The sequence below is a fragment of the Pelobates fuscus genome, chromosome 6 (genome assembly GCF_036172605.1).
Source record: "Pelobates fuscus isolate aPelFus1 chromosome 6, aPelFus1.pri, whole genome shotgun sequence".
Taxonomy (NCBI): Eukaryota; Metazoa; Chordata; class Amphibia; order Anura; family Pelobatidae; genus Pelobates; species Pelobates fuscus.
This window is the reverse complement of record NC_086322.1, coordinates 12,181,760-12,253,848: the sequence shown is the minus strand read 5'-3', so window position 1 is coordinate 12,253,848 and position 72,089 is coordinate 12,181,760. Positions and strand designations below refer to the sequence as shown.

The window sequence follows — 72,089 nt, the reverse complement described above, 5'->3', positions numbered from 1 at the left end:
GGCTCAGTGGTTAGTGTTACAGAAGGGATAGAAATAATGTGAATCTTTGTTAGCCTGTAGAAAGCAAAAGGGAGTCTGCTCTGTTCTGAGTGACTCTGACAATATACACTTTTAATTTCTATTTTAGCACAAAATGTCTGCCGATATAAATATCCTGACACACAGAGTATATTGACAGACACAGAGAGTGCTATCAGACATGTAGTGTATTGACAGACACAGACATGCTATCAAACAGAGCGTTTTGACAGACATAGTGCTATCAGAAAGAGTGTATTGACAGACAAAGACAATCATATCACACACAGAGTGTATTGACAGACAAAGATAGTCCTATAAAACACAGAGTGTATTGACATACACAGACAGTACTATCAGACACATAATGTATTGATCGACATAGACACCACAATCAGACACAGAATTTATCAACAAACACAGATAGTGCTATCAGACATATATTGTATTGACAAACACAGACATTGCTGTCAGACACTGAGTGTATTGACAGACATAGTTCTATCAGACACAGAGAGTATTTACAGACATATACAGTATTATCAGACACATAGTGTATTGAACGACACTGCAATCAGACACAGAGTGTATCAACAAACACAGATGGTGCTATCGGACATATATTGTATTGAAAAACACAGACATTGCTATCAGTCACACTGAAAATCCATCCGGCATGGATTTTAAAATTCTGAACTATTTGACTAATGGGAGTGCTAGCAAATACTTAAACCGGAAAATACTTAAAAAAAACTCATTGCTGCAAGGGTTTACCACGTGGTCGTTGGCCAGCCCTAGTTAAACATCTACCACATTCCAATGTAAAAAAAAAAAAAAATGCCAATAGGGTTCAATATGACTCCGATATTACTATAAGAGAGTTTATAAATCCACCGGTGAGGGTATAACTACCAAACAAAGAGCAGCCACTGTAATAAAAACCTAGCGACTAACAGGGGGGATCTAGTCCTTGCAGTGCTCTCTCTGTGGGCACCGGGTGGTTGACTTTAATAAAATAATTGGAGGTGGACAGATCTCTGTTGGGTAACTGTGCACTCCCCTTTCCCACCCATGGTCAGAGGATGGGGGCTACGTATTAAACAGCAGGGATCCTAGTGCAATGGCTGCCTAATCGCTAATTTTTTATTTCAGTGAGCAGCCACTGGCTGAGAGATGCCTCCACTAGCAGCAGGGTCGGATTAACATAGGGGCTGATGGAGCTGCAGCTCCAGGCCAATCAAATAGGCCCATTGATTTTTTTTATTTTATTTTTTACACACTTCCTTGCCGGTATTTATTTGAGGGCACACTGGATGACATGGAGACACTGGGCTACATGGGGACACAGAGACATGGGGAAACTAAAATACATGGGGCACTGAGACACTGTGATACATAGGGACACTGTGATACATAGTCTCAGTGCCCCCAGTCTCCCCAAGTCACCCAGTGTCCCCAAGTGTCTCAGTGTCCCCATGTCTCACAGTGTCCCCTAGTGACATGTGGACACTGGGAGACATGGGGACACAGACACTAAGGGACACTGGGAGACAGAGAGACACTGGGAGACTGGGAGACAGAGAGACACTCGGAGCAATCCATCTATACAGCAGAATCAAACTATAAGTAGTTTTTTTGTGATCTTACAGAATGTTCTCTTATGTCACTCTTTGTGATTTACATAATGTGATGTCATGCATACATAATTAGTTATGCAAATTAGTAAGGCCTGTATTTTTTTCCAAGTAAGTTGGCAACCCTAACTACTCTTCACATACTCTTGCCTAAGTATAGAAACTTAAGAGGGACATATGGAAACAAAACTTGGTAATGCTGACTTTGGTCTCTCTAACACTGTGGCATGTTTTTTTCAACACTCACTACATCCACCTTTTCTCTGTCTCAGACTGTATACCAGGAGCTTCTGCCTGCTAGTAAGAAGGTATGGAGACAAGTGGACCAGCGAGTGCTAGAGGACAGTCCTTGGAAAGCATGGAGCAAGCGCATCATTAGATGCATTTGTGCCAGGCATATTTGTCCCTTTCTGGAGTTCTGATTATATGATCCGCGTCAGTGGCCCACCCTTTTACACCGCCAATTGACTTCCTGCTTCACTGGACACTGCTGTTACAGGCTATGGATTTACTTGAAAAATTAAAGCATGAATTCAAGAGAGATTAGCATAGTTTCCCTCTGGCAACATCTCCACCAGATACATAATGCTTGAGAGGTATGACTGTTTTAGTGTTTTAGGTCGATAAGATTCTGTACTTAAGCCCCTCATAATTGTCAGCACCCAGGCCCACTGGGCTCTTAATTTGACTCTGGATACAAGGGAACAAAGGAGAAGGGGATCTCTCCTCTCTGGACTTGGTAATATGCCTTAAAATGTATTTTTATTGGACGGCTTCCTGGTGTTCCTCTAAAAGACTTTTTGTTGGCCTAAACGGCAGTAGAACGGGTGTTCAAGTCTGAAGGTGTGGGTGTAAGAGGGTGTAAAATACAAATGTAAAATGTATCTGAAATATAGACCCAATAATTATAATACAAGCCTGGTGTGTAAACCATTTAAATTACTGAATGTCCCTCTGTATACTACTATTTGTATTTTAATTACAAAACACAAGTAAAGAGTAGCATTAGGCTAGTTAAACATGCAGTTCCTAGGAAAATCAGATCTGCCGATGTTGGAGACATGTTGGAGCAAAGCTTCCTCTTTATTAAAAGATCATTCCAAGACCTTCACTTCATAAAAGCAGATTGTGTACATAGTGCCCTGCACCTACTGTCTGCTCCGTGAGCGGTTAGAATTGCACAGCGATAACCCAGCCCCTCAGACCTGTCAATCAGACAGCCAGAACTGAGATTCAACTGAATTGGCAGCAGGTATGAAATCTTCATAGAACATTTCATTTATCAGTGTTTGTAATAATAAACTCTGTTTTTGATTAAAAATAATTTTGAAAAGGGTAGCTGGTAATGTTAGGGCACGTCCACCAAATATGAATTTGGTTACTACTTTTTGTAGATTAGTCAAGTACTGTTTAGCAAGGGGGATTTGTAGGATACAGAGAAGGTACTGGAATTTGGGTAGGAGCAGCATTTTAAAGGTGGCTATCCCACCATGCCAAGAAATTAACCAATGTTCCCATGATTGCAGGGTTTGAGTTATATCTTTCAATAATTTACCATAGTTTTGGTCTAATAGGTCTCGTGGTAATTTAGTGATGCGTATACCCAAGAAAGTAATGTAGTCTTCTCGCCAATCAAAGGCAAATTACTGTTTAAGGGAGTTTAAGGTGGCTAGGTCTATGTTTAGGCAGAGTACTTGTGTCTCAGAGACTTTTAATTTATAGAAGGAGTGTGAGCTATATTCACTGATTACATGCAGTAGGTTGGGTAGCGAGATTCGGGGTTGTGTTAACGTCAGGAGTATGTTGTGCAAATAGGTTCGTTTTATATTCCTTAGTCCCTATGCGAACCCCAGGAATAGCTGTATTCCTGAAAATTGCCTTCGCCAGTGGCTCCAGGGCCATGACGTATAGGAGTGGGGAAAGGGGACATCCCTGCCTGGTTCCGTTGGTGATATCAAAACGCTCTGACAGGAATCCTGGGTTCAGTACGTTTGCAGCAGGTGTGGAGTATGGTGCCTCTACTGCGGATAGGAACATTTCGGGAAGGCCGAATTTCCAAAGCACTGTGGTGAGAAAGCCCCAATGCAGCCTGTCAAAGACCTGTCTCCATGTCTAAGGATAAAAGGAGCCCGGTTTGGCGGAGATGGGATATGCTTTGCATGAGGTTAAGAACCTTTCTCGTATTATCGGACCCCTGTCTCCCCTTCAAGAACCCCAACTGATAACTGTGGATGATAGTTGGCAGGATGGGTTGAAGTCGCAATGAGTTTAGTGGAGGTTTTTGCATCAGAGTTTAATAGGGAGATTGGCCTGAAATTTTGAGGGCAATTCGGGGGCTTTCCGGGTCTTGGGAGGGTCACTACATGGTCTTATAGAATATTGGATGTGAGTGAACCTTTCACGATCACATCGTTGAATAGGTTGGCTAACTTTGGTGCCAGCAAGGTCCTGAACTGGTTGTAGTAAGTGTTCGAGAACCCGTCCAGTTGAGGGGCTTTACCTTTAGGGAGAGATTTTATGACTAAGAGGACTTCTTGCCCGTAATGGGTGCTGAAATTAGCTGTTGAGTGTGGGCAACGCTATTCCATCCAGATATGCGTTGATGATTGTGTCTTCGGGTTGCGGGGTATGTCTTTCCAGTCGCAGATTATAAAGGCAAGAATAGTATTCAGAACATTTTTTCTCAGATTGCATCCCACTTTGTTGAGGGCATGCGTGTGAATTTGTCTAGTGATGGCCGTGATCTAAACCTGCTTCTCATGGGTTGGATTTTGTTGGTTCTGGGTTGTCAGGTTGTACAGTTTAGTCTGCCACTTGGTAGCTGGGTTTTGGAGCGTTTGTATATGTAGGAAGCATGTCGTATCAGCCACCCCCGCATGACCGCTTTATGAGCTTGCCAGATCATGTGCTGCGGTGTAGCAGGTGTATTGTTCAATGTGAAGTAGTGATTAAGTTCTTCAGTAAGGTGGTCTATAAACTTGGAGTCATGTAGTAATAATTAATTAAGTCTCCATGGACTTCGATTCTTGAAGTCATATACATCTTTTAATTCCATGGAAATCGGCGCATGGTCAGACCCAAATCATTGGTTCCATGCTACACCCCACCACCTAGTCAAAAGTGGACCCCTTTACCAGAAACCTGTCTATCCCGGAGTATGTATTGTGGACTGCCGAGTAGTGGGTGTATTCCCTATCTCCGGTGTGTGTCACTCACCATACATCATAAAGGTCGTTTGTCGCCAGCATTTTGGATCATTTCAGTGTGCTGAATCTGAGTCTGTTTGGTGTCCAGGTGTAGATCCAGTATGTGATTGAAATATCTGCCTATCATTACAATGCCTTGTTGGACTTTGTGTAGTAACTTGTGAAGGAAATAATTGTGTTGTTCCACATTAGGCACTGTGACAGACCCATCTGTATGGACTAAGATTGCTGGATTCTTCTGTTTGCTTATTTCACAAACTCGCCTATTTCTTATGCCTGGATCTAAGGGAATTGACTTTGTTAACGAACAAAACTGCCAAACGGAGGGCCACCCAGAAGAGAAGTGTGCTGCTGGTTAACCTATTGATCCCAATTAGAACGTTGCGATTAACCACAGACACTTCTCAATTAAAACCGAATACAGGGTGGTCGTCATTCTTATGTCGACCACGAGGCGGCGGGCATTTTAAACCATGCGAAAGACCAGCAGTGTTCGGTACTAAATTCATGGAACTGAAAACGGACACTTTTTCAACCGAACACCGCTGAAGCCATCGACCTCCCTCCCTAGTCGACAGAAGTGCGCGAAGACCGGCCGTTCGGGAGATTTAAAGACCCGAATGGACTTACCCCAGATAACCGTCCCATGGAGTCAATCGCATACCGAAGAACTGTAACAGACTTTGACTCCATGGCGATTGAACTATGCGTATGGGATCTGAGCGCTGTTCGCCAATAATATGCACTCAGATCCAGGCTATCTGAGGATGTGTTACACGAATGAGAAATAATAGGCAGTTATAATGTTATGCATTTTTATGTATTTTATGGTTTACATTTAAAATGGCGATTTGCATCTGCTTTGGGAGATAATTGAATTACTTCCCAATTATCTCCCAAGCAGAGGGGAGGAAACTGTGATGTATGCTGGGAATGTTGTGTGACTGTATGTCCTGAATGCCATATGTCCTTCTGCTATTTCAGTCTCCTATTTGGTCCCCTAGGGGAGTGTCCACCAAGTGGGAGACCAATACGGGCGGGTAGCCCACAGTAAACTCAGTTCGTGTTTTACCCTCAATGCGGAGCTTGGTCTCGTTATTGGGGGGATTGTATTACCAGCGACTAGAGACTGCCTATTGGAATTATTTGCCGCTTGGGAGCTATTGGCGTTCGGCTGATACTGCCGGTTCGTGGGCTTAGCGCTCGAGGAGGGAAGTGACCGTATGGAGACCGTTCGGGAGTTTGGAATGTTCCCTTACTTGCGGTTCGCATGATTATTGTGAGTACGCATACAGTCTACATCATTGCGAATGGGGAACATTCACTAAATGGCGGTTTGTACATTATATGCTGAGGGTACCGTAACAGGCACATAGAAGTTAACAATCATGTATTGAGTATTATTTAATATGCCTACTAGTATGATGTAACGTCCTTCTTTATTTATGTCTTGTGTTTGCAGGTCTAGAGCTATATGTCTGCTGATCAGTATGGACACCCCTTTGGATTTTGTGGTTGAGGTGGAGTGAAATTGTTGAGGGTATTCTTGTTTAGCCAGTTTTCAAAGTATTATATGACGAGTGGGCCACTTTCACTTGACATATTTATATTTTGGGATAAGTTGAACATCATCAGGTTCAATACCACCTTAACCCAAAATAAATACCAGCCTTGGTTGTGATGTGATGAGGATGACCTAATTCAGTGCTTATATTTGTTCCAAGCATTCTGTTTTCTTGCTGGCAATGTTTTATAATAAAAACAGCAAAACGTCTCTAATAAAGCCAAGTTGTTTATTGATGTGATAGCAGAGCTCGAGGACTGGGCTCACTCTGTGCAGAATGGATAATCTGGAAGGAGATTGATAAACAGTTTCATAACAGTTTAAATGCAATCCGTATGTTTTATCTTCTGGGAAATTATACAACTTGCAAATCAGTACTAAGAGAGAGGAATTGGGGTAGGAGGGCACGGGAAGCTCTGCCATTCGCTTGTATATACTGTTAGTGCTGGTTTCCTGCAGCCGGGGACCAGCATGCATGGCTATGTCTTTATTATCGTTGGCAAGCCATTTGCACATTGTTTGTACAGAAGGTCTCATAGAAGAGATCTGAAAGTGCACATCAGAGGTGAAGAAACTCCCTTGTCAGGGCCAAAAGTTTAAAAAAAGTTCTCCTGCCAGACAATAAATATGTATTTCCTCCTAAATGCAATAAACAAATGTATAAAATGCATATATAACTATCTCAAACCATTCCACTGTTTCATGCTCACAATACGATTTCAGCTACGTCCCATAGCTAGATACGGAGAGTAGAAAGAATTATGAATTTGAAGGTCAGACTCTGTCCTGCAGACTGCTTCGCTCTGCTTAAAGGAACACTGATGTGATTATGGTGCATCGAGTCCACTGGCACCATAGTAATAATAATGGCCCTTGGGTGCCCACCGCTTGCCCTTCCCTGTTGGTTGATGATTCTGTATTAACCAGACCAGCAATGTGTGCAGTGACTGTGTGAGGGCACAACTATTGACAGCCGCCCATCAGTGGTATGTGCTGATAGGGCTAATACAGCGTATTACGCGGTCTGAGCTATACGTCTAGTGGGGGCCAGGCTGGAGACTTTCATTCAGCTTTAATTCCAAACCAGGAGGAACACCACAAAGAAAGCGTATACAAATGAAAATGCATTAATAATTACAATAAATCACAGTAACAAGCATATAAAAAAGACAAACAAAGGTGATAAGGCTAGCAATATATACATACAGCAACACAGCTACCATCAAATAGCCCACTAGAGCTTGACACAAGTCACCAAAAAAAAAGTTTCGGCACACACAGTATTCAGGTGGGTGCTGGTTCAACTGATCATAACAGAATTCCTCATTCTACTGGGCCATACCAACCTCTAGAATGTATGCTCGTTTAAGCAGGGCCCTCAGCATCCTCTGTTCCTGTGCGTCCAACTCGTCTTTTAGCAAATACATGTCTGTTAGTCCACCTATTGTGCAGCGCTGCGGAATTTGTTGGTGCTTTATTAATAATAATAATAACAGGTGGGTGCTACTTAAACTGATCAAGGGAGATACCCTCATTCCAATGGTCCATACCAACCTGACCAGGTGGGGGTTGATTTAACTGATTAGGACAGACTTCCTCAATCTACTGGACCACACCAACCTAACCTGGCGGGTGCTGCTTTAACTGATCAAGAGCATATTCCACTGGGCCATACTAACCTAACCAAGTGGGTGTTGATTTAACCGATCAGGATGGACCTTATTCTACTGGTCCTTTCTAACCTATCCAGGTGGGTGCTGCATCTATACATCTAGAAGCAAATCGTTCCTACCACAACTGTTCCTTATATAAAGAAGACAAAGCATAAGGGCCTTGTTTTAGAGTAAAACATCACGATGAGTAAAACACAAGTTGATCTATATTCATCACCTATTGTGAATACCATCTAACCATCTTTCTGACCTGTTTCACTGAACACTGTCACACCTCCTAGTTAGATAAACAGCCTGCGCGTTTCACCAGATGTTCCGTGTGTCCAGTACAGTCCTTTCTCCAGTTAAATTTATAGCGAGCAAGTGTTAGATCTGGTGTGCAAATAACATTTAGTATTCTTTAGCAGGTCCCACAATAGGAGATGAGAGGTACAATTTTACCGAACAAGAAGTAGATATCAGAAATATCTTTACAGTGAAAGGGAGTTGGAATGACCGCAGTTCATATAAGATGTCATATGTATTGATGTTATGCTCTGTGTACAGTGACGAGTACACACTCATTCAGAATGACAGATGTGGACACTATGTATGAGAACTATGAAGTGGAAAACAAGCCATCTCTGTTTCCTCTCTATGTGATGCTTCATTTGTGAGTAGACTTGTGTTATCAGAACCACATATGGGGAAATATTTATCTTATTAGCTTCATTTCCTGCTTCTCTTCACATCCTCCCTCATCATCTGGTAATAGTTATTGTCAAGATTCCTTCTGTTTTTAGCCCCAAAGCAGGTCATTTTACACCTTCTAGTGTGTTTCTTGTACTTAAAGGGACTTAAGGCACATGCATCACTTTGAGACAACGGTCTCATTTGAAAGCTTTAGCTTTGAATGAGACCGTTGCTTCACTCTGCATGCTAAAACAGCACGTAAATATGATTTTTTTTTTTTATGTTGACCTGCTTCTTCTTTTTTTTGTTGGTTTCCACACCCACTCCTGGTAGAACACTGATCTAACCAATCAGTGCCCTATCCCTGGGAATGCTTAAAAAAGTGCATTGGGCATGCCAGATAGATTTACATGTGTACAGTTGGAAGATCTCCTCACCTTGCAACATCCGGACCGGGGAAAGCAGAGAGTCTGATCAGTGTGTAAACATTTATTACATACTTTTTGTTCCATACTTTTACAGCATTTAATGTAGTGAATAACACAGTCCATCTATGGAACCATTCGGCCCATCTAGTCTGCCCAATTTTCTAAATACTTTCATTAGTCTGTGGCCTTATCTTATAGTTAGGATAGCCTTATGCTTATCCCACGCATGCTTAAACTCCTTTACTGTGTTAACCTCTGCCACTTTAGCTAAAAGGCTATTCCATGCATCCACTACCCTCTCAGTAAAGTAATACTTCCTGATACAGCATGTGAATGCTTAGGCTCATCCAGGATTTGAACCCAGGACCTCTCACACCCAAAGCAAGAATCATACCCCTAGACCAACGAGCCAGTATTAAATCAATGCCTGAGGTTGCCCAAACCTATATTCCATTTTCCTGAACAATACCGTATTCCCCTGTTTGGGAACCGAACTGAACTTATGTGGTCCCCCTTGTTACTGACTTAGAACACAGACCACCCCTGGCTGTTAACAACAATGAAAGTATTAACTCAAGTACTTTCCCTGGCTGGCCGCTGTTCGTATAACCAAACGCACGTGGTTCAGTGCATGGCGTCCATTTTGTCTCCCGAACACATGCAGCGGTACTTGGTCATCGAGTGTGTGATGACCAGCTACATGTTCTCGCAAACCTCTGGTCAGGATGGTACTGCTGCCTGTATACTTTCCTGACCAACTAGGCGAACCACGTTCAGGAGATAGGATCCCTGTAAAATTGCTTTAGAGACCCCATATTATGGGGGTGTGCATATAAAAGCTGTGTGTGGGCTAATAAAAATCAGTTGACTCCCAGAACTGTGTGTCGTCCAGTTACTGGGGGAATGGGCTATATCTACTAACCAGCACTTCCCTTCCAGCTCCAGAGGCTTGCAGATAGTAATAGTAATAGTAATTGGAGATGGTCAGTCTCAACATTGCAGCTCCTCTACAGTTACTCCACTCCTTTTTAGAACTTAAACATTGCTTTCCTTTTATCTTCTTTTAATTCCTGATTTCCCGTCCTCTAGGCTGCTAGCTCATTCGAGCTGTCCCCTTTTCAGCTCTTGTATCTCTCAACATTATTTTGTTTGTCATTTACTGACTGTTATAAACGTCCACTGTAAAATGATAAAACATATGAAAAATACAAAATATGCAAAATAACAGCACATGGAATCATAATAAATAGGTCAAGGCTTGTGTGATAGAGGCAGAACATATTCTAACAATAGCAAATGGAAGGATTTCAGCTTCACAATACTGCGTGCAACATGTCAAGTGAGCAACACATGATTCACACGCCATATGTTCATGAAAATAGTAAATCTAAAAAAAAAAAAAAAAAAAATACATTCTCTAATTTCCTGGAAAAATACACTCTAAGCAATTAAGATCTGAAGTAGAGAAGAACTCTGGCTAATAATTAGAGAAAGGAGAAGCTAGGCATTAAAGAAACACTCCAAGCACCATAACAACTATAGCACACAGTAGTAGTGATAGCATTAAGGGTGCTCTGGGTCTCCCCCAAAGTATACAAGCCCTTTGTCAGAACTTAACTATCGGCTTCTCCGATATCCGTCACTTCTGGGTTCACAGACCAATAACACACACCCTTCTCTGATGCGGCTTCATCACGCTACTTAGAGGAACCGCGCCAGATTCTAAGTGCTTGGTTATATTGAAGCTTCCTATCTCCAGACCGGCTACAAGCAATCTCATGTTATACTAATTACACGTGTACCGAACCAGAACTGTTTATACCGCTGACCTCCTTTCTCCAATGCTTTGACTTCGGATTACCTTTGGAACCTTCCGGCTTCGTAAAGCCTCCAAGTAACGGCAAGTTATAAATTAGATTAATTCCTTACTACTTACACCTCTATTTCTCTTCGTGCCTACTGAGTTCTATTCATCGGAAAGCTATCATTATATTCCATACATGAACTCATCTCACCTACTACCTTCATATTGTATTCCTTAAAAGCTGCAGGAACTCATATCATCAAACTATATTCATTCCTTAAAGCTACAGGAACTCATCTCACCTACTACCTTCATATTGTATTCCTTAAAGCTTCAGGAACTCATATCATCAAACTAATATCATTCCTTAAGCTGCAAGAATTTATTTTGTCAAACTGTCTTCATTCCTTAAAGCTACAGGAACTCATCTCACCTACTACCTTCATATTGTATTCCTTAAAGCTACAGGAACTCATCTCATCTACTATCTTCATATTGTATTCCTTAAAGCAATAGGAACTCTCCTCATCGAACTATCTTCATTCCTTAAGCTGCAGGAACTCATCTCATCTACTATCTTCGTATTGTATTCCTTAAAGCAATGGGAACTCTCCTCATCGAACTATCTTCATTCCTTAAAGGACCACTATAGAGCCAGGAAAACAAACTCGTTGTGCCCCCACCCTCAGAGTCCCACTCCCATTGGGCTGAATGGAGAGGAAGACGCTTAAACACTCACCTTTCTCCAGCGCCGGGCTCCCTTGGCGCTGGGGACTCTCTTCCTCCTTTGGCCGTCATCGGCTGAATGCGCATGCACAGCATTCAGCCAGTCCATAGGAAAGCATTCTCAATGCTTTCCAATGGACGCTGGCGTCTTCTCACGGTGAAAATCCCAGTGAGAAGAGCGGAAGCGCCTCTAGCAGCTGTCAACGAGACAGCCACTAGAGGCTGGATTAACCCTGAAGTAAACATAGCAGTTTCTCTGAAACTGCTATGTTTACAGCAGGCAGGGTTAACCCTAGATGGACCTGGCACCCAGACCACTTCATTGAGCTGAAGTGGTCTGTGTGCCTATAGTGGTCCTTTAAGCTGCAGGAACTTATTTCGTCAAACTGTCTTCATTCCTTAATGCTACAGGAACGCATCTCATCTACTATCTTCATATTGTATTCCTTAAAGCAATAGTAACTCTCCTCATCGAACTATCTTCATATTGTATTCCTTAAAGCTACAGGAACTCATCATATCACTTTATCTGCATGTCTCATTCCTATAAGCTACAGGAACTCTTCTCATCTAACTATATCTACATTGTATTCCTTAAAGCTGCAGGAGCTCTTCTTCTCAACCTATAATCATATTGTTCCCTTAAAGCTACAGGAACTCTACTGTTCAAACTTTCTACATATCGTGTTCCTTAAGACTACAGGAACCCTTCTCATTGAATTAATCTCATCAAATTATATTCATATTGTATTCTTCAAATAATAGGAATTGTTCCAACAATCACTTCTAAATAAAACCTTGTTGAAGAACTAATCTTTCTTTCCTAATTATTAATCTAAAAAAACGAAAAGGTTTTTCGTAACTTTATTTCTGCAGTTTAGTTCCACTCCAAATCCATAGAAAGCATAACACCCTTTTAGAACAGTTTAACTTACTGCAAGCACAGGACGGTATGAAGTTCTTTCTTGAGAGCTTACTTTAGCTCTCCAAAAGTTACTCCCACAGTGCATGGCTAGTTCATTGGCTGATAGTATGAAATGATTGATCTCAGCTAATACATTAAGCCCTGGACCACACAAACTGCCATGCGTAACTCAGTCAGAGTGCTTCTGGCTCTCCTGTGGCTGTAGTAAGTAGTAGGGTGGCCTCTGGCAGACACCAAGTTCTAAACCAGTTTGATAACTTACAATAGAGGTGGGTGCCTGGGTACCCCTGGCACCATAACCAATACATCACGTATGAGAGATGTGGATGCTAAGAGTTTAGGTTTAAAAATAATAAATAGATTAATAATTAACCAGTAAACGCCTCTAGGGCTTCATAGCATGCCATAACGATCGGGCCCTGCAGGGAGTCCGGATATTTACCTTCCACGGCAATCCTCCAGCAAAGCTGTCCCATTTGGGCCATGAGATTGCGATGACATCATGATCACATGGCCGAATCAGCAGTTTAAATCACTGCCTGGATTGTCAGGCAGATCTCCCAACATGAAAATAATAATATATAAAAGGCCTATGAACCAGAAAATAAAATTTTCTGTAAGTAGGCATACATTTTCCTTTTTCCTGGCCATATGCATGGCAGCATAACAATGTTAATACCCAAGCAATAACCAGGAGGGAAAGAAATACACAAAACTTCCAAATTATGAATGTAAAGTGACGACACACACCTCATAAGGACATTGAATATGAAAAACTGATTGCCCCTTATTGCCACATTATCAAATTGACCAACTCAATATACCAGCAAAAAATGTTTGATAAAAGTATTGGCTGAGGCCCAAGCAGCTAGTTTACCTATAAGTTCCAGGTAAATTTGGCCACTGACACTCAAGAGGGAGAAAGAGCTCTAGTGGAGAGCTAACAGACCTTCAGGTACTACAATCACTAGGGATTTGCAGCCTGGAAAAGGCCAATACTATCTGTCTGCTGATGGCTTATATGGAGGCTTGGAAACCTCTATTTGTCCATTAGGAAAGATAAACATACTATCAGAAGAAAGACAGATAGTTAAATAGTTACATAGCTGAAAAGAGACTTGCGTCCATCAAGTTCAGCCTTCCTCACATATGTTTTTGCTGTGATCCAAAAGAAGGCAAAAAACCCAGTTTAAATCACTTCCAATTTTGCACAAGCTAGGAAACAAAATTCCTTCTTGACCCCAGAATGGCAGTCAGATTTATCCTTGGATCAAGCAGTTATTACCCTACATTGAAAGATTATATCCTTGAATATTCTGTTTTTGCAAGTATGCATCTAGTAGCTGTTTGAACATCTGTATGGACTCTGATAACACCACTTCTTCAGGCAGAGAATTCCACATCCTGATTGTAGAAATAGATCCTAAGACATCTATCTAGGAAAAGAGGAGAATGTTTCCTTTCTGAGTCTTCATTCTAATCAATATCCTTTTAGAGCTGGAAGAATCATTTCTTCATTAATACGGAGAGAAGAAGTCACTTTATGACTAAATTCAGGAACAGATTTGAGGATTAGTCTATATTGTGAAAGACAGTAAAGAGTTCTATGCAATATAGTGCTTGAAGATCTGATATCCTTCTGCCCAATGCTAAGGTCACCGATAGAGCTATCTTAATATTAAGCAGTTGTTGAGTGACAGTCTCCTGCTTAAAAGGTGTAAAGATTTCAGAACCCTTAAAAACCAGGGAAGGATCCCATGGGGAGCTATGGTAAACTGAAGGATCATATAAATACAGCCAAAATATATTTAGATACCTCCATAGCTTGGACTCCAGCAGAGCTATTCTGTAGGGTGTGGGAAGTCACACTGTTGTGTCCTGGAAGTCTTTTGATATGGTAATGATCCAGCCTTCTAGGAAACCCTTGATTCAATACCATATCCAAAAGAGACATTTGCTTTACCCAATTATCCCCCAGGCACTAGAGTTGCAGATCATAAAACATAAACTATTAAATGTACATCCCAAACATATTAGGAACCCTAATAATAAACCAGGGAACTCACACGAAATGCATAACCAATACATGGGGAAACACAGAATGCAAGGGGAAAACACACAAATAAGCAGTGGGCATGGTACGTGGTGACGGTGGTTCATCACAATAATAAATATAAATATTAAAAAAATGTGCACTCACACTTTTTTGGAGCTTCAATACAGCTCCAACATTTGTGCCTGCGCAGAATGATCCCAGCCTAAGGATAAAATGCAGTGCTGATTCTTCGTATATTCGTTGTTGTAGAAGGTATCCTCATAAAAATAGATTTAAAAAAATAGCAGAGGTAGATATGAATATAAAGTGTGCACTCACATGTAATGGAGCCGTAAATATGGCTCCAAATTAGCGTATGAAGTGGTATGATCCCCACTAAAGAATATAGGTTTAGTCAATTTTTCTCTGTAGATATATATGTGGAAAAGAACAAATAAAACCACAATAGTGTACAACATAATATGGAGTGAAAAACACAATAAAAAAGATAAAAAAACTACTCACATGCTAAAGAGTTAAGTACAGTTTGCTCAATCCAATACACTTAGCCCAAGAATGTAGCCCAAAGATCCAGCAGCAGCAGAAAAAGGTCCAATAAAAAAGTACCTTAATGTTAAAACCCAATAAAAGCAAATAACAAGGTAACAAATAGATAAAACAATATATTTGGAACACGGATGCACACATGGATGCACACTAAACTAGCTCCGGGCAATTCAGGCAGCAAATTCATTATTTTCAAGGGTAAGGCCAAAAGAACCCAGAGCGGTCACCTCGGGGAAGACACCAGCGGGGGAAATACGACTCCCTAACAAAACTTTTCAAGCAGTATGCTGAATGCTTACCAGAAAACACGGATTCCAATATGGCACCGACTGCCCTCCTACCCGAGTCAGCGCCTCCAAGCCCTGCATCCTCTGAAACATCCTCGGGCTACACGGACCCAGACATCAAAGAGATTCTGAAAACCCTATCGTCCCGCTAAGACCTAGCGGCAATGAGGATAGCGAGATGGCATTATACCCCAACCAAGGATAAGCAGAAATTCCTGAACTCATCCAGTCAGTGCTGGAAATGCCTGCAACCAAATAAAGACTGAGCACACATCTGGTGGACCTGCCCGGAGATTCAATTCTGGTCCAGGATCTCCAGACTTATACAGAACGTACTGGAAATAAACATACCACTCACACCGGAATCGTCATCTTTCACATACTACTTTCCCCTTTACCAAGAGCCGTAATATCCCTTATTGCACACATACTCACAGCAGCAAATCAACTCATTCCCATGTACTGGAAAAAAAGCTAACCCCCATCTATTAAAAAAGGGATACAGAAAGTTGGAAGCATCAGGATAATGGAAGAGATATTCTTCTCTCTATCTAAAAAATATCAAGTATAACTTCTTAAAATATTGCCAAACCGATTCTGACAACGTGACTTCACAGTACAATTATCGGCCTGTGGCACAATAGTGCTTCTAATAGTCTACTCTCATTCGCACCCACTACATTGGAAGAGGTTTCTGCTCTGCTGCAGTCCTCCCGCCCCACCACCTTCTCCCTAGATCCAATTCCCTCGCATCTCATCCGTACTCTGTCTTCTTCTCTTTCTCCACCTCTCACTAAAATTCGCAATCCCTCTCTCTCCTCTGGTATATTTCCATCGCCCTTCAAACATGCAACTGTAACCCCAATTCTAAAGAAGCACAATCTTGACCCTAACTCTCCATCCAACTATCGTCCTATCTCACTACTGCCTTTTGTATCCAAGATCCTTGAAAGAATTGTGTATGCGAGATTGACAGACTTCCTCGAGTCCAACTCTCTGCCAGACTCGCTTCAGTCTGGTTTCCGCGCTAAGCACTCTGTGGAAACGACACTGACCAAAGTATCCAATGATCTACTCGCTGCAAAATCTCATGGTCACTACTCTATCCTAATTCTCCTTGACCTGTCTGCGGCTTTTGACACTGTTGATCATCAACAGCTTCTTCTCATCCTCCGCAATATCGGTCTACAAGATATTGCTCTCTCCTGGTGCTCCTCCTACCTCTCCCAACGCTCTTTCAGTGTTTCTTTTACTGGCTCTGCTTCTTCTCCCCAACTCCTCTCTGTTGGTGTCCCCCAAGGTTCAGTCCTTGGTCCTCTACTGTTCTCCATCTATACTGCCTCCCTTGGTAAACTCATTAGTTCCTTTGGCTTCCATTATCATTTCTATGCAGATGACACGCAAATCTACCTGTCCTCTCCTGATCTCTCCCCATCCCTCTTGACTAGTGTCTCTGACTGCCACTCTGCTGTTTCTAACTGGATGGCTGCCCACTTCCTTAAACTAAACTTGACCAAAACTGAAATTCTGGTCTTTCCTCCCTCAAGTGTTGTTACTCCTGTGTTTGTCTCTCTCCAAGTCAACGGTGCTACCATCAGCTCCACCACGAAGGCTCGCTGCCTAGGTATTCTCTTTGATTCTGACCTCTCCTTCAAGCCTCATGTTCAATCTATTGCCAAATCCTGTCATTTCCATCTCAAAAAACATTGCGCGCATCCGTCCCTACTTAACGCCAGATGCGACTAAGATGTTGGTCCATTCCACTGTCTTTTCTCCCATTGACTACTGTAATCCGCTTCTCAGTGGTCTTACGTGCTCTCAACTTGCGCCGTTACAGTCCATAATGAATGCGGCAGCGAGGCTCATCTTCCTGTCCGCCCGCACCTCCCATGCCTCACCTTTCTGTCAGTCCCTACATTGGCTTCCTATAAAATATAGAGCTCAATTTAAAATTCTGGTTCTTGCTTTCAAATCTCTACATAATGCTACTCCCACCTATCTATCCTCCTTTATCCACAAGTATGTCCCGTCTAGGCCCTTACGATCTGCTTAAGACTTACGTCTATCTTCTGTCTGTACTCCCACCTCTGATGCTCGCCTTCAAGATTTCTCGAGGGCTGCACCGTTCCTGTGGAACTCGCTTCCCTCCTCCATTAGATGCTCACCCAGTCTCCACTCCTTCAAAAAAATCGTTAAAAACCCACTTATTCATAAAAGCGTATCAATTAAACTGTTAATAGCTCCCAACTGATTCCTCTTCTGCAACTGTCACTAGTCTAATACTAGCCTTACCTTTTGTGTCATTTTACCCCACTCCCTCTAGCATGTAAGCTCATTGAGCAGGGCCCTCAACCCCTCTGTTCCTGTGTGTCCAACTTGTCTGGTTACAACTACATGTCTGTTCGTCCACCCATTGTAAAGCGCTGCGGAATTTGACGGCGCTCTATAAATATAATAATAATAATAATTAATACCACTTCCACCCCCTCCCCCACCTTATCTCAAACTGTTCTCTAACCCCCCCCCCCCCTTACAAGGAGCCTTAAAAAGCCATAGAGTCCAAAGAGACCCTCAAAACTCACAAATCATTAAAAATATATATATATTGTAGCGGAGGGCAATATTAAAATCCCCGATATCCGCTGGTTCCACAGGTACATCCACAGTCAGCGCTGAAAAGTAAGGCAAGTTCCCAAATCCTCCCAATAACCGGACAAAACACAGTCTGGGAGTCAACTACCTGGCTTTATTCACAGCTGGCATATTTATGCAGTTCCCCATGCAAGGGGTTTCCATACAGTAAATCCAGGGGATTTCTCCCATCATGCAATGTAATTTTCCCAACAGGCTGTGCTGCACGAGAAGGATACTCCCACTAAAATGGACGATTAAGTGGATTATCCCCTCGTGCAGCAGAACTGACAATCTGTATTAAAATACGGTTTTCACATTTTATTCGGTAGATTTAAATGACCGAACGTTCGGCAGGTAGCTGGGACCTGAGCGCATCTTTTGGGAGAATACCGCTCAGCTCCCTGCTGAACTGACCGAACGCCGCATAAAATACACTTAACCATCGAGTTCGGTTTAAAACTACCGAACGCCGATGGGAAACATAATGCGATGAGAGCGGAACTCCCGAACGCTCGGGAAGTCCAGCGGTGTTCGTATCATTGAGTAGCCGTTTTCAGTACCAGGCGCTCGACGACCGAACACCGCTGGAGAGACAAAGGATCCAAGATGGCCAACCGCCGCATGGTCGGTAGTCGAACGACGGCCTCCTAGGAGAGCCTTTAATTACCGATTGCAACAATGTTGCAATCGGTTAACGAGCGCCACACGACTGCTAAGTGTGTGGTCCACCTGGGGAGCCCGTGTTCGGTTGGCGAACGGCCCGGATGGCCGCAATTCGTCAAACGAAGGGTTTGCATGCTGGTAGCTTAGGGCTGCCAGCATGCGAACGGTGCTATACAATACACACATAATATAGAAGATACAGTCCCCCTTACATCCTATGGACAACCTCTACGTATCATAGTCCAGAAGTGGCTAGGTTTGCCACATATATATTGTTCTTTATTTTTATTTAAAATAAATAAATAAATAAAATTAAATTAAATAATAATTCTACCAAAGTTTCATATATGCGATGAGGGCGAATTAGAAGACAATACTGTTATAAGCATACTATAATTTACTGAAAACGACTAAATGTAACCAAGTCATTTAACCAGCACTGTATTTTTCTATATAACCGCATATGTATCGTATGCTTGATGACCAGATGTCCTGATTTGTAAAACTATGTACCTGCGTACCTTTCGTTAATAAATAATTATTTTATTAAAAAAATAATAATAAAAGAAATGGACAGATTGTGTGGGGATGGATTTACTGTCCATGTTCGAGAGTCTACTAAGTCCTTTCACAAAATGTAGGACCCCTGGCACGATGGAGACACCTCCCTTCCCTGGTAGCCACCTGATTCTTAAGCATCAACCACTCTAACTGCAACACTGGTGTTAATCAAGGCACCAATTCTCTTCACAATAATTTTCAGCTTGATGCTTCAAAGGGCCACTGCAAACCTCGATACAGAGTCTATATCCATTGGTGTAGAGATGGCTGCCTCCTTTTTAACATATTGTTATATTTAGCAGTAGTGTACACATTGTTATACTTAGATATCATATACATATTGTTATACTGAGAAGTAGTGTACATATTGTTATATATATCAGTGGTGCACATAGGGTTATATTTTTCTTATACTTAGATATTATATACATGTTGTTACATTTAGCAGTGGTGTACATACAGTGCCTTGCAAAAGTATTCACCCCTCTTGACTTTTTACCTATTTTGTTACATCACAGCCAATCACAGTTCAATGTTTTATTAATCTGAATTTTATGTGATGGATCAGAACACAATAGTCTAAGTTGGTGAAGTGAAATGAGAAAAATATATACATAAAACTATTTTTTAGAAATAGAAAACAGAAAATTGGCATGTGCGTATGTATTCACCCCCTTTTGTTATGAAGCCCATAAAAAGCTCTGGTGCAACCAATTACCTTCAGAAGTCACATAATTAGTGAAATGATGTCCACCTGTGTGCAATATAAGTGTCACATGATCTGTCATTACATATACACACCTTTTTTGAAAGGCCCCAGAGGCTGCAACACCTAGGCAAGAGGCACCACTAACCAACCACTGCCATGAAGACCAAGTGTTGAGAAGTACAAGTCATGGTTAGGTTATAAAAAAATATCCAAATCTTTGATGATCCCCAGGAGCGCCATCAGATCTATCATAACCAAGTGGAAAAAACATGGCACAACAGCAAACCTGCCAAGAGACGGCCGCCCACCAAAACTCACAGACCGGTCAAGGGGGGCATTAATCAGAGAGGCAGCACAGAGACCTTAGGTAACCTTGGAGGAGCTGCAGAGTTCCATCGCAGAGACTGGAGTATCTGTACATAGGACGACAATAAGTTATACGCTCCATAGAGTTGGGCTTTATGGCAGAGTGGCCAGAAGAAAGCCATTCCTTTCAGCAAAAAACAAAATGGCACGTTTTGAGTTTGCGAAAAAGGATGTGGGAAACTCCCAAAATGGCCATCAAAGAAAACACTATGTCTGGCGCAAACCCAACACATCACATCACCCAAAGAACACCATCTCCACAGTGAAACATGGTGGAGCCAGCATCATGCTCGGGGTATAATTTTCAGCAGCCGGGACTGGGAAACTGGTCAGAGTTGAGGGAAAGATGGATGGTGCTAAATACAGGGATATTCTTGAGCAAAACCTGTACCACTCTGTGCGTGATATGAGGCTAGGACAGAGGTTCACCTTCCAGCAGGACAATGACCCCAAACACACTGCTAAAGCAATACTTGAGTGGTTTAAGGGAAACATGGAAATGTGTTGGAATGGCCTAGTCAAAGCCCAGACCTCAATTCAATAGAAGATGTGTGGTCAGACTTAAAGATTGCTGTTCACAAGCGCAAACCATCCAACCTGAAGGAGCTGGAGCAGTTTTGCAAGGAGGAATGGGCAAAAATCCCAGTGGTAAGATGTGGCGAGCTCATAGAGCCTTATCTACAAAGTATTGACTTTAGGGGGTGAATAGTTATGCACATTGACTGTTTCTGTTATTTTGTCCTATTTGTTGTTGGCTTCACAATAAAAAAAAAAAAACATCTTCAAAGTTGTGGGCATGTTCTGTAAATGAAATGATGCAAATCCTCAAACAATCCGTGTTAATTCCAGGTTGTGAGGCAACAAAACACGAAAAATGCCAAGGGGGGTGAATACTTTTGCAAGGCACTGTATGTGCAGAAATGATTCCATTCTGTTAGAAACTTTCCCAACGTTTTATCTGCAGAAGTTCCCATACGTCTGGAGGGATTTTCATTGGTAAATCATTTGCGAAGTTTTTTTCCAATAGAATTAAATAATTTTTTATTGAAAAAATGTAATTGAGGATTAAACTGGAAACATTGTTACATTTGCAGACATTTCGGGAAGTCCATTTCATCCAGAATACACAGACAGTATGAACCTGGGATGTAGATCATGGCTGTTTGGATGTGAGTGTGTTTATTAATGAATCATTCTGATACGTGCAGAGTTTGCATCTTCCTGGTTTGTAAAGTTCTTAACCTCTTCACTACTGAACAATTTTTGATTGAAAAAATATAAGAATGACATTTATTTGAAGAAAGTAATGCATAGCTAGCATCAGGGCCAGTTATTTGCACCCTAGGCAAGACCAGCTGCTTGTCGTGCCCCCCCCCCCCCCCCCCAAACTAAACTGTGTGTGTCTCTTTCTTCTACAAGCTCCTTTGTGCCTATTCTCCCCCCAGCCCCTTTGTATATCGCTTTCTCTGCCCAGCCCCTCTGTGTGTCTCTTTGTCCCCCTAGCACTTTTGTGTGTCACTTTGCCGCACAACCCCATTGGCTGTTTTTGTTCCCCTTCTTCAACCCCTCTATGTGTGTCTCTTACCCCCAGTCACTCTATGTGTCTCTTTGTCCCCCAAGACCCCATTTGTGTCTCTTTCCCCCCCCCCAGCTTCTCTGTGTGCCTATCCAATTCCCAACCCTCTGTGTGCCTCTCCCCCCTCTCTCAGCCCTTTGTGTGTCAACCCCCTACCCCCCCACTCAGCCCTCTGTGTGCCTCTTTGCTCCCTCAGCCCCCTGTTTGCCTCTTCCCCCTCTCAATCCTCTGTGTGCCTCTTTCTCACCTCAATCCTCTGTGCAGAGGCGTAACTAGAAACCACAGGGCCTTGGTGCAAAAGTGCCCTGGGACATACACAGAATGACACTCATACAGATATAAACAGTGACACAGATACAGATACATAGGGGCACACACTGACACACATGCAGAAAAAACAGATAGACATACAGACAAAGATACACAGAGACATACAGATACACATACAGACATATATGCAGACAAACAGATACACATACAGACACATAGATACATACAGACAGATACGCATATAGACACAAATGCCGATACACAGACATACTTAATGACAGATACACATGTCATTCAGATACACATACAGACAAACAGATACCCATGCAGACAAAGAGATACACATACAGTCCCACATGCAGACATACAGACATGCACACACACACACAAACACACACACACACACACACACACAGACATACACACACATACAGACACACACATACATAGAGACACACACACACACACATACACACACACAAACATACACACACACACACACACAAACTGTTAAAAAGAAAAAATGCAGTCACCCTCCTGTTTCCTACCTTTTAGGTGCAGGAGGGGGATTTCCCTGGGGTCCAGTGGTTGCCTCATGCTTATGGCAGTCAGAACTCCCACTCTGACTTCCTCCTCTCCGACCCAGCGATCTCCTCCCGCACGGCGCTCAGTTAGTTGGGAGGAAGTGGCTGCTTCATTCCAGCTCTGACGTCATCACTGTGGCTTGGTCGCGCAGTGGCATGGGCCACCCGATAGGCCCCTTTAATGCGGCCGCAGCAGGGCCTCACCACAAGGACGGTGGGCACCCCAGTGGCAGTGGTCGCATGGCCCCGGAGTGACGGGCCCCTGTCACAGCAGCGACCCCTGCGACCGCGGTAGTTCCGCCAGTGCCTCTGTGTGCTTCTTCTCCCCTCAGGCCTCTGTGTGCCTCTTTCCCTCCTTAGCCCTCTATATGCCTCTTGAGCTGGCCCTGGCTGGCGTATAAACATATCATAACACAACAACTCTGACTATAGAGTGCTTTGCAGAGAAACTTAAAAAAATAAATTATGTAAATTGACACCGTTTTTATTTTTCACTTATGTGTTCATCCTTTATGAAAATATTTGAGACGTGAAATGCTTAAGACAGTACACAGTGTCCTTTATTGTGCCAAATTTGTAACAGGGTCTGATAAGCTGGTATAAAATTATAAAAGCAAAAATGTGTTCCTCACATATAGTAGATGTACCACAATATATACATAAACATGATCTAAAACCTTGCTTATATGTATTTTTAAGGACCCTGAAGGCATTACTAGCAGTACAGCTTACTGGAAATTGCAGCATAATGTAATAATAAAGTCAGAATTTGATCATAATGCCCACATCCAGCAAATACAGTTAAATTATATATTTCTAAAATAAAGGCATTTAAAACTACTATTTTAATTTTTATCGTTCTCTGGACTGCAAATGTAATGCTTACAGTGAAATGGTAGAGTCCATTCACTCCTCCCCCTCCCTGATTGTAAGAATGGTATGACCCAGTGACACTTCCTGTACTGAGTATAAGGAGAGGGTGAGCTGACATTTTCAACAACTTTCAACAGCTTCTGGCAGAGACATTTGTTCCTCTACAGGCTGGTAATGATAATGAGTGTAAATTTAACTGTGGAATTAAAGGATAAAAACACCGAGCTAATGAAGATTGATATCTGTCTGAGTTTGGTGCGATGAGCTTGGGAGTTCTGGAATATTTCTACCCCTGTGTAGGGTTCTTAGTATCTGCTAGATCCAAGAATAAATGTACATATACTAAAAATGGATAATTAACTTGTTTTTCATTATTAAAGGAACACTATAAAAATCTTTATTTGTATGTTAGAGTAGTTCCATTTTTAGTTTAGAATTAGGGCAGCCCATTTTTAAAAAAATATATATTTTGTGAAAAAGATCCTGTTTTATTAGATCCCTGTAGGAGGTTAATGTTTCCCATAGATTCTTTTCCCCCAATAAATATGTATAAAGCTATAGTTTCTTTCTATCATTCGTATATGTGTATCGTCATGATTGATTAAAGTAACCGATGGTCATTAGGATATTGCTAACATTGCTTGTATTGTTTTATCATTGCTTTAACATTATTTGTTGAGTATTATCAGGTAGTCAGCTAGTCTATGATCTAGACATCATTGTGGTAATAATTGCACAAACAGAGCTGTTGGAATGGGTTAATAGTTTGTTTATTAAACGAAGATGGACTGGTATTCCCAGGTCATAATGCTGTGAATAGATATGGTTTAACAATTTCTTTACAAGATAGGCAAAGAATCTTTGCAAGAGAATGGTCTAACTGCAAATATTTGAATATATTTAATTGTAAGCTCACAATTCGCTCATTTTTCTTCAATACGTTATAATTGAGTGCATAGGTGTTGCTTTCGGAGAGCTTTGAAGGCTGAAACCCTGGATGTGGGGATCGTTAGCCCTAGGTCTCCCAGTTGGTGAAGGGGGCAGGAGTTTATTAGTGTGTGTGTGTTTTACCCCAGGGTCACGCAGCAGCCATCTATTATAAAAATAAATATCCCCAGTATAGGCTCTGCCAGGCATTGTATGGCGAGGTAACCAGAAGGGGAGATGGTACTGGGGACAGAACATTGTTACACACTCCTCTATTAAAAGGACACCCCAGGCACCCAGCTACTTCTGCCCATTTGAGTGGTCTGGGTGCCAACTCCCACTACCCTTAACCCTGCAAGTGTAATTATTGCAGTTTTTTTTATAAACTGCAATAATTACCTTGCAGGGTTACATAGTTACATAGCTGAAAAGAGACTTGCGTCCATCAAGTTCAGCCTTCCTCACATTTGTTTTTTGCTGTTGATCCAAAAGAAGGCAAAAAAACCCAGTTTGAAGCACAATTTTGCAACAAGCTAGGAAAAAAATTCCTTCTTGACCCCAGAATGGCAGTCAGATTTATCCTTGGATCAAACAGTTATTACCCTACATTGAAAGATTATATCCTTGAATATTCTGTTTTTGCAAGTATGCATCTAGTAGCTGTTTGAACATCTGTATGGACTCTGATAAAACCACTTCTTCAGGCAGAGAATTCCACATCCTGATTGTTCTTACAGTAAAAAAACCTTTCCTTTGCCTTAGAGGAAATCTTCTTTCTTCCAGTCTAAACACATGGCCTCGTGTCCTATGTAAAGTCCGGTTTGTGAATAGATTTCCACACAATGGTTTGTATTGGCCCCAAATATATTTGTATAATGATATATAATCCCATCTCAGGCAATGTTTTTCTAAATTAAATAGGTTTACATTTCTTAACCTTCATAGCTGATATGTTCCATTCCTTTTATTAAATATGTATCACGCCTCTGCACTTTTTCTAGTGCCATGATATCCTTCTTTAGAACAGGTGCCCAAAATTGCACAGCATATTTAATGTGTGGTCTTACCAGTTATTTATAAAGAGGCAAAATGATATTCTCGTCCCGAGAATGAATGCCCTTTTTCATGCATGACAATACCCTACTGGCCTTGGCCACTGCTGATTGACATTGCACATTGTTGCATAGTTTATTGTCTATAACAATTCCCAAGTCCTTTTCGTGTGTTGTTATCCCTAATTCGCTTCCATTAAGGGTATACGTTGCTTGTGCATTCTTTACGCCGAAGTGCATAACTTTGCATTTTTCAACATTAAATTTCATCTGCCATTTGAGTGCCTAGTCCCCCAGTCTATCTAAATCCCTCTGCAGCAAAGTAATATCTTGCTCACATTGTATTACTTTACAGGGTTAACTCCTCCGTGTCCATAGCACTCTAGGTGTGCTAGAGTGTCACTGGGAGTCATCACGCTGTGTGAGGACCTCCAGCGTCGCTCAATTCCCCATAGGAAATCACTGAAAGCATTTTCAATGCTTTCCTATGGAGAGCTCTAATGCGCGTAGGTCTCCTCAGTCGGTGAGCGGGATCAGTCTCTCCCACCGGCTGACGTAAGGAAGAGGAGGAGCGGCGGCGATCCGAAACCACCGCCGAGGGATATCGGCGGCGGTCTCAGGTAAGTGACTGAATGGGTTTTCACCCCTTCAGCAACCGGGGATGGAAGGTTGGAGGGAGAGGGCACCTGCAGTGCCAGGAACGCCAGAGATCATTAGCAGCATGCTCTCCATGGGTACAGGAGGGGACATAAAGGTGATCATATGTCATGACAGATACGCATTTCTCTGTTAGGGAGCTCAAGCCCCTAGGACTCCAATATTTATTGTACAGCGCCATGGCATATGTAGGAGCTCTATAAGAAGGGACAGCACCATTCATCTCACAGGGGATTGCAGTGACCTGAAATCTGACTTGCGAAATGTATACAAAAGGAACTGATTTGGAAAAGTTATCACATTCACTAGCAGTCACAGCTTGGTGTTTATTGTGTAAATCTCACAGACTGTAATTCATTGTACAGATTTAATTTAATGAAATTAAAGGGGGTACAGTTCTATATAAAATATTACAATCCTGGCAGGACTAGTGTATTATGTTGTTCATTTAAGTCCTTAGACAAGTAATAATATCGGGCACTGGTCATGCAGACTGTGCCTTATTGTTTCTGAGCCTGTGGTATGGCTCTCCTCCGGAGTTAGCTGGAATTCAGATTGGGGGCTGGGAAAGTTTGGTAAAATATTCTGCTCTAGAGAAAGAAGGGGGGCTAGATTGGGAGAGAGGAAAGGGGAGGGGATGGTGCCTCTGCTGCAGAATTTCTGCCCAAGTTAAAACACTCAGCTAAAAGTTGTATGAGAGTGTATTCTGCCTGGTCATTGACAATGCATTGCTTACCCATTGCTCTGGTTCTGCTGGGCACAGTCTCCCTGTTTACCAGCTGCTATGGTGCCCCTCATTCTAGCACAGTACGAATGGTCACTACAGAGAAGACCCACACAAAACCTAACAGCACCATGATTACTCCAGGAGCCAATGGGACCATGAAACCAACCAAGTATGGGGACGAAGATTTGGGGGAACCGATTCTCAATGAAAGAAGAATGAGGCTGTCTGAGGAGAAGACAGTGGAAAAGAAAGGTAAGTTATATACCCAGTAATGGGTGCTACCTGGCAGAGGGCAGCATGATGCTTCGGAGTGCACAATGACCTGGCTGCCCGTGTCATGTCGGTCAGTGCTGCTGTCCATGTCAGGTCAATCAGTGCTGTTGTCCATGTTGTGTCAGTCAGTGTTGCTGTCTGTGTCATGGCACTCAGTGCTGCTCTCCTTGTCATGGCGGTCACTGCTGCTGTCCCTGTCATGTCAGTCAGTGCTGCTCTCTATGCCATGGTTGTCATTGCTGCTGTCCATGTCGTGTCAGTCAGTGCTGCTGTCTATGTCGTGTCAGTCAGTGCTGCTGTCTATGCCACGGTTGTCATTGCTGCTGTCCATGTCAGTCAGTCAGTGCTGCTGTCTATGCCATGGTTGTCATTGCTGCTGTCCATGTCAGTCAGTCAGTGCTGCTGTCTATGCCATGGTTGTCATTGCTGCTGTCCATGTCAGTCAGTTTGTGCTGCTGTCATTGTCATGGCGGTTAGTACTAGTATAAAGAGAAAGGACTGCGCCAAATTTCTCTTTATTCTTTTTTCTTCTATCATTTCTTTAAGGGTGTTTGAGGGATTCCCTTATAGGGTTGCTGCCTATCTGTTATCTAGCGCTTACTCTCTCTTTCCGTTTTATTCGGTTAGTACTAGTGACCGAGTCCACATGTAGAGGATCGTTGCTTGTGCTGCATGAAACAGACTCATGTGAGTAGGAGCTGCATGAAGCATGGACAAAACACACACAAGGCTCCCATGCCAGGGACCGCAGTGAGGCCAGTGAAGTACTGTTAGACATTTTATAGTTTAGCGTTGTAAAGCAGGTCAAGTCTCCTTAAATGCCCTTTCTTCTCATGCCGGCTTTGAGCAGAGAGACGTGTGAGCTGTGCAGACAGATGGCAGTGCACACGGCCAGCATCAGTCATTACTCGGAAGAAATATTGTTACAGCATCTTTGCTTCAGAATGTCTGCTCACTCATCTTCACAATAGACTCCAGATACCCAACATCGAGAGCAAAGACTCAATTATATCGGAGGGAAATACAAAGAACCCCAATTAGTGACATTGTAGCGGGATCAAAATATGCAAGGGCTCATTACATCCCCATTAATCTCCTTAAAATGACCAATGAATCCCGGAAATGGAGCAGCTGTGGGCCCTCTCTGTCTCTGTTGACTTTTGGCCAGAATAAGTTTACTGAGGACAGCTAGGATAAATGAAGACTTTAACTTTTTATATTTTTTATTAGATTATTTTATAATAATTAAAGGGGGACTGTCACTTTCCAGATTTTTGAATATCATGTTTACTTATCCCTATATTTAACAAATGCATGTTGATAAGGTGTGAAAATGTAATTAAACGTAGATATCCATGTTTCTTACCATGCAACTGGGCACCTGCATCTTAGCTCCCTGTCAATCATTGTTATAAGCTCCGCTCATTACACCTGGCAGTCAGTATAGAGAGAGCCACCTCCATCTTAGCTCCCTGTCAATCATTGTTATAAGCTCCGCCCTTTACACCTGGCAGTCAGTATAGAGAGAGCCACCTCCATCTTAGCTCCCTGTCAATCATTGTTATAAGCTCCGCCCTTTACACCTGGCAGTCAGTATAGAGAGAGCCACCTCCATCTTAGCTCCCTGTCAATCATTGTTATAAGCTCCGCCCTTTACACCTGGCAGTCAGTATAGAGAGAGCCACCTCCATCTTAGCTCCCTGTCAATCATTGTTATAAGCTCCGCCCTTTACACCTGGCAGTCAGTATAGAGAGAGCAGACAGAGAAGAGGAGAAATTAATCAATATTTCTATTTATCGTTTTCTTCTGCATTGTTTGCCCTGGCCTTGCCTTGTCTGAACTGGATTATGATGATTTTTTCTAAAAGAAACTGGAGCATCTCATGAAAAAAGGTCAATCTAAATTAAATGTGCCTATTAATGTTTTTATTCCTGCGTAAATAATAATACTTAGTGACAGTTCCTCTTTAAACTCACAATACAATGTACCCGTATTGCAGATAGACTCCTTGCTGATCCTCCTCAGGTGATGTCATTGATCTTGATTACCTCTGTCCAAGCAGCTGTCTTCTCTGAGTATCACATACAGGGGTTTTACTGAGAATTGTTGGGAATTCACATTTTTTTTAGATTCATACTAAAAAACTAACTTTTTTTTCCCGTACGGCTATTTTGGTCTAAAATGTTAAATTCACTTTTAATTCCTGACAATTCACACTAATGAGAAACCCTCACAGTATAATTAAGCTGCTTGAATTATAAATACAAGGTCAGGAGTTCAGCTCTTTGGGAAGTCCATTGAACCTGGCTTACCACAAGCTTCTCTACGTCAAGTATCTAAGAAATCTTCCATTGTGCACAGTAATCACATCGCTTCTTTGTGAGTTTGGACCTACTTGGCCAATATGTCCTTCAGTAGAGTTATGAGAGGTAGAAGGTCTCTGAGATTTGTAAGGTAAGTTCATGGGCTGCTTCAGAAATACACACAAAACTCACCCAACAGTTCTGGCTGTTCATGGAAGTTTACTGGTGCACATCTGCATGGGCCTGGAAGTTGAAATGCTGCTATCACCAAACCTCACTTGTGCACCAATGCATGGCCAAATGAAGCTAAACTGTTGGCTATCACCAAACCTCACTGATGCACCCCTGCATGGTCATGGGGAGGGAAACCATTGTCTTTCTGAAAGAAACAGTTTGTATGTCTGACTGTTCATGTGTGTCTGGCATGTGCATGTATGTGTGTCTGTAATACTGAATTCATTATAGACCGGGCCACGTGTTCTTTATTTATTTTGGTTTTGCAGTCGGTGTAAAGAGAGAGAGAGAGAGAGGGGATCGGGGGGAGGAAAAATAATAATCTTGGAATGAAAATCTTGGCATTTGACTTGTTCCAATTTCTTTCTACAGACACACGCAGCAGTTCTCCTAAAGGACAACTAAAAACACGTCTTGAAGGAGACGTATTTGAAGGAGAATTTTTAGTTCCCGTACAGAATCTAAGCTGGTTAATTTGTTTGTGAATAGATTTCCTTTGGAAATGTCATAGTTTTATTGTTGGCAGCTAATGGGATAAGGTTTTGGTCAGACCCTCCAGTGCTGAATTTTTGTGATGAAGGCATTGTCCTCTTCCTGAGATGTCCTGTCCATACATAAGCACCAGTCACGAATTTTCCATGATTCCCATCATTTATTTGCATTCATTAAATGATGAACTTTAACATACTAATCATACTCAGTGCCCAATCTATTCCAAACATCCATTAATCTCTGTAGTGATGGGGGGTATGCCTACGAATACACAATACAGAAAATATATCGTTTGATGGGGAAATTCAAACTTTAAATTGTGATTAATAAAAGTACTATATACATTCTCCAAGAAAAAGGTGAAAATAAGAATGTAAGAAAAAGAAAAAAAACAGGAATATACGGGGAAACTGGACTCCAGTGTGAATATCTATATAATGGGAATCTAAGTCGAACAAATCGCGGATATCTGTAAATATACACAATTCACCTTCTGTATGTCACCTTCTGTAATAATTGTGCTGTCTTGCAAGCTTGTATGAAAGGTTGCTGAATTGCAACACAAATAGCAATAGTTCTATGCTAACAAGAGGGAGTGAATTTCAGTTCCCACCACATTACATTTTGGAGCAACTGTGCCCCCAAACTCCCTGAGAGTCAGTATTCTCCTGCAAGCAGCGTTAGACCAACTGCTGTCTGTAGAATGCTCGGGGAACACTGCAGCTCACACTGGAGGGAGGACATGAAAGGCTTACTCCAAGTCCACTGGATGGTTAGGATGTAAGGAGTACCATGGCCCATTTAGGAATGATTTGCCCACTTACCAATGAATAGCATTCTCAATCTCTGGGTAGAAATATGCACTTAATATTAACCGGCCGGAAATCTGGTGCCAAGCAGGCAATGATGCGCCCATTACGCTTTCTTGGACATCATTCTGAAATTGGTAAAAGACAATAAAGCACATCTCACTTGACTTGCATCATTACTCCTCCAAGTTCATGACTGGACAGAGTTGTACCCTGAAGACCCAAGCTGCATTTTGAATTAAATAAAACAAATTGTAACTTCTATGAAGCAAATCATTTAATTTTTTTATATCCACAATTGCATAATTTGGAAAGGCATTTATTCAGTAAAGTTTCCCAGGGATGTTTTAAAGAAAAGCAAAAATCCAAAAAGTTGCAAAAATTCCCACAAAAATGTTTGTGAGTTATACCCAACTCTAATGCTAAGATCAGCGATGGCTAGACCCCACACATATCATATGGTCGTCATTTCTCATATATCAACTTATAGGTTCAAATCCATATTGTAAGACTCGTGTACAGGGTCGGTAAGCTGTCTGCTGACCGAAGCAGAGCACACATTTGACATGGAGGATGAGGAGACCAGAAATGCTTTTACAATTATAGCTTCTTCATCTTGGCATGAAAATGAAAAGTTTTTGACCATTTTCATTGAGGACAGAATAACTTCTTTTTGGAAATTGTTTATGTTGTTGCTTAAAGAATCACTCCAAGCACCATAACCACAACAGCCTGCTGTGGGGAGAGCCCAATCCTGGTCGGTTCTTCCTTCCAAAATATAATGGTCATTGTTGGAAATGCCAGTTGGTACAAGTCTCATTTGTTCATTAGAAGATGTAAGATTGGTGGAAGGAATGCACCTCAATGTTCTTTCTTGGACCTGAATGTATGTTTAGAGATATTTTTAAATTTATATCTACTTGAAAAAAAGCTAAACATATTTATTGGATTACATGCGTTGACTGACCACAGCACATCTGAATTACCGTCCACTTATTATAAATACATATCTTACTACACAAATAGACTGGAAATTGTACAAACATTCAGCAAGTTTCAGTAATTAACCTCTTAATTCATTGGTCTCCTCTGCTTTTACTGAATTCTGGAAAAGTAATTTATGATAAAATATTTTTCAAAATTGATCACTTTAGTTAGTCATTCAGTAACATTACAAGATTCTGCTGTTAGTTTTATTTTTATCACAATTGTTACAACTATCCACATGCTTTCCAGAGAGAACATCTGGAGTTTGACCCGTCCAGCTGCACAAGGCTTCTTTCCTTGGAGATGAGTTGGCCCAACCTGGCCATCCCACCATAAAGCTGAGGAAAAACAGTAATTTTACTTACCGTAAATTCCTTTTTTCTTAGTATAGTGGCAGTACTTACAAGTGGGATGTTCCTTCCGGTGTTGGACAAGAAGCTCCCCCTTCTTTGAATAATATAGCTGTGCTCCGCCTGCTGCCTCCATATAACCTGCAAGATTGAATCACCCGCCAGTAATAAAAAAGAACCAAACGGAGACAGACTAATGCAAAAAACATTTAATCCAAATGAAAGAGGAGGGAAACCCAGTACTGCCACTATACTAAGAAAAAAGGAATTTACGGTAAGTAAAATTACTGTTTTTCCCTCCGTATAGTGGCAGTACTTACAAGTGGGATATAGCAAGAACCCTGCATACAACAAAGGGTGGGGACTCAGCAGGCCACAGCTTGCAGCACCTTACGCCCAAAAGCAGCCTCAGAAGATGAAAATATGTCCAGCCTATAATGCTTGATGAATGTATGCAAGGAAGACCAAGTAGCCGCTTTGCAGATGTCTTCAGGTGATGCTGCTGCTCTTTCAGCCCAGGAGGTTGCCATAGCCCTAGTGGAATGAGCTTTCAACGGGAATCTGAGAGGAATCCCTTTGGAGTGATAAGCCAACTTGATGGTATCTGTAAGCCACCTAGCCAGAGAGGGTCCGGAAACAGCACGACCCTTGTACTTGCCTTGAAAGTAGACAAAGAGATGATCTGAGGATCTAAACCCTTGAGTCCTCTGAAGGTAGATCTTCAGGGATCTTCTAACATCCAGGAAATGCCACTTTCTTTCCAGATCCGATGTAGGAGATTGACAAAAGGACGGCAGAATAATAGGTTGGTTAATCGCAGCCCTAGAGATAACTTTAGGCAAAAAAGAAGGCCTGGGGTGCAGGACCACCTTTTCCTGATGGAATATGGTGAACTCCGGAGAAGATGATAGAGCTCGGATCTCACCAATTCTCCTAGCGGAGGTGATAGCCACCAGGAAAGCCGTCTTGAAGGTTAGTAGCTTGATGGGGACCTTAATCAATGGTTCAAACGGTGGTTCACAAAGGGCTTGAAGAACCAGAGATAAATCCCAGGTAGGAAAAGACACTAATCTGGGAGGCCTCTTTAACCGTATGGACTTAACAAACCTTCGGACAAGTATGTTTGAGGCAATGTCACGAACCAGGAAGTGACTTAGAGCCGAAATTTGGCCCTTGAGTGTAGAGACCCCTAGGCCGGCTTCAAAACCATCCTGTAAAAAAGAAAGGATTTCTGGGATAGACGTTCTGGTAGGATCCGAACCTCGGAGAGAACACCAGGCTCTGAATTTCACCCAGACTCTGAAATAGATTTTCGAAGTGGACAAGCGGACAGAGGATAACAAAACGTCACATAAGTGTTCTGAGAGACCATGACCCTGAAGGATCATCCTTGCAGCAACCATGCTGTCAGGCGAAACATTTCCAGGGTTTCTACTGGAAGAGTCACATTCTCTAATATGGTGGAAGAGATCGGGAGAGACCAACGTGATATGGTCATATTTTCCACTTCTGAGAACCAACTTCTGTTTGGCCAGAAGGGCAGGACTGCTAGAATTCTTGCCTTCTCCCATCTTATCTTCTGAACAATCCGGGGAATAAGAGCGACAGGCGGGAAAATATAAGCCATGTTGAAGTTCCAAGGGATCGACAGACCGTCTAGGACATCTGGGTAGTCTCCTGCTTGGAGAGAAGCGAATCTCTGCACTTTCCGGTTTCTCCTTGTCGCCAACAAGTCTATCTCTGGCCTGCCGAAGCGGGAAACTAGCTCCAAGAAAACCTGGTTTGATAGTGCCCAGTCTGCCTGAGACCAATGACTTCTGCTGAGGTCGTCTGCAATAATGTTTAGAGACCCTTTGATATGGGTTGCTGAGATTGCAAGAAGATTGGTTTGGGCCCAAGACATTATACGGTAGCAGAGATTTTGGAGAGCTTTTACCTTCGTGCCTCCTTGGCGATTTAAATAAGCCACAGTGGTGGCGTTGTCCGACTGAATCCTCACCGTCCGATTGGCGATGACTGAACCGAAAGACACCAGTGCCTTCCAGACCGCTAGTAATTCCCTGAAATTTGAGGAAGCGCCTGCCTCTTCCTTGTTCCAAAGACCTTGATGGAATTGAGAACCGAGATGGGCGCCCCAACCAGTCTGGGAAGCATCTGTGGTTATCGTAATCCACTGTTTTTGTGCAAAAGATAGGCCTTTTGAAATGTTGCTCCTGTCTCTCCACCAGTTTAGCTGTTTTTTCACCTTTTCGGATAAGTGGAAGGGAGAGTCTAGATCTTCCTGTTTTCGAGTCCATTGTGAAAGAATGTCCCATTGCAATGGTTTTGATTCTGCTTTTGCCCAAGCCACTGCTGGGATTGCAGAAGTGAGGAGGCCTAGCAAACTCATAGCATCCCTGATTGAGCTTAGGTTTTTCTGCAGCTTTAATACGGCTTTTAAGATCCTCCTTTGTTTCTCTATTGGTAAAAACAGAGACAGGGACTGTGATTCTACCTGAAGACCCAAGAATTCCAGACTCCGTGACGGATTCAACTTGGATTTTTCCAGGTTCAGGATCCAACCGTGATCTTTTAAAACCTTCATCGTAATCCTGAGATGATATTCTAGCAGTTGTTTTGATTTGGCTTTCAAGAACCAATCGTCCAGGTATGGAACAATCGAGATACCTTTCAGACGTAAGACTGCTGCTACGGGTGCCAGGATCTTCGTAAAAACTCGAGGAGCTGAAGACAGGCCAAAGGGTAGAGCCTTGAATTGCAAATGGAGAATCCTTCGCTTTCTTGTAAGAACCGCAAACCTGAGAAACTTCCGGGAAGATTCTGAAACCGGTACATGTAGATAAGCATCTTTTAAATCTAATTTTGCCATGTGATCTCCTTTTTGTAAAATGTGCGTTACAGACAGAATACTTTCCATGCGGAACTTCTGGTACGGTATGCAGGTATTGACTTGTTTTAGGTCTAGTATTGGCCGAAAGGATCCGTCAGGTTTCTGAACCAGGAACAGGCGGGAGTAAACCCCCTGAAATTCCCAACGTTTGGGTACCTTCTCTACCACATCTTTTCTTAAAAGAAGAAGAGCTTCTGTTAGGAGTGCTTCTGTTTTTTTCTTTGAAGGATAGTCTGATAGTAGGAAGGAAGGTTGTGGTTTTGTTGAAAACTTTATTCTGTAACCTTCTGAAATTGTACTTATCATCCACCCATTTGATGTACTCTTTTTCCACTCTTGGGCGAAGAACCAAAGGCGTCCTCCCACTCTTTTGGCGTCAAAACTTCCTCTTTTTGTCTTGCCTGTTGGAATCATGTCTAGACCACTGGCTGCTGTTTCCACCCTGTTTTTGAAACCTTCGAAACCGCCCTTGGTAACGAAAGGACCGCTGACTCTTATACTGAAAACGTTTATATCCCTGTGATCTTGATTCCAGAGGTAGGGCTTTCTTTGTGTCCGACATTTGCTTAATAATGTCTTCCAAAGGTGTTCCAAATAGTTTGTTCCTCTCAAAGGGTAATTCACACAAGGCAGCCTTGGACGCTGAATCTGCTGTCCATGTACGTAGCCAAAGAGCTCTTCTGGCCACTGACGACAATCCCATGATTCTTGCTGCTAAACGCATAGACTCATCAGAAGCATCCAAAAGAAATTCATTAGATAATTTCAATAGGAACATAAGATGGGAAGGATCTGCATCTGATTTTCCCATAAGAGATTCTTCCAGGGATTGTAGCCAAACGCTCTGAGCCCTGAGAACCGCTGAACCTGCAATACCGGCTCTGCATTGGTACCCTGCGGCCTGAAATATTCTTCTACATGAAGTTTCGGCTCGTTTATCCATTGGGTCTTTGAGTCCTGAGACTTCGCCAATGGGTATAGTGGTTTTCTTAGATAGCTGGGCAATCTGAATATCTACTTTAGGAAGATCTTCCCACTTTTCTTCCGACTGTAGTTTGAACAACAGTTTAAATTGCTTGGAAATAAATGCACGTCTTTCAGGATTCTTCCATTCTCTATGAAGGAGATCCAAGATTTTAGGTGACATCGGGAAACCTTTAACCTTACCCTTGGTAGGTTGCGTTTCTTGTATAGCTGATGTTACTTCCTTAATAAAAATTTTCAGCTCTTCTGGTGGGAAGCCCTCCTCCACACTGGAAGCTAGGCTGGAAATATCCGAAGGCGAAGAAATAGAGCATTCTCCTGAAGAAACGTCAGACACTGAAGGAGATCTATTCCTTCTACGTTTCTTAGGCTTCTCTTGTATAGCCGGCTCTTGCTTCACAGAATCTTTAAAAGACTCAAACGTCTGGGACAAATTTTCCTGGAACCAGCCCAGGAAGGATGCCATATCAGTCTGCTTAGCTTTCTCTAGCAATTCCACAGAGCACTGATTACACGTCTTTTTGCGACATCCGTCAGGCAGAGGTACAGCACATTCCAGACAACATAAGTGCTTAGATTTGCTTGTGGCTTTTTTAGGGACAGATGCTGACATCTTGTCCTTATCCGCTTTGTCCGGGGGAATAGGACTGGACATATCTGTGGATCAAACAAAAAAAATGTTTCAATAGAAATAAAAAATAGAAATAGACATATAAATAGACGCATGCAAAATAATAGATGAATAAAAGGAGAGATTCATAAAATCTCACCTTAAATCAACTAATATCCGTGTAGGAGGGCTGGTGACACAGAGAACCAGAGCTGTACACCCACCCTTGGGGTCAGCAAGGTTCTGCACAGTTTATATACCAATTTAAAAAAAAAAATTAAATTTTTAAATTTGGCGCCAAAAAAAACCCGGTTTCGCGCATGCGCAGTTGCGCGATTCCGTGTTTGGTGGAACGCAACGCCTCCCGGCGTGCGTTCCACCACTGTGCGCATGCGAAAAGCAATCGAGGAGGACCGCCCGGGAACTCATCTTAGCAGCCACAAAAGGGAAGTACCCGGTCGCGTTCCGTAACGCTAGACCGGAAGTACTGCGCCACTCAGTTCCCACCCGGGGAACCATCGGGCAATTACCTCCCCGATCAGCAGCCTGTGCTGATCGCACCTCTCCACCTGAACTGGGGAACCTGTCCGTCCCGTTGCCGGGACAAGAAGAACTGGCGGGTGATTCAATCTTGCAGGTTATATGGAGGCAGCAGGCGGAGCACAGCTATATTATTCAAAGAAGGGGGAGCTTCTTGTCCAACACCGGAAGGAACATCCCACTTGTAAGTACTGCCACTATACGGAGGGAAAAATGAGAAACCGTATCTGATAAGAATTTATTTACTAATAAAACAGAAATCTTTATGAATTCTGTTGGGGTTAGTTTGACCCAGTTCAATCGTTTGTGCAATGAGTGTAGCTTTGGTCTATCTGGTTTATGTCTAAAAATTAGACGTATTGAAATGAAGATATGGATTTCTGACTGGTCCAGAATGTAGGAAGAGATATTCCCAAACAAACTTAATCTAGTATTAAAGTGTATTTTATGTTTTAGAGTAAAGACAAGAGGATCAGTATGTGAGGTTTGAAATAATCCCAAACATGTGCATTGCATGTGTATGTCCTGGAGGACAGTTGCATATATGTGTGTTTGCCGCTGTACATGTCTGCATGTGTATATTCCGGGTACCTGTCTGTGTATATGTGTGGGTAATCAGGGTTTGTGTGTATACCTGGTGTACAAGTCTTTGTCTGTGTGTTTATGCCGGGGGTACATGTCTGTGTATATATGTGGATACACAGAGTATATGTTAAGGTATATGTGTGTATGCCCAGGGGGCCATGCATGTGTATATGTATGCTGACGTGTGCATTAAAAGCATGTACCATGTTTATGTGTGTTCTTGAGAGTACACGGCATGAACAGGTGTACTCACATGTATACATGCCTGAATGTTTCTCACTCTGTATTTGGTTTTACCTTTTTCTAGCAAATGTGACAGCGAAAAAAAAGGTTAAGGTAGTAAAGACGGTGAAAGTTTTGAAGAAGCCGAAAACAGAAAGTCCCAAGGCCAATGGAAAACCAGAGGAACGTATGTACTAAGGGTGTATGCTTTCCAAGGCCGCAATGTGGCTGAGCTTGATGTGAGTGCATGCTTTACAGGGACAGAGTGTGGCTGAGCTTGATGTGAGTGCATGCTTTACAGGGCTGAACTCCGGAGCAAGGGGAGACTGAACTCCGGAGATTGGTGACCATGTCAGGAACAATGAAGACATTTAGCTCTTACAATATGGCTGCCAATACATTGTGGGGGTCAACTGTTGGAACTTAACATTGGTGATCACCAGACGTCTACTGCCATGGACTTAAATTTCTATCCAGATCTTACCACGCCCTAAGTACTCAGTGATGTAGATCACACAGAGAAGTTAGGTCAAAGAATGCCCAAAGTTTATTGCAGAGAAAAAAAGCTTATAAGGCGAACACAATAAAGGGGCAGTCTAGGGAAAGTGTCATTAATTTCCAATCAAATACAGCATGTAAAGGAGTAGCATGGTACAGGTATGCAACCACTCATCGATCTTAAACGTGCCTTGGGGGACATGTGCTAGGTGGGGTCTTCCCAAAACCAGTGTGTAAAGATAGGGTGATGTGCAAAACTAGGCTACGTGATGTCCTTGCTATGTACGAGGTTGTTAGCTTATGAGTCATCTAGGCAGGATTTAACCCTTTCATCTATCATCTCTGCTTGAACAATAAATGGAGGTCGAGGTTGGACTTTGCTCATGCTTATATCTATCAGAGTGAAGATGTAAAAACCATCAAACAAGAGAGATCTGTTTTTATAAGAGGTACAGATCTCCTGTAGGAACCCCTTCACAATGATCCAAACTTAATATGGCATGCCGGGAGATCGGGCTTTATTCTGCAACATCCACTGATCGACATGACATTTCATAAAGATTTTACTATGAAATGCTCAGAAACTGCATTTGGTGACAGAGTCGCTATAAATACGGAACATTCACATCCCATGATATTTAATGTTATGTTTACTTATCTCCTATATTTACTAAATATGTGTTTGTGAGGTGGTGAAAATAAATGAAATCTAGAAATTCCCACCTCTGTATCCGTTAACTTGGCGCCTCCACCTTAGCTCATTGTCAGGCGCCTCCACCTTAGCTCATTGTCTGGCGCCTCCACCTTAGCTCATTGTCAGGCGCCTCCACCCGAGCTCATTGTCAGGCGCCTCCACCCTAGCTCATTGTCAGGCGCCTCCACCCGAGCTCATTGTCAGGCGCCTCCACCTTAGCTCATTGTCAGGCGCCTCCACCCGAGCTCATTGTCAGGCGCCCTCACCCTAGCTCATTGTCAGGCATTGTTATACGCTTTGTCCTTTGCACATTGCAGTCCGCATAGATAGTATACAGAAGAGAAATGGAAAATCAAAGTTCTCTGAAAAGTGTTGTATAAATTCCTTCATTATTCAGAGTATATTTAGGAAAGTCTTCTAAAAGTGACTTATTTTCCTAGCGCATTGTGCCAGTTTTCACAGAAACCTCCATGTCAGAAGGACTAGCCAAAAATTAAACGTAAAAGTGCTGGCAACGCTGAGATAGATCTCTCTCAATGTTTGTGTTTCTCCTCCTGGTTCGCAATGTTTGTCCAGCTGGGCCTGGGCTGAATTGGATTGTTATGTAATTTCTAAATCTTAATGTAATTCTAAAAGAAAATGGAGATACACGAAACAAGATGCACAGGAGTTATGGGTGATTTCCAGTGTTTTATTTAATGCTGTCATTTCCAGAGCAGTGATTTACCAGTAATATAAAATGCTGGGAGACTGGCTGGTGACTTATCTCAGAAATATGTCTATTAAGCAGAAACACAGAACATGCGCGGCAATGTGAGAGGCTGAGTAATATTCAGTATATTGCAGCCAAGATACTGAGGGCCATCTTCACTCCACCTAATAATATCACTGAGTGCCAGAATAAAACACAATGTGAGAGGCCGGGGAGTAATCAATACACTGTAACAGTTCAGGAAGTTAGACGACCCTCTGTGTTCTATATCAGACCCAGCTCCATGGATAAATGATGGGGTGCAGGGACTTTCTGGGGTATTTAGTGGGTAAGTCAGGGGAACAGCTTGAAGAACATTCTTCTTCTACTATCAATGTAAATGTCTTTCTTTCCAATATCAAATATATTACTATTTACTAATAAATGGAATTTCGGGATTTACTAAAAATGGAAGAGTTAGAAAGATGCAAATGAATAGGTCAATAAGGAATTCCATGCGATTCCACAACCTCAGATTCTTTCAACTTTAAAGCCCCACCGCCAAACGCCCTCTATCCCTAATCCCCCAACACTAAACTTAATTTCTTCTAATGCTACACTGATATTTGGTGGCCGCTATAGACACAGCATCATCATGGTGTTACCTTGTTATTCAGTGACGTTTTAACTGCAACTTTTTAAAAGAACACTCCACTGAAAAATGAAAAACCATGTTAACAATGTAGTAGACACAGCCCCAAAGAAGCCATGTTTTATTTTATGGTGATTGTTTGTATCTGACCATTTCACAGTTACATATCACAAGCAGCGTGCTATACAATCCTGATTGCAGAATCTGGTTTATCCTTAAGACTCTGCATGTTTACATAGCAGGAGGTATGATACTAGACAGGCCCCAGCACAGGCTGCTCATTCATAAAACAAAACCAGATGGGAGGTCAGAGGTTAAAGACTACAGCCTGAGGCTAGTGAGGAGTCAAACCTGTCTATTTATCAAAGGGTGAAACAGAACTGGAACATGAGAGAAGGTGTTCTCCTGGAAACAAAGGATACTGTGTCTAATAAAAGCAGCTGAATTGTCACATTAAAGGGACACTTGCTGAAGTGCTTTTAGAAAAAGTGCAGATTTCAAACGATAGGTTACTGACACCATACTCACTTTAAAAAGATAAAGTGGTTATGGTGCCTGGAGTGTCCCTTTAAACTGTTGAACTTCACTTGCTACTTTGAATACTTTGCACCAGTTTCCTGTATTGAGGAGACCTTACCAAGACATGGCAGTGTTCTGCATACTACAAGGTGGGTGTGTGCATCTATTCATATATACTGTTGGAAACATCATGGTTTGGGCTTTGGGTTAAAGCCAGTGTTCTCTGGCAGAATTTGCTTTAAGCTTCACTCATCAATGAACCGTTATACATCCCTCCATGCCGGAAATTCAGTGGTAGGACCACCTTTCACTGTCTGAGGCATATCACTTTCTTCACCTCTAAAATACCCCAAGAACTAAATATTTAAGGGGATGGCATTTTATTATTGGAAAACTAGACTTCCATCCTCTGCTGCTAAGTGATACGGCAATTAACTCCTTTACCTGATGTTCTCACTCAGCTCCCGTTAGTCCAGGCCAGGGGTTAACAATAAATAGCACCAATTCTGGAAAAGTCCAGCAATGTCTCTCCTGTGTCTGCAGAATGTCCACCGCTGGGACTGGAATCCATGAGAATATCTGACTATCAGCTGAGAACATCAAGCATCAAACGCTTTGGTTTGGGGTCACACCGAGGACGACTCAACATACAGGTGGGACGCCAAAACTATTCAAACATGGAGTATGAGTAACAATTCACATGCTTAGTATGGATCTAGAAATCTGTATAAACATATTGTACACAAAGACAAATTACACAACAATGCACAACGCTTAGAACGTAAACTAGATGATATTTAATGGAATACAAGTTTCTCTTACAGCATTGTTATAGAATGGTGCATAGCCCTAATATGCCACATGGACATTTAGCAACACAAAAACTTGCTATACGAGTCCCTGCTCGAGATTAGCCCATTACTTCGTTATTATTTACCATTCTTGCCATTCCGCAGTCAGGGATTTACGATGAAGACTTTTACGATGGCGGCTGGTGTGCAGGAGAAGCAAACAAAAAGCAGTGGTTCGAGGTCGATGCCAGAAGACTCACCCGCTTTACGGGCGTTATCACTCAGGGCAAGAACTCAATCTGGACGTAAGTATGAGAGCTCAATAAATGATATTTCCAGCAGGAAGTACAAAGCGGAGGTTGTGGAGGTCAAATAGTAGAATTATATCAAAAGTATCTTGTATTATCCATATTGAAGCATAGCATTATTGTTTAGATGTAGTGAGACCCCGCTGACTAATGACCTATGATCCAGCTTGGAGAACAACGTGTGTGTCAACATGGAAGAGCGATCTCTGGCTAGTCAGCACAGTATTATATTGTTAGTCGTCTTTTAAATCATTGTCATTGCTTTTGTCATCAATATAGCGTTACAATTCTGATAAATCCTCAGATCACTAAAACATGCTGAGTTCTTTCTATAATCTGATATACTGTCATATTTTTCTAAATTGTCAATTTATTCACACACAAAGAAGCAGACACAGAGAATGTATTGAGAATAAAACGATAGCCCAGTGTTAACCAGCATTAGTCTGCTAATTAGAACATATCATTCTCTCGTAGTGATGACTGGGTGACGTCATACAAAGTCCAGGTCAGTAATGACACTCACACCTGGAAGACGTGCAAGAATGGGACTGAGGAAGCGGTAAGTACACATGGACCAAATGTTGGCTACGGAGAGCAGAGCTTAAAGGAGAACTGTCACTTACCAGGAATTGCAGTATAATGTTTACTTATAACTGCCTAAAATAGAATTAAATATGTAAATGCAAACCTCTTCATCCCGTAAATGGGCGCCTCCACCTTAGTCAGCATAGAGAGTGTAGACAGAGAAAGGAGGAATTAAACAATGTTTCTATTTCTCCTCTTCATTTGCATTGTGTGCTCTGACTGTGCCTGGACTGCACTGGATAACAATGTAATTTGGTAAATATCATTAAAGGACCACTATAGTGCCAGGAAAACATACTCGTTTTCCTGGCACTATAGTGCCCTGAGGGTGCCCCCACCCTCAGGGTCCCCCTCCCGCCGGGCTGGATGGAGAGGAAGGGGATAAACTTACCTCTTTTTCCAGCGCCGGGCGGGGAGCTCTCCTCCTGCTCTCCGCCTCTCCTCCTCCTCTTTGGCTGAATGCGCATGCGCGGCAAGAGCCGCGCGCGCATTCAGCCAGTCTCATAGGAAATCATTTACAATGCTTTCCTATGGACGCTGGCGTCTTCTCACTGTGATTTTTGAAACTGCTATGTTTATAGAAAAAAGGGTTAAACCTAGCTGGACCTGGCACCCAGACCACTTCATTAAGCTGAAGTGGTCTGGGTGCCTATAGTGGTCCTTTAAAAGAGGCCAACATAACTTATAGATGACTTCCCATGGTTTATGCAATGAAGTGACAGTTCCCCAGCCCAAACTTCCTTGAGTTGGGCTGGAGCACATAAACAATGGGCCAGTTTGCTAATAATTCCCCATCCAGGGCAAAGGCTGCCAGCTCTCCCCCACTGATTGCCTCCCTGGAATTCATTCTTTTATAGGCTGTGTGTCTGTACAGATATTGTCACTTACTGATTGGCAGGATGGGACCCCACAGGAATGTATTAGCTTACCGGGCTACATGCGGTTTGTGGATATTTAATGATGAGGATCTATATATAGAATGAAGTGTGGGTGACATGTCATTGTCCTGAATGAATCATTGTTTGACCGACCTTTCATCAATTTGTCGACCCAATCCAGACATTTCATGACGGACATTGCAATATGTTTGTGGAAATGATCTCATTAACTTCTTTATTAAACCCGTACAGTCTGTCAGATTTGCAGGCAATCAGCTTACATATATTGACCCTGAAATAATAGATTGGTGCCCCCATAAAATAACCCAGGAAAAGGACGATTGACCTAAACAACTGGACTACTAAAGGCACAGAAATTAAACTAGACATCCTGGAAAGATAGAAAGGCTGTCCAGCGCTTCCTGATATAATTTGCGCCGCACAACTGGATATTCTATGAATTCATGAGTGAAACCGCACACGACAGGCATTATTTGTAATGTATTTGCAGATCCCAGAAAGCATACCTTGCTGATTATATAAATATATATTATCTTATTAAAAGGTTTTCCCTCCGTGCCTTCACAATTGTTAAATCTTTATTGAGGAGCTTGCCATTCGATGACAGTAAATAATGGTAAGGCTTCTCTTTAGACACGTTTGAGGTTATGTGAGGTTCTCTGGGTAGCAAGGAAATAGATAATGAATGTGCAGTATCCCGGTGTTATATAACCGGTTACATTTCATATGATTTCTCTATAAACTTGCAAGCATTGGCGCTCACTTGGAGTAAGCTGGTGCAAATCCAGAATAAAGACTTTTAGTTGGCAGCTCTCTCATTACATCTGCCAACCCTTATACTTTCTAACAGCTCGGAAAGGCTCCAGGTTCAATCTAGAAACATTTTGAACGTGGGTCCTGTTTTCAATATATCATGTATTCAGAATTTATAGAGTGCCGTCCTATAGGTCTCTGAGATTCAATGTTTCAGAGGAGGAAACATTGATAAATCCAGATCCTGGCTCCTATCCTTGTGATTTGTCTTTCATTATTATCTGCACTATTTTATTTTTCTGCAACCTGGCTGACTTCCTGTCCATTCCCTGCCTCTTGTCCCTCCCACCCCCCCCCTCCCTCCCCCCTTCCCCCTGCCCTTTTTATTCTTTATCTTCTGGTGGGTTGCATGTTTTTGTTGACCGAGTTCTGGACTGCCTCATACCAGTTTCCCTCATGTTCATTCTTTTAATACAGTTTTCTGATGTTTTGCGAATGCAGCCTGGGGACTGTCCTTATAGTTTGTTTGACTACTTATTTCTATATTGTTCTTTTGTTGTTTTCTTTTTTTTCTTTTTGTTTCATTTCATCATATACTTATAATTGTACCATTGTGCATATATTCTTAATTAAAAAGAAATGTTATATTGAATTTAAGAAATGTCAGGATGTGCCAAACAGCAGTCAGACACCGTGTTGGTCCTGAAGGTGCGCGGAATATTGAGAAGTTTCCCTGACACTTGGGACTGTGCCTTGTTGTGGTTAGAAAGTCCTCAAAGTAATTACCCTACTTAAAAGCCATAGTTTATTTATCTTTGGGAAGTGTACACATGGTGACAACAATAATTAGCCTGATTTTTCTCCACCACCAACAAACCACAAAGTTTGCACTGGTCACTATGACGCCTTCCTGTGGTACTTTTTTTGGCTTCTGACCCGTTCCTGGAATGACTTTTGATTTCCAGCCGAAAAGTGATCACAGTTTCTGCCAGTTTCCAGTCGGTCTTGGCTTGGGAATATTTAACATGTAAAGACCCTGGTAATAACTACACAGAATTAATGGCTAAAATTACAGGAAAAAACAATATTACAATCAACGGCATACATTCTATCAAAATAAAATGATGTTCTTCAGCTAAAACAATATGGCACAAAAAATATATAACATATAAAAAAATTGTAATTTTTTAAGGATTCTATGACATGTAAATGCAAATAAAGCATTTGTAACAGAATCCTGAAAGAATGTTTGTGGTGGTGTAGCTTGTACCTTATTTTATATTGTAGAAATATACCATAGTAGCACCTACTATTAATTATTCTATTAAGACTGGGCTAGTATTATTCGAGTTAACCCATTGCCTGTATACAGTAAGTAAAGTAAACATGTAAGTGATTGTGCAAGACATTAATCAATTTGCTATTGGACATGTGCCAGTGAAAGGCTTGGCAGTGTTCTAAAACGCCGCTATAAGGACAATGTCCACATTATTAAGGTGTTGCAATCTAAGACGTAGTGAACATTTCCATGGTGATAGCCCCATCTAGAACCTTGAGGCACTTTTCAAACCAAATCCCCCCACAACAATAGTCCATAGGTCATTTATGATCTTTTCGGAAAACATTACGAGTAATTACAGAAATCCTGATGGAAAAAATCAGTTTAAAAAGTCTTCATCTTAAAAGCATTGAAAAAAGTAACCGACTCCCGAAGCCATGATCTTACGTGTTTCAGCTCGAAAGGCTTACTCATAGACTAGAATAAAGATTAATTAGATGTAATGTAAAGATAAGCATGTTTTACTGATCTCATTCAGATACACGGCCGATTTCAACGAAACTCTTTCAGTTATGGTTTGAACTTATCTAAATGGACACAATTTCACCCTGATATTCAATGTAAAGGGTTCGCCTTAAAAGACCACTAAAGTCACACAGGCCACTTCATCTCAAAATGTCGTCTGGGTTCAGTGGTCCTGTCCATTTAACCCCACAATGTAAAACATTACAATTTTCAAGAACTTCTTACTGACAGCCGCTAGAGTCGATTCTGTGGCACTGACCGAGTAAACGTGTCACGTGATGCTGACGGCTCCACAAATGCTCCTTACAGAGGAGCCTTCCATTGGCCCAATTCGAGTAAGCTATGCCTCCTCCATGATGACCCGGGAGGCTCTCTTGGTGCTGGAAAATGTGACTAAAAAGTCTAATTTTAGTATTTTTATGGGACATACGGGCAGGGTGGGGACAACTATCTACCAAGAGAGCATGGAACCAAGGGACCATGACAGAGGTCTGTATTCCTACTGCTTTAGTTTTCTGTTAGTTGGCACAGAGAGTAGAATAGGAGTATTAGATGTATTAGTAGCAATACAATAGCATTATGGTTAATAACATTAGTTTGAGTAACAGGACTCCACATCGAGGGATTAGAAGCAGTGCACACAGCTGTTATAATCCTGCTCAGAGCTCCTTACTCTAAAGGTGTTGGCCCTATTGGCAATGATTTTCATTGTACATTATAAAATGACATTCATGCTATGTCACAGAGCTCCCCTTTCTATAAAGCACCATCGAACATGTTGGCGCTTAATAAAAGCAAACAATAATTAAGGCTCCTCAAGTTGAGAGGATGCACCCGCCATGGACAAACTGTTAATGTGAGATATTAAATAGATGTGGACATATTAAATATATGAGTTTACTATTTCACCAGAATTTCCATAAAAAGCACAAATAAATAGTGTTCAGTTATAGGTTTGCGGAAGACACATCCGTCAGTATTACAGCTCCTGAGGTTTAATCTCGAGTCCAGCCTTCCAAAGACAGGAATAAACTGCCCTTTTCATGGGAAATATTTTTAACTTGCAAATGTTTCAGTATTTGCTATAAAAAAAAAGGAAAGGCGAATGTAATTTAAAAGACTATTTTCTCTACTTTCCAGATTTTTAATGCAAATAAGGATCCTGAGACTCCAGTGCTAAACCTCCTGCCCAAGCCGATGGTGGGGCGATACATTAGGATTAATCCACAGACCTGGTTTGAGAATGGAACCATCTGCTTGAGGGCTGAGATCCTCGGATGCTCACTACCAGGTACCACAGTCATGAAACACTCTGAGTTAGGAAGTAAGTGGCAACAGTGGCTGTCTGACAATAATGAATGAGCGGCTAAATGAAATACAATAAGAAAACTCTGAAATATATAGAGTTAGGGGAGTTCTTCTTCTAAGAGGATGTGGGAATGTTGATGTTTTTTCCTCCATTCCTCATAACTGAAAGCAGAGTATCCGTCCAGTGATGACCTCTCACTGCTCTTGCGCGTCCAGGTGAGCAGCAAGGAGTCCAAGCCCACCTGGGCAACGCAAAGGATCTTTAACATATCCCTCTCGATTCTACAGGGGGGTGGGTTCTGATACAGTTATAGGAATTTGTAAGAATTTGTTTTATAATTGTTTTCAATGTCTGCTAAATGTTTATTTCTTCTTCAGATCCAAACACTGTGTTTTTATGGGAACATGAACCCGAACCAACAGATAAACTGGAATTTAAACACCACAACTACAAGGAGATGAGGAAGGTAATGATAGGTTATTTGTGGTCTCTGATGTTATAGCAATCTCTGCTGAAAGTTCCCTGCAGAGGTCACATTCCCTCTGGGATTCATAAACACTTGTACTGTTAGTATGCACTGTTAACACCATGCACTGTTAGCAAACCTTCCTTAACCCCTTAAGGACCAAACTTCTGGAATAAAAGGGAATCATGACATGTCACACACGTCGTGTCCTTAAGGGGTTAAAGGAATACTAAAGGCAACCTAACCGCTTCATCTCAACGTAATGGTCTGGGTGCAGTGCTCCTGCCTTTTTAATCCTGCATTGTAAAATATTGCATTCCTGTAAGAGCCGTAATGTTTACATTGCAGGGTTAGCACGTCTCTAGTGACTGTCTTCCTGACGGCCACTGGAGGCTCTCCCTCTGCTATAACCAAGTCAAACAGGTTATAGATCACAGAGCAGCATTTTATTGGCACAGCACAACTTTTTGCTACATCTTGCTCTATGGAGATGCATTGCATTGGCTTAGATCAGGCTTCCCAAACTCCAGCCCTCCAGATGTTGCTGAACTACAACTCCCATGATTCTATGAATGAAATACACAGGCTGAGAATCATGGGAGTTGTAGTTCAGCAACATCTGGAGGGACGGAGTTTGGGGAAGCCTGGCTTAGATCATCAGCTTTGATCCTCTCAGTGAAGGAGGTGGGAAATGAATTGTAGAGAAGAGCGAGGTGAGATAGATAAGTAAAACTTACTTACCTAAAAATGGTAGGGGCTGATAACCTATACAGCTAGAGCTATAGTATTAGGAATACAACTAACGTTTTAGTGTTCCTTTTAGAGCTTGTGTTAGAAATACCACCTTAAGAGCATGCACTGCTAGCAATACTTCCTTAAGACATTGTACTTTTAGTATTACCACCTTAAGAGCATGCGCTGCTAGCAATACTTCCTTAAGACATTGTACTTTTAGTATTACCACCTTAAGAGCATGCGCTGCTAGCAATACTTCCTTAAGACATTGTACTTTTAGTATTACCACCTTAAGAGCATGCGCTGCTAGCAATACTTCCTTAAGACATTGTACTTTTAGTATTACCACCTTAAGAGCATGCGCTGCTAGCAATACCTCCTTAAGAGCTTGTACTTTTAGTATTACCACCTTAAGAGCATGCGCTGCTAGCAATACTTCCTTAAGACATTGTACTTTTAGTATTACCACCTTAAGAGCATGCGCTGCTAGCAATACTTCCTTAAGACATTGTACTTTAGTATTACCACCTTAAGAGCATGCACTGCTAGCAATACTTCCTTAAGACATTGTACTTTTAGTATTACCACCTTAAGAGCATGCGCTGCTAGCAATACTTCCTTAAGACATTGTACTTTTAGTATTACCACCTTAAGAGCATGCGCTGCTAGCAATACTTCCTTAAGACATTGTACTTTTAGTATTACCACCTTAAGAGCATGCGTTGCTAGCAATACTTCCTTAAGACATTGTACTTTAGTATTACCACCTTAAGAGCATGCACTGCTAGCAATACTTCCTTAAGACATTGTACTTTAGTATTACCACCTTAAGAGCATGCGTTGCTAGCAATCCTTCCTTAAGACATGGTACATTTAGTATTACCACCTTAAGAGCATGCACTGCTAGCAATACTTCCTTAAGACATTGTACTTTTAGTATTACCACCTTAAGAGCATGCGTTGCTAGCAATACTTCCTTAAGACATTGTACTTTTAGTATTACCACCTTAAGAGCATGCGCTGCTAGCAATACTTCCTTAAGACATTGTACTTTTAGTATTACCACCTTAAGAGCATGCGCTGCTAGCAATACTTCCTTAAGACATTGTACTTTTAGTATTACCACCTTAAGAGCATGCGCTGCTAGCAATACTTCCTTAAGACCTTGTACTTTTAGTATTACCACCTTAAGAGCATGCGCTGCTAGCAATACTTCCTTAAGACATTGTACTTTTAGTATTACCACCTTAAGAGCATGCGCTGCTAGCAATACCTCCTTAAGAGCTTGTACTTTTAGTATTACCACCTTAAGAGCATGCGCTGCTAGCAATACTTCCTTAAGACATTGTACTTTTAGTATTACCACCTTAAGAGCATGCGCTGCTAGCAATACTTCCTTAAGACATTGTACTTTAGTATTACCACCTTAAGAGCATGCACTGCTAGCAATACTTCCTTAAGACATTGTACTTTTAGTATTACCACCTTAAGAGCATGCGCTGCTAGCAATACTTCCTTAAGACATTGTACTTTTAGTATTACCACCTTAAGAGCATGCGCTGCTAGCAATACTTCCTTAAGACATTGTACTTTTAGTATTACCACCTTAAGAGCATGCGTTGCTAGCAATACTTCCTTAAGACATTGTACTTTAGTATTACCACCTTAAGAGCATGCACTGCTAGCAATACTTCCTTAAGACATTGTACTTTAGTATTACCACCTTAAGAGCATGCGTTGCTAGCAATCCTTCCTTAAGACATGGTACATTTAGTATTACCACCTTAAGAGCATGCACTGCTAGCAATACTTCCTTAAGACATTGTACTTTTAGTATTACCACCTTAAGAGCATGCGTTGCTAGCAATACTTCCTTAAGACATTGTACTTTTAGTATTACCACCTTAAGAGCATGCGCTGCTAGCAATACTTCCTTAAGACATTGTACTTTTAGTATTACCACCTTAAGAGCATGCGCTGCTAGCAATACTTCCTTAAGACATTGTACTTTTAGTATTACCACCTTAAGAGCATGCGCTGCTAGCAATACTTCCTTAAGACATTGTACTTTTAGTATTACCACCTTAAGAGCATGCGTTGCTAGCAATACTTCCTTAAGACATTGTACTTTAGTATTACCACCTTAAGAGCATGCACTGCTAGCAATACTTCCTTAAGACATTGTACTTTAGTATTACCACCTTAAGAGCATGCGTTGCTAGCAATCCTTCCTTAAGAGCTTGTACTTTAAGTATTACCACCTTAAGAGCATGCGTTGCTAGCAATCCTTCCTTAAGACTCCTATAGAATGTAAGCTCGTTTGAGCAGGGTCCTCTTCAACCTATTGTTCCTGTAAGTTTATTTGTAATTGTCCTATTTATAGTTAAATCCCCCTCTCATAATATTGTAAAGCGCTACGGAATCTGTTGGCGCTATATAAATGGCAATAATAAATAAATAAATAAGACATTGTACTTTTAGTATTACCACCTTAAGAGCATGCGCTGCTAGCAATACTTCCTTAAGACTCCTATAGAATGTAAGCTCGTTTGAGCAGGGTCCTCTTCAACCTATTGTTCCTGTAAGTTTATTTGTAATTGTCCTATTTATAGTTAAATCCCCCTCTCATAATATTGTAAAGCGCTACGGAATCTGTTGGCGCTATATAAATGGCAATAATAAATAAATAAATAAGACATTGTACTTTTAGTATTACCACCTTAAGAGCATGCGTTGCTAGCAATACTTCCTTAAGACATTGTACTTTAGTATTACCACCTTAAGAGCATGCACTGCTAGCAATACTTCCTTAAGACATTGTACTTTTAGTATTACCACCTTAAGAGCATGCGCTGCTAGCAATACTTCCTTAAGACATTGTACTTTTAGTATTACCACCTTAAGAGCATGCGCTGCTAGCAATACTTCCTTAAGACATTGTACTTTTAGTATTACCACCTTAAGAGCATGCGTTGCTAGCAATACTTCCTTAAGACATTGTACTTTAGTATTACCACCTTAAGAGCATGCACTGCTAGCAATACTTCCTTAAGACATTGTACTTTAGTATTACCACCTTAAGAGCATGCGTTGCTAGCAATCCTTCCTTAAGACATGGTACATTTAGTATTACCACCTTAAGAGCATGCACTGCTAGCAATACTTCCTTAAGACATTGTACTTTTAGTATTACCACCTTAAGAGCATGCGTTGCTAGCAATACTTCCTTAAGACATTGTACTTTTAGTATTACCACCTTAAGAGCATGCGCTGCTAGCAATACTTCCTTAAGACATTGTACTTTTAGTATTACCACCTTAAGAGCATGCGCTGCTAGCAATACTTCCTTAAGACATTGTACTTTTAGTATTACCACCTTAAGAGCATGCGCTGCTAGCAATACTTCCTTAAGACATTGTACTTTTAGTATTACCACCTTAAGAGCATGCGTTGCTAGCAATACTTCCTTAAGACATTGTACTTTAGTATTACCACCTTAAGAGCATGCACTGCTAGCAATACTTCCTTAAGACATTGTACTTTAGTATTACCACCTTAAGAGCATGCGTTGCTAGCAATCCTTCCTTAAGAGCTTGTACTTTAAGTATTACCACCTTAAGAGCATGCGTTGCTAGCAATCCTTCCTTAAGACATGGTACATTTAGTATTACCACCTTAAGAGCATGCGCTGCTAGCAATACTTCCTTAAGACCTTGTACTTTTAGTATTACCACCTTAAGAGCATGCGCTGCTAGCAATACTTCCTTAAGACATTGTACTTTTAGTATTACCACCTTAAGAGCATGCACTGCTAGCAATACTTCCTTAAGACCTTGTACTTTTAGTATTACCACCTTAAGAGCATGCGCTGCTAGCAATACTTCCTTAAGACATTGTACTTTTAGTATTACCACCTTAAGAGCATGCGCTGCTAGCAATACTTCCTTAAGACATTGTACTTTTAGTATTACCACCTTAAGAGCATGCGCTGCTAGCAATAATTCTTTGCAATTCTTATACATTGTATGCAATACAGAGCTAATTAAAGCCTAGAGGTAAGTAACACTTTATAAATGGCTGGGGTGGAAAGGCTTTTCATATCTTTAAACATATGTCTGAAAATAGAAAAATGGATACAAGGTGTTTTAAACAACAAATATTAGGGGCTGGCAGCTACATACATTCACAAGCGTCTAAAATTGAGTGGTAGCTCAAAAGAATATAAAAAAGTATGTGCGCTCAAGAATAGATGTTTGGAAAAATATGACTATTGTATATATTGAGATACAACTCCTATACAATAAATATATTTATTTAAAAGAAATCAAGGGAAACATTAAATAAATAAAAAATCACAATGTGTGCAAGGATCCACTATAATAAACAATGTACCAATGAACTCTCTCTTTTGGATATGTAATACAATACAGAGTGGAATGTAAATAATTTATCACCTAACTCTATATTGTGGGTACAAAGTGTGAAATAAAGTATCAAAACAGCTGCCCAAAAGATAACATAAAAAAGCAACCACAAAAAAACAGTATCTATAAACAATATAAAAGTGACAGAAATATATAGAAAATATATAAAAAGTAAATAAACAATTATAAAAGTACCTGCCTCGGTGTGGGCCCCCCACCGAGGTAATGGAAGAAAAAACCCCAGAAAAAAGGGGGGGTTGAGAGGGAGTTCTATGCCGCCAGCATCCGACCCACTTCAAAAGGGGTCCGTCGAGGAACGATGATATGCACCGCGGTCGGGATCTTCAAAAAAGACCGCGGTGAAAGTTGTGGCAGACCACCCACAGAGACAGCTGGTAAATCACTCACAGGTAGGAGATCTATACCGCGGTATAATTTAGATGGAGCAGCCTTGACTGTATACCCGCCAGTCCTCAACTTCCCATGTGTGGCTGGTCCCGCTTGATCTTTTTCTGCTGCCTTTTATTGTTTATTTAATCCATTTTTTATTTGTTTTTTATTTTTAATTTTTGTGCCTCTTACCACATATTATTTTTCGTTGAGGTGAGTGAGGGGTGTTGTGCCTATAGACTCCGGACACTGGGAAGTTGAGGACTGGCGGGTATACAGTCAAGGCTGCTCCATCTAAATTATACCGCAGTCTTTTGAGAAGATACCGACCGCGGTATAGATCTACCTGTGAGTGATTTACCAGCTGTCTCTGTGGGTGGTCTGCCACAACTTTCACCGCGGTCTTTTTTGAAGATCCCGACCGCGGTGCATATCATGGTTCCTCGACGGACCCCTTTTGAAGTGGGTCGGATGCTGGCGGCATAGAACTCCCTCTCAACCCCCCCTTTTTTCTGGGGTTTTTTCTTCCATTACCTCGGTGGGGGGCCCACACCGAGGCAGGTACTTTTATAATTGTTTATTTACTTTTTATATATTTTCTATATATTTCTGTCACTTTTATATTGTTTATAGATACTGTTTTTTTGTGGTTGCTTTTTTATGTTATCTTTTGGGCAGCTGTTTTGATACTTTATTTCACACTTTGTACCCACAATATAGAGTTAGGTGATAAATTATTTACATTCCACTCTGTATTGTATTACATATCCAAAAGAGAGAGTTCATTGGTACATTGTTTATTATAGTGGATCCTTGCACACATTGTGATTTTTTATTTATTTAATGTTTCCCTTGATTTCTTTTAAATAAATATATTTATTGTATAGGAGTTGTATCTCAATAAATACAATAGTCATATTTTTCCAAACATCTATTCTTGAACATATGTCTGAAACCTAACAGAAAGACATGGTAACCCGCTGTGCCTGCCACAGAAAAAGGGGCATATTCCATTTCTAGCTAAATACCAATAAAATGCAGGAAGATACGTATTATGGTCAAAGGGTTTCATTAGTGGATCCCAGAGCAGAAACACTGAGGAGATACATTGGGAGATGGGTGACTGCTGAATGAACATTCTAACAGGCTAGTTTCCCTCACTGTGTATATTAAAGTGTATATTAAAGTATTTTATACCAAACAATGCACACAAGAGAAAATCCATCTTCATTTTCATTTATTTGTGAATCTGTTTTCAATACTGTCGGGAAAAAAAAACACATTTTCTTTTATGAATAAAAAGATGAAGGAAATGAAAATATTGCAAGATCTTGTTGGCGCTAGTCGATTACCTTTCTGTGCTCTTAGAATTCACGGTGTTGGTGACGTGGATCGGTAGGTATCACTATACTAAGACACACATTGAGGAACAAAACGATACATCATTGTATAGGGTTTATTAGAGTTTATAGAGATTATAAATCGCTTGGGCATGTTCTCTGTACCTACATTTGCTTTGTTTCACATGGCAGTCTAGTATATAATATAAAATGGTGGGTGAAATGTCTATAGACATGTTCAACCCAGTATGAGGTAAGCAAACCCTCACACCAATTCATCCAGGGGTTAACATGCAATAAAATGTCCACAAAACTCATACCTGCCATACTGTTAATCGTCCACTAGATGTCGCTGCTTGGCCTCTATTACAATGGTACCATCACACGTACCATTCGATTTTAGAAAGAGTAACTAGAAGCCTCAAAATAAATAAATAGTAAAATGTGATATCTGCGCACTGCGCCGGATTCACACAGAGATTCTTCAGGTTTGAAACGAAACTCAAAACAGACTGACTGAATTTCCTCTTTAAAGGAATCCATAAATTGTAGCGCAGAAACAGCTTATGTTGTGGTTTACCCACAGAGATTACAGGCGAGACTCACACACGTTTATTGGTATATGTGTTTCATTTGTTTATCACATAAACATTTTTGGTAAATAGAAAGGCAACGGAAAGCCTTCCGATGAGGTCAGTGAGCGTTAATTATCAAATCCACAAAAGGTCAGCGGACCTGGCTTCCCACTTATTCCTCCTCACCAAGAACTTACACAGTGATTACGGGTCGGAATATTTAAACTAAGTTTGACAGATCTCTATCCTGGATTCCTGCCTTTAGTTTAGGCCAGGGCTCTCCAAACTCTGACCCTCCAGATGTTACTGAACTACAACTACCATGATTCTTTGAATGAGACAGCCAGAGAATCATGGGAGTTGTAGTTCATTAACATCTGGAGAGAGGGTTTGGGGAACCCTGGTTTAGGCTGTGTAAAGTGCTTCATAATGCTGAGTGTGTCTGAATCATTCGGTTTATTGGACTCAATGAAGTATAGAGTTACTAAGTATGGAGTAACTTACTTCATTGTTTGCAGAATATATCTGTGTGATTATGTCTTTGATTCGTACACACATCAGGTGAGGTGCTGCCTTGTTGTTTGGAAATGAATGGAATGTAATGTGGTGGAATTCGTCTATACTGTTTGCATGGAACTAATTTGCTGAGCCCAAACTATACTGAGGAACATAAATCGTGAACAAGTTGTTCTGACTCAATCCTTGCAGCTGGTCATTCTAACATTAACAAAGGATTTAATTCCAGTTTCCTGGACGGCATTTCGGTGATTTGTCCACAGGTGACATATACACCCTGATTGTTTGTTTCAAGCTGATTTATTGATCTCCCTGCAGCTAATGAAGAGAGTGAACGAGGAATGTCCAGAGATCACCCGAGTATACAGCATAGGCAAGAGTTACAATGGACTCAAAATGTACGTCATGGAAATATCAGACAATCCAGGAGAACATGAACTTGGTAAGAGCTACAAATCAAGTTGGGAGATTCATGCATTAGTGGCACAGACGGTGGGAGATCCATGCATCATTTCTAGAAAAGGTGGGAGGTTCATGAACTATAACGAGTAAAGGTGAGAGGTTTATGAACTATAACCAGTGAAGGTGGGAGGTTCATGAACTATAACCAGTGAAGGTGTGAAGTTCATAAACTATAACCAGTGAAGGTGGGAGGTTCATGAACTATAACCAGTGAAGGTGGGAGGTTCATGAACTATAACCAGTGAAGGTGGGAGGTTCATGAACTATAACCAGTGAAGGTGGGAGGTTCATGAACTATAACCAGTGAAGGTGTGAAGTTCATGAACTATAACCAGTGAAGGTGGGAGGTTCATGAACTATAACCAGTGAAGGTGTGAAGTTCATGAACTATAACCAGTGAAGGTGGGAGGTTCATGAACTATAACCAGTGAAGGTGTGAAGTTCATGAACTATAACCAGCGAAGGTGAGAGTTTCATGAACTATAACCAGCGAACGTGGGAGGTTTATGAACTATAACCAGTGAAGGTGGGAGGTTCATGAACTATAACCAGTGAAGGTGTGAAGTTCATGAACTATAACCAGCGAAGGTGGGAGGTTCATGAACTATAACCAGCGAACGTGGGAGGTTTATGAACTATAACCAGTGAAGGTGGGAGGTTCATGAACTATAACCAGTGAAGGTGGGAGGTTCATGAACTATAACCAGTGAAGGTGGGAGGTTCATGAACTATAACCAGTGAAGGTGAGAGTTTCATGAACTATAACCAGCGAACGTGGGAGGTTTATGAACTATAACCAGTGAAGGTGGGAGGTTCATGAACTATAACCAGTGAAGGTGTGAAGTTCATGAACTATAACCAGTGAAGGTGGGAGGTTCATGAACTATAACCAGTGAAGGTGGGAGGTTCATGAACTATAACCAGCGAAGGTGGGAGGTTTATGAACTATAACCAGTGAAGGTGGGAGGTTCATGAACTATAACCAGTGAAGGTGTGAAGTTCATGAACTATAACCAGTGAAGGTGGGAGGTTCATGAACTATAACCAGTGAAGGTGTGAAGTTCATGAACTATAACCAGTGAAGGTGGGAGGTTCATGAACTATAACCAGTGAAGGTGTGAAGTTCATGAACTATAACCAGCGAAGGTGGGAGGTTCATGAACTATAACCAGCGAACGTGGGAGGTTTATGAACTATAACCAGTGAAGGTGGGAGGTTCATGAACTATAACCAGTGAAGGTGGGAGGTTCATGAACTATAACCAGTGAAGGTGGGAGGTTCATGAACTATAACCAGTGAAGGTGAGAGTTTCATGAACTATAACCAGCGAACGTGGGAGGTTTATGAACTATAACCAGTGAAGGTGGGAGGTTCATGAACTATAACCAGTGAAGGTGTGAAGTTCATGAACTATAACCAGTGAAGGTGGGAGGTTCATGAACTATAACCAGTGAAGGTGTGAAGTTCATGAACTATAACCAGCGAAGGTGGGAGGTTCATGAACTATAACCAGCGAACGTGGGAGGTTTATGAACTATAACCAGTGAAGGTGTGAAGTTCATGAACTATAACCAGCGAAGGTGGGAGGTTCATGAACTATAACCAGCGAACGTGGAAGGTTTATAAACTATAACCAGCGAAGGTGGGAGGTTCATGAACTATAACCAGTGAAGGTGGGAGGTTCATGAACTATAACCAGTGAAGGTGGGAGGTTCATGAACTATAACCAGTGAAGGTGGGAGGTTCATGAACTATAACCAGTGAAGGTGTGAAGTTCATGAACTATAACCAGTGAAGGTGGGAGGTTCATGAACTATAACCAGTGAAGGTGTGAAGTTCATGAACTATAACCAGCGAAGGTGGGAGGTTCATGAACTATAACCAGTGAAGGTGTGAAGTTCATGAACTATAACCAGCGAAGGTGGGAGGTTCATGAACTATAACCAGCGAACGTGGGAGGTTTATGAACTATAACCAGTGAAGGTGTGAAGTTCATGAACTATAACCAGCGAAGGTGGGAGGTTCATGAACTATAACATGCGAACGTGGGAGGTTTATGAACTATAACCAGCGAAGGTGGGAGGTTCATGAACTATAACCAGTGAAGGTGTGAAGTTCATGAACTATAACCAGCGAAGGTGGGAGGTTCATGAACTATAACCAGCGAACGTGGGAGGTTTATGAACTATAACCAGTGAAGGTGGGAGGTTCATGAACTATAACCAGTGAAGGTGGGAGGTTCATGAACTATAACCAGTGAAGGTGGGAGGTTCATGAACTATAACCAGTGAAGGTGTGAAGTTCATGAACTATAACCAGTGAAGGTGGGAGGTTCATGAACTATAACCAGTGAAGGTGTGAAGTTCATGAACTATAACCAGTGAAGGTGGGAGGTTCATGAACTATACCCAGTGAAGGTGGGAGGTTCATGAACTATAACCAGTGAAGGTGGGAGGTTCATGAACTATAACCAGTGAAGGTGTGAAGTTCATGAACTATAACCAGTGAAGGTGGGAGGTTCATAAACTATAACCAGTGAAGGTGGGAGGTTCATGAACTATAACCAGCGAACGTGGGAGGTTCATGAACTATACCCAGTGAAGGTGGGAGGTTCATGAACTATAACCAGTGAAGGTGGGAGGTTCATGAACTATAACCAGTGAAGGTGGGAGGTTCATGAACTATAACCAGTGAAGGTGGGAGGTTCATAAACTATAACCAGTGAAGGTGGGAGGTTCATGAACTATAACCAGCGAACGTGGGAGGTTCATGAACTATAACCAGTGAAGGTAGAAGATTTAGGGATTTGTGGCAGTGAAGGTGAGAGGTCCATGAATTAGAGGCAATGAAGGGGGTGATTTAAGGATTAATGGTAGAAAATGTAGTAGATTCATTATTATTATTATTATTATTATTATTATTATTATTGCTATAGCGCCATCAGATTCCGTAGCGATGTACAGACATGTAATTGTAACCAGACAAATGGATGCACAGGAACAGAGGGGTTGAGGGCCCTTACATGCTAGAGGGAGTGGGGTAAAGTGACACAAAAGGGTAAAAGTAGGGGTAGAAATAGTGGGGGTTTATGGATTAGTGGCAGAAAACATGGGAGCTTCATGAACTAGAAGCCGTAAAGGTGGAAAATGGTGGGATTTGTGGCAATGAAGGATGGGAGGTTCATGAATTAGTGGCAATGAAGGCTCAAGGAAAGTGGACTGGGAGGAGAGAATGCACCCTTTTAATATGGTGAATGTTTTCCCATGTTTATGAGAAATAACAGGAGATTTTAGGGTTTTATTTATTATTTTAGAGGTAAGTCCTTTGAATCCTATTTGTCCTGTGTTAGTTTTGATAAGGGGAACGTATAATATTTAAACCATTAAGGCTTTGGACTAGTTTATTCGCAGATTAGGAACATATTGTGGCTGGTTTGCTCATGGAATGTTACTAACATCATGTTCTGTGTCTAGGGGAGCCTGAATTCCGGTACGTGGCTGGGATGCATGGAAACGAGGTGGTGGGCCGGGAGCTGATGCTGAACCTCATGGAGTATTTCTGCCAGGAATATAAAAAGGGCAATCCCCGCATTGTGCGCCTAGTGACAGAGACTCGAATCCACCTGCTGCCCTCAATGAACCCAGATGGATATGAACAGGCTTACAAACTGGTAATGTGAATTCACCAAACACCCCATTGACACGTTCATAAATCCCCCAAGAACACCTTCCGGCTGTCAGGAAGACAGCTTGGAGAGTGTCCTACCTCACTTACTGAGTTAGAGAGTGTCCTACCTCACTTACTGAGTTAGAGAGTGTCCTACCTCACTTACTGAGTTAGAGAGTGTCCTACCTTTACTTACTGAGTTAGAGCGTGTCCTACCTTTACTTACTGAGTTAGAGAGTGTCCTACCTCACTTACTGAGTTAGAGAGTGTCCTACCTCACTTACTGAGTTAGAGAGTGTCCTACCTTAAAGGGAAACGTTGGTTCTCTGGAAATAGAACCATAGCACTGAGACTCAACCGTAATGTCAAACAATGCCCTGTTTGCTATAAAATTATTTCAAAATCTAGTTCAGTCCGGACAAGGGAGGACAATCATTGCAAATAAAGAACAGAAATAGAATCAATGTTTCCTTCCCTCTGTATGCTCTCTCAAAGCTGACTGCCAGGTGCCAAGGACAGAATTAATACAATAACACCGTATGGAGAGAATATAGGACAATAGAAAAAAATATCTCACTAGGTGATATTACTCACAGGTACTCCCTCACGTACCAAACAAACATAAAAATTACCAAAAAGAGAATGCAGATATTTAATGAACCAACAATTGGCATAATATGCATATAGCAAAATTACAAAGTGACAAGATAAAGGCATCAAAAATAAAACCGTAATAATTTACCAAACTTCTCACCAGCCTAACCTGCCAGAAACACGAGTCCCCAATACCCCCAATGTTTAGGCACCAACTGACTGCCGTTTTCAAGGACAGAATTAATAACATAGATTGACAGGGAGCCAAGATGGAGGCACCCACCTGCAGGATAAAGAAGTGTAAATGTCTACATTTAATTTTATTATCCACACCTCATGGATACTCATGTATTCAATACAGAGATGAGTAAGCAAACTATAAAAAATCCTGGAAAATGTTGGCTACCTTTAAAGCAGAAGTGAGTGCTTCGACATCCACATACCCCGTACCCAAAGTACACCACCCTCACCACATCAGTCTTGCACAAACCTCCATTGTCTTGACCTACAGCAATTCTCCACCAAAGTCTCTTTTCAGCCATCTCAAATCTCACCTACCCTAACACTGCAACCTCCCTCTAAAACTCCACTCTCTCCTCTCAACTAGACATCATGGCACCTCCTACACTTAAACACACTAAGCGCCCCCAATTACAACCCTGGCACACCAAGCTGACCCGATACCTCCAAAAATGTTCCAGAACTGCTGAACACTGTTGGAGAAAGTTTCACTCTGTGTCTGACTTTCTCCACTATAAATTTATGCTGCACTCCTACAGTCTGGCTCTTTCATCTTCAGAAGAAAACTACTCTCCTGTGCCTCCCACTTTTGTCAGTCCCTACATTGACTTCCTGTAAGATATAGGGCTCAATTTAAGATCCTTATACTTGCTTACAAATCCCTGCACAATGCTGCTCCGACCTATTTATCCTCACTAATAACAAATATGTCCCATCTAAGACCCTACGCTCTGCCGGAGACCTACGTCTAACCTCTGTTCTTACTGACATCTCTGATGCTCACCTTAAAGACTTCTCCTATGAAACGCCCTTCCCCTCTCTGTTAGACTTTTTCCCAATCTCCACTCCTTTAAAAAAATCTTTGAAAACGTACTTCTTTAGCAGAGTATATCAATTAAACTGTGAACAGCTTTCCCTCCCCGCACCTGTATTCCTCTCCTGAAACTGTCATCAAAACAAAACACTAAGGCCTTAATGAATAATATCCTAGCAACCTACTTTTCTACCTCCGTTAGATGCTCACCCAGTCTCCACTCCTTCAAAAAATCGTTAAAAACCCACTTATTCATAAAAGTGTATCAATTAAATTGTTAATAGCTCCCAACTGATTCCTCTTCTGCAACTGTCACTAGTCTAATACTATCCTTACCTTTTGTGTCACTTTACCCCACTCCCTCTAGCATGAAAGCTCATTGAGCAGGGCCGCGGGGCCCTCAATTCCTCTGTTCCTGTGCGTCCAACTTGTCTGGTTATAAATACGTGTCTGTTAGTCCACTCATTGTACAGCGCTACGGAACTTGTTGGCGCTTTATAAATAAAAATAATAATAACAATAATATAGTATTGTTTACAATTTGTCCCAGCGCTTCTTAAAGCATCTGACTGGACACAAGTTATCAGTAATGATGACTTCACAGAATTTATTTCAGAGCTGTAGAGACGTGACTCTCCTGAGCATGAAATAAAGGTGAGTTTAATAGCAAGTTTGACCCTTTTATTGCCAAATGGGGGGGTGGTATTTTACACATAATATAATACTCCAATTATAAAAGACATAAGTATCTGTAAACATACATAATCATAATAGTTTTCCAGTTGTGGCATTCCAGCTGTACAATGTCTGTTTTAACAAATCCACGTGCTATCTCCCCAGGGTTCCGAGCTGTCGGGGTGGGCCATCGGTCGTTACACTTACCAAGGGATCGACCTAAACCACAACTTTGCGGATCTAAACACCCCCTTGTGGGAAGCTGAGGATAATGAACAGGTCCCACACAAGTTTCCTAATCATTATATTCCAATTCCTGAATACTACACGCTGCCCAATGCCACGGTGAGTAGTGTCTGTTACATGGACTCTCCAAGCTGCCCATAAAGCTGAGTTAGAGCAGTACTGTCATGTTGTTTTATTTCAGTTTTCCTTTCCTTGTGCCCCTGTATTTTAATGATTATACCCCGCCCCCCCCCCCCCCCATGGATACTTACTTATTTATATCGATCTTTTATTTCTTGCTCTGAATCTTAATATCTCAGTGCCGCCATTTTGTTCCCCTCTGTCTATTATGATTTCCATTTGTCCTCCTGTCATATTCTTTTAACAGATGGATTGTGGGTAACAGACCCTAGGAGTTATAGAGAGACAAAAAAAAACAATTAATTTAAAAGCAAACCTGCAAAGTGACAGAGACACTTTAAGGATGACATTTTATCTCACACACTTATTGCATTTACAAAAAGTAAACATTGCTCACAGTCCTTATTGAAGTATATGATTTTGGAAGGTGTCAAGGTAAAGACTGGAAATGAAGCTGGCCTAACAATTAGAAAAAAAACCTTTTATTTCCTATGCTTTCATGATTTATCTCCTTTTTTTATCCTACCACAATCTGTACATTCCAGATATCCATGCTTGGAATTGCAATGACCCTTTGTTGGTTGTTAATTGGGATTTACAGGAGAGATTTGGCTTTAATCACTATAGCATGCAGCAGGGCATCCGAATGTAGGGAGATTTTACTGAGAGCAAAGTCAAGCCCTCAGAAACCAAGATGATTTTTTTTTTATTGAAAGAACATTTTTAAATGAGTCAATGTTCCTTGGGAAAATTCGATCAATATTAACAAATGTAACTCATACTCTATCTCCAGTTGATACTCTTGGTAAGGCAGCCTTATCTTATGCTTAGATTAACTATTTTGTATGTATTTTTCTGCTTGCATGTTGTGTTTCTAAGATACTGACTAACACGGTGGTTTCTTTGTAGGTTGCCCCTGAAACTCGAGCGGTGATTGACTGGATGCAGAAAATCCCCTTTGTCCTCAGCGCCAACATGCATGGTGGTGAACTAGTGGTTTCATACCCTTATGACATGACACGTTCCTATTGGTTGGCCAAAGAGCTGACACCAACTCCGGATGATTCCATGTTTCGTTGGCTGGCCACAGTCTATGCCACTACCCACCGCATCATGGCTGAGGACAATCATAGAATCTGCCACAATGAGAACTTCATAAGACACGGCAACATCATCAATGGAGCAGACTGGCACACTGTGGCTGGAAGTTAGTAAAATCATATTAATAGCTTTGAAGATTTGCTTGTATAGAAAACAAATATTTGTTATACATTATTACTGTGCACAATATCACTCAGAAACATAACTGGTAATTGTTTTCTTATGTGAACATTATCAAATATTTAATATTATACTGCCTCTTATATAGGGCCGGCCTAAGACATTGTGCTACCTGGGTCAAGGATAAAATGCTGACACCCCCCACCCTTAACAAAATACACCTATCAAAACACACGCCCACATCAATTATGACATGTGAAGTGTGTAGTGCCCGCGCCAAGCACAGTACAGGGCAGCAAAATTCTGCCCCTGTCAAAGTGCATGTGGTGTCATAGGCCGGCCCTGCTCTTGTATACCTTACAACTTCACAGGACACCAGTGTGAAGGGTAAAAGGAGGCAGACAATAGAAATGATTTGTGTCATTGGCTCTGCCCAAAGGGGTGGATCCCCCCAGAAAGGGACAGGTCCACCTATAGAATTAAGAGGTTAACCTGACGTGAATGCATGTCAGACTGTATGCCAATCAGGTAGGTCGGCCCACCAAGGTCAAATAATGCAAGGAGCATTGTTTTTAGCACTCTTTGCTTTGTCCTAACACCCTGGGAATAGCGTGAGTGCATCTATGCTTCTTGGGGACAGTTCCCTGGTGTCCAACGGTCAGTAAGGCCAGGGCGGCAGTATATGACCCAAAAGTAGGGACTGTCCTGCCACAACCAAGATGGCTTCACTTGAGGTTCCATGCAGTAGATTCTCTTTACTCTCTGAGTCCTGTGATGTTCTCAATAAACTCTATTTATAGATCCATTACATTAGGATACTGAAGTTGCCTTATGTTTTTCATTCAGGTATGAATGATTTCAGCTACCTTCATACCAATTGTTTTGAGGTGACGGTGGAGCTCTCCTGTGACAAATTCCCACACGAGGTGGAGCTTCCTACTGAATGGGAGAATAACAAAGAATCTCTCCTGGTCTACATGGAACAGGTCTTTATACGAACCGTTAGTAGGGGATGGACTGTGTGCTACTAACAGCACAGCTGGGAGCACTCACATGCAGATACTGTTATAGGTGGCAAAAGATGGAGGCCAGATGAGGAACATTCAAATTTGTGTTTTGATGACAAATACTTAATTTAAATGGCCACCCTAAGCACCATAAACACTACAGCTAATAATAGTTATTATGGAGCAACTACTCTGTGTGCACAGCCTCCCTAGTTTTTACAAAACTTTTTTAAGTGGTTTGAAAAACAATAGGACTCTCCCAGCACGAAACATCTCCTGTGGCTCTGATAATTCAGGAACGGGGGGGGGGGGGGAGGGGGGAGATGGATGGGTTCTGCTGTAAGGTCTCTTATTCCCTGTTTAGACCTCATATTGACCATTTACTAATTCTATATTTAGCCAGTTACCCATTGATCATGTATTCAATGTTTCATCAACAGGATTTATTAATCGCACTGCAGAGTAATTATTGCACAATAGCTTACATTAGGATATATATAATAATATGCATATTTTGCAGGTCCATCGAGGCATAAAAGGTGTGGTACGTGACAAAGACACAGAAAAGGGAATTCCAGAGGCCATCATTGCAGTGGATGGCCTTAACCATGACATCCGCACAGGTAGAGCAAACTCAATTTTCAATATACTCATCGGTTACTTATTTGGTAATCTGCAACGTTCTAAAATTCTGGGAAGGAGATATAAACATCTCTAGAATGGCATTGCCAGGCCTTACATCTTGATGTTACATCTAAGTAAGGAATCCTGATGTTTAGAGACTTATCACTGATGAAAGTATCACTGGACTTCTGATTTTTTATTTATTTATTGCATATGTGTATGAGGGATGGTTATGGATGCAAAAGTATTGGAAGTTCAATTACAGATCTTCAAAAATTTGATAAAATCACTATGTAATGAATTTGGTCAAGTCAGAATGTGATGGTTTAGTGAATATGCTGGTGAATAAGAGGTCTAATATAATCCACACGTTTTGCTTTATTTTAACAGCAATTGATGGGGATTACTGGCGTCTTCTCAACCCTGGGGAATATGAAGTCACTGCCAAGGCTGAAGGATACCATCCATCAACCAAGTCGTGCCGTGTTTCCTATGAAGACCGTCCAACCATCTGTGACTTTTATATCTCAAAGACACCAAAACAACGTCTGAGGGAACTGCTGGCCAAGGGGGGTAAACTTCCCAAGGAGCTCATGCTTCGCCTGCGGCAGATAAGAAATCGCAAGCTGAAATTATCAAGCCCCAAGTGAACGTCAGAAGAAAAGGGAATTTGCCGACTGGAGACAGACCAATTCTAGGTTTCTAAAAATATATTGCCTCAGCTTGGTATTTTTTTTAATATAACTTCCTGCTATATTTCCATTCTGACTCGGCTGGGAAGTTGTTGCAATTTATCAGAGTTTCCACATTTATGATAAAGCTGGGGTGATATTGTGTTGTAGTACAATACAGATGACAATATGAATGTGTTATCTGTATTATACAGTTAGTAGCGACCAGGGTGTAATAAGTGTAGATACTATCTTTCTTGAATGACACATTTACTTTACGGAGCGTTTCATTTTGCAAACATAAACAATAAGATATTTCCCCTGAATCAGCTTGAGAAGATTTTATATTAAACCCGTTGGATCAGATATTTCAAGGATTGCTAATACATTGATAAACCCGTCACTGCAAATGTCACTGGTGCCAGTTTCCAAGAAATAAAATATAATCTAGCCAGATTGACAAGCACAACCAAACCACCACTAAGTAATAAGGCAGCACCCCACACCTACTAGTGTGCACCTGCATGATAGGAAACGTGGGGTACTGTGCTCATAATTTAACAGTGGGGTGAATGCATGCAAAGCCAATGTTGGGGGAGGAAGTGTGATCATTGGGTAGGTATACCTTCCAAACTATAGATGTCCTGCCTAATAACACAGTAGGTGAGAGGTGCACGTCAAGATTTGTAGCAATGCAATTGTTGACTTATCAAACTAGCTCTGGTGGATTGTTCCGATATGGTGGGCTGCTAAGTGAACATTTATAAATAACAGATAATTGTCTAATGACTGCTTATTACATGAGAACACTAGGGGGCGCATGTGTTGCAGTCATACTGGGCCCTTACAGCCAGGGAGACTTAAAGGAAAAAATAACTAAATCATGAAATCATGTTTAATAAAATGTAATAAACATTCAAACACAAGAAGTGAAAATGTGATGATAGTTGTCCTTTAAGTATTCTGCGAGTTGTACTGCTCAGCAGCAGATGTGACACATACAGTGTTGGGGAAGTCCACCAAAAGTGGTGGACATATCTGACTAGCCCTTATTGTTCCATCATTAACTGAATACCAAACCGGAGAACTCTTTAAATAAATACCTTCCGGTCAGAAAGGATGTCTCCATTGATGTCGCTGGCTCGGTGGGCTCCACTCCTGTTCTTACAGGCTGGATCTGAATAGAACAGTTTGCGCAAATTATGTTTCATTGTTGTACATTTAACTTGGCGTGTTTTTATAGTCGATAAAATAATATTAATTAAAAAAAAAATGCAGGCATTGTGTTTTATTGCTAATCAAGTGATCTCAATAAAAGAATTAGTGCTTTGTAAACACCGGGTTCTACAGTTATTTTTGTTGTGTCGGTATCAGCCTATTTTTTTCCATGATGTTATTAATTAATTTATAAATGAATGCCCGAATCTCCCACTCTCCCAGTATAATGCCCTAATATCCCCCTTTCCCTGTATAATACCCTAATCCCCCCTCTCCCTGTATAATACTATAATCCCCCCATCTCCCTGTTTAACGCTATAATCCCCCCTCTCCCTGTATAATGCTATAATCCCCCCTCTCCCTGTATAAAGCTATAATCCCCCCTCTCCCTGTATACTGGTACAATCCCCCCTCTCCCTGTATTATGCTATAATCCCCACCTCTCCCTGTATAATGGTATAATCCCCCCTCTCCCTGTATTATGGTATAATCCCCCCTCTCCCTTTATAATGCTATAATACCCCCTCTCCCTGTATAATGCTATAATCCCCCCTCTCCCTGTATAACGGTACAATCCCCTCTCTCCCTGTATGAAGCTATAATCCCCCCTCTCCCTGTATAATGGTATAATCCCCCCTCTCCCTGTATTATGCTATAATCCCCACCTCTCCCTGTATAATGGTATAATCCCCCCTCTCCCTGTATTATGCTATAATCCCCACCTCTCCCTGTATAATGGTATAATCCCCCCTCTACCTGTATAACGCTATAATCCCCCCTCTCCCTGTATAACGCTATAATCCCCACCTCTCCCTGTATTATGGTATAATCCCCCTCTCCCTGTATAAAGCCATAATCCCCCCTCTCCCTGTATAATAATATAATCCTCCCTCTCCCTGTATAACGCTATAATCCCCCCTCTCCCTGTATAACGCTATAATCCCCACCTCTCCCTGTATTATGGTATAATCCCCCCTCTCCCTGTATAAAGCTATAATCCCCACCTCTCCCTGTATTATGGTATAATCCCCCCTCTCCCTGTATAATAATGTAATCCCCCCTCTCCCTGTATAACGCTATAATCCCCCCCTCTCCCTGTATAACGCTATAATCCCCACCTCTCCCTGTACTATGGTATAATCCCCCCTCTCCCTGTATAACGCTATAATCCCCCCTCTCCCTGTATAATGCTATAATCCCCCCTCTCCCTGTATAAAGCTATAATCCCCCCTCTCCCTGTATAATGGTATAATCCCCCTCTCCCTGTATAATGGTATAATCCCCCTCTCCCTGTATAATGGTATAATCCCCACCTCTCCCTGTATAATGGTATAATCCCCCTCTCCCTGTATAACGCTATAATCCCCCCCTCTCCCTGTATAACGCTATAATCCCCACCTCTCCCTGTACTATGGTATAATCCCCCCTCTCCCTGTATAAAGCTATAATCCCCCCTCTCCCTGTATAATGGTATAATCCCCCTCTCCTTGTATAATGGTATAATCCCCCCTCTCCCTGTATAATGGTATAATCCCCTGTCTCCCTGTATAAAGCTATAATCCCCCCTCTCCCTGTATAATGGTATAATCCCCCTCTCCTTGTATAATGGTATAATCCCCCGTCTCCCTGTATAATGGTATAATCCCCCTCTCCCTGTATAATGGTATAATCCCCCCTCCCTGTATTATGGTATAATCCCCCCTCTCCCTGTATAAAGCTATAATCCCCCCTCTCCCTGTATAATGGTATAATCCCCCTCTCCCTGTATAATGGTATAATCCCCACCTCTCCCCGTATAATGGTATAATCCCCCTCTCCCTGTATAAAGCTATAATCCCCCCCTCTCCCTGTATTATGGTATAATCCCCCCTCTCCCTGTATAAACCTATAATCCCCCCCTCTCCCTGAATTATGGTATAATCCCCCCTCTCCCTGTATTATGGTATAATCCCCCCTCTCCCTGTATAACGCTATAATCCCCCCTCTCCCTATATAATGCTATAATCCCCCCCTCTCCCTGTATAATGCTATAATCCCCCCCTCTCCCTGTATAAAGCTATAATCCCCCATCTCCCTGTATAATGGTACAATCCCCCCTTTCCCTGTATTATGGTATAATCCCCCTCTCCCTGTATAATGGTATAATCCCCCCTCTCCCTGTATTATGCTATAATCCCCACCTCTCCCTGTATAATGGTATAATCCCCCCTCTCCCTGTATTATGCTATAATCCCCACCTCTCCCTGTATAATGGTATAATCCCCCCTCTACCTGTATAACGCTATAATCCCCCCTCTCCCTGTATAACGCTATAATCCCCACCTCTCCCTGTATTATGGTATAATCCCCCTCTCCCTGTATAAAGCCATAATCCCCCCTCTCCCTGTATAATAATATAATCCCCCCTCTCCCTGTATAACGCTATAATCCCCCCCTCTCCCTGTATAACGCTATAATCCCCACCTCTCCCTGTATTATGGTATAATCCCCCCTCTCCCTGTATAAAGCTATAATTTCCTCCCTCTCCCTGTATTATGGTATAATCCCCCCTCTCCCTGTATAACGCTATAATCCCCCCCTCTCCCTGTATAACGCTATAATCCCCACCTCTCCCTGTATTATGGTATAATCCCCCCTCTCCCTGTATAAAGCTATAATCCCCACCTCTCCCTGTATTATGGTATAATCCCCCCTCTCCCTGTATAATAATGTAATCCCCCCTCTCCCTGTATAACGTTATAATCCCCCCCTCTCCCTGTATAACGCTATAATCCCCACCTCTCCCTGTACTATGGTATAATCCCCCCTCTCCCTGTATAAAGCTATAATCCCCCCTCTCCCTGTATAATGGTATAATCCCCCCTCTCCCTGTATAAAGCTATAATCCCCCCTCTCCCTGTATAATGGTATAATCCCCCTCTCCCTGTATAATGGTATAATCCCCCCTCTCCATGTATAATGGTATAATCCCCCCTCTCCCTGTATAATGCTACAATCCTCCATCTCCCTGTATAATGCTATAATCCCCCCTCCCTGTATAATGGTATAATCCCCCCTCTCCCTGTATTATGATATAATCCCCCCTCTCCCTGTATAATGGTATATCCCCCCTCTCCCTGTATAATGCTATAATCCCCCCTCTCCCTGTATAATGGTATAATCCCCCTCTCCCTGTATAATGGTACAATCCCCCTCTCCCTGTATAAAGCTATAATCCCCCCTCTCCCTGTATAATGGTATAATCCCCTCTCTCCCTGTATTATGATATAATCCCCCCTCTCCCTGTATAATGGTATATCCCCCCTCTCCCTGTATAATGCTATAATCCCCCCTCTCCCTATATAATGGTACAATCCCCCCTCTCCCTGTATAATGGTATATTCCCCCCTCTCCCTGTATAAAGCTATAATCCCCCCTCTCCCTGTATTATGGTACAATCTCCCCTCTCCCTGTATTATGGTATAATCCCCCCCTCTCCCTGTATAATGGTATAATCAATAATGTATAACGGTATAATCCCCCCTCTCCCTGTATAATGGTATAACCCCCCCCTCTCCCTGTATTATGGTACAATCCCCCTCTCCCTGTATTATGGTACAACCCCCCTCTCCCTGTATAACGGTACAATCCCCCCCTCTCCCTGTATTATGGTATAATCCCCCCTCTCCCTGTATAATGGTATAATCCCCCCCTCTCCCTGTATTATGGTACAATCCCCCTCTCCCTGTATTATGGTACAATCCCCCTCTCCCTGTATGACGGTACAATCCCCCCTCTCCCTGTATTATGGTATAATCCCCCTCTCCCTGTATTATGGTATAATCCCCCCTCTCCCTGTATAATGGTATAATCCCCCCCTCTCCCTGTATTATGGTACAATCCCCCTCTCCCTGTATTATGGTGATACCGGAGAAACTGACGGAAGCCAAGCACAGAGAGATGGACACAGGTTTCTTCAGGAAGGAAGAGATTCTTTATTGGATCACCGATCGGGACTCAGAGGGACTAGCGTCACCAAAATACAGCAAAGTCTGAGTACTGAATACATAGAGTACATTCCTTATATAGCACTGTAGCTCCTCCCACAATTAACTACACCCACACATACCCTTAACCTATTTAATGAATAGAGTCTAAACTCATCCATCCGGTCTAACCACG

The 72,089-nt window shown here is 41.7% G+C and overlaps 1 protein-coding gene across 2 annotated transcripts; it reads left to right on the top strand.

Moving 5' to 3' along the window:
• The first annotated feature begins 27,032 nt into the window (after positions 1 to 27,032).
• On the top strand, positions 27,033 to 67,580 carry LOC134614095 (probable carboxypeptidase X1). 2 transcript variants are annotated; one of them, XM_063457519.1, is made up of 14 exons: positions 27,033 to 27,390; positions 38,504 to 38,605; positions 42,016 to 42,125; positions 42,429 to 42,568; positions 43,049 to 43,133; positions 47,756 to 47,906; positions 48,302 to 48,390; positions 56,689 to 56,812; positions 60,306 to 60,502; positions 62,987 to 63,166; positions 64,097 to 64,394; positions 65,255 to 65,394; positions 65,936 to 66,038; positions 66,430 to 67,580. In XM_063457519.1, exons 1-14 carry the CDS (start codon positions 27,105 to 27,107, stop codon positions 66,687 to 66,689), a joined length of 2,265 nt encoding a protein of 754 aa, XP_063313589.1. In that variant the 5' UTR covers positions 27,033 to 27,104; the 3' UTR covers positions 66,690 to 67,580. The 2 variants fall into 2 exon arrangements, with proteins under 2 accessions (XP_063313589.1, XP_063313591.1); XM_063457521.1 differs by lacking the exon at positions 38,504 to 38,605.
• Positions 67,581 to 72,089: the final 4,509 nt, after the last annotated feature.

What these genes read in the sequence shown, in the direction of transcription:
- LOC134614095 (XM_063457519.1), top strand. Translation starts at nt 27,105, where the DNA reads ATGAGAGTGTATTCTGCCTGGTCATTGACAATGCATTGCTTACCCATT. An exon ending in GGCAAGAACTCAATCTGGAC is followed by an intron (nt 42,569 to 43,048) that starts GTAAGTATGAGA and finishes ATTCTCTCGTAG; the next exon opens with TGATGACTGGGTGACGTCAT. An exon ending in ACTACAAGGAGATGAGGAAG is followed by an intron (nt 48,391 to 56,688) that starts GTAATGATAGGT and finishes ATCTCCCTGCAG; the next exon opens with CTAATGAAGAGAGTGAACGA.